General features: G+C 40.6%; 2 protein-coding genes across 4 annotated transcripts; one reads left to right on the top strand and one right to left on the bottom strand.

Moving 5' to 3' along the window:
* Positions 1–20,096: 20,096 nt before the first annotated feature.
* LOC145436381 (neural proliferation differentiation and control protein 1-like) lies at positions 20,097–29,821 on the top strand. 2 transcript variants are annotated; one of them, XM_080313724.1, is made up of 8 exons: positions 20,117–20,681; positions 25,075–25,194; positions 25,702–25,768; positions 26,110–26,232; positions 26,345–26,438; positions 27,124–27,203; positions 28,356–28,497; positions 29,559–29,821. In XM_080313724.1, exons 1-8 carry the CDS (start codon positions 20,498–20,500, stop codon positions 29,697–29,699), a joined length of 951 nt encoding a protein of 316 aa, XP_080169850.1. In that variant the 5' UTR covers positions 20,117–20,497; the 3' UTR covers positions 29,700–29,821. The 2 variants fall into 2 exon arrangements, with proteins under 2 accessions (XP_080169851.1, XP_080169850.1); XM_080313725.1 differs by lacking the exon at positions 26,110–26,232 and having other exon boundaries at positions 20,097–20,681.
* On the bottom strand, positions 29,771–48,433 carry LOC145436380 (alpha-(1,6)-fucosyltransferase-like). Of its 2 annotated transcripts, XR_013914294.1 has the most exons (10): positions 47,550–48,433; positions 45,700–45,734; positions 45,306–45,462; positions 42,971–43,079; positions 37,773–38,013; positions 36,712–36,934; positions 36,176–36,361; positions 34,486–34,654; positions 33,969–34,063; positions 32,543–32,679 (listed from the first exon to the last, which is right to left on the bottom strand). XR_013914294.1 is itself a non-coding variant. In XM_080313723.1 (9 exons), exons 1-9 carry the CDS (start codon positions 47,747–47,749, stop codon positions 32,362–32,364), a joined length of 1,638 nt encoding a protein of 545 aa, XP_080169849.1. In that variant the 5' UTR covers positions 47,750–48,423; the 3' UTR covers positions 29,771–32,361. The 2 variants fall into 2 exon arrangements, 1 of the variants encoding a protein (XP_080169849.1); XM_080313723.1 differs by lacking the exon at positions 33,969–34,063 and having other exon boundaries at positions 29,771–32,679; positions 47,550–48,423.
* Positions 48,434–54,787: the final 6,354 nt, after the last annotated feature.

The raw sequence follows: 54,787 nt of genomic DNA, 5'->3' as shown, positions 1-54,787 counted from the left end.
TCACGTATCGCAAAATTTCGGATAGTGCCATTTTCACCTTTATTAGATTTCATCTTTACTGATAACAGATATATTCTACTCATAAATTTTGGAAAAATGCCCGTCGTTTCTCGCAATCAGAACAACGTGTCGAAGGCGACAGTCGCGGCACTTTGTAAAATCCGTGATCGTTTGAAACAGAGATTAAGATCACGCCAGACAGTTTCTCTTTAAAAACCGTCACACCGTGCAGTTAGCAATACTGCTCTAATGCTTCGAAGTTCTTATAGCATATCATGAACCACGCTTTCTAGGGATTTTGCCGACTGCTAAGTTAGTCCATTGATGCGCAGGATCAACATCGTCAAGTAACAATGGACTCTCCGGTACAACTGATTAAATAGACGGACGACTTGGCATTTTTACTGCGTATTTAGCTGCTTTATTCATCAATCTCTTCAACACCACGCAGTAGTTGCCTTCTAAACCTACACCAACCCCATTTATCTCGGCGTCCCATACCGCCCAGTTTTATAGCCAGCGCCCCCTAATCACCCATTTCATGGCTGGCGCTCCCGTAACGCTCGGGAACGTCCCAGGGGCACTTGTGCCTACTATGGGAACCACTGGTCTACACGGTCTACCCTCGTACCGACACATGCTTCTACTTTTATTCCTTGCCCATATATTGCTACGTTTCTGTAATCCTCAATTGGCGAGCGTGCCTCATTTGTAACTGCTCTTATATGTTAGTAGGGTGCTTTCTGTAGGTAGGTCAAAGTAGAACGCTTCAAGGATAGAGATAAACCGATTCGTACAAGTTCCTGCCTGATTTTTCATTCTGTGATTCCATGTGGTATTTACATCAGAAAATGTTTACCCTAAGTAATTCTGATACTATCGAATGTTTACATTCGATCATTTACATTCGTTACATTCATTTACATTCGATCGTTTACATTCATTCGGTCGTTGCCATCCCATGTTTAGATACGATACTGAACTGATACCGTAGCACTTCGTTGCCACCGAACAATATAATCAATGATATATTATTAATCATATTAAAACACTGCTGACAATCGTCAGGAAGTGTAATCCAAAGTGGTTATTTTGAATCCTCTCCTAGTTGCAAACGATTACGATTACCCCTGGCGACTGTTAGTTGAAAATAATCTGGTTTATTCAATATGAATATACCATCCAATTCTATGCTGAAGAGTCTCTTCACTGTCATCGCTTGTACTTCTTGGGTTATCTTCTGTCACTTTTAGTTCACTTTGCATCGCGCAGTACGTCTCATATTTACATGCTCTAAGCCACGGTGGCTGTTTGATAGAAGGACTATATACTTGATATCGTTTCGACTCCTTCCTATCTTTTGATTTTATCGCAATATACTGGCGTTTTGAATTGCCGGAATTATTAATAACCCAAACTGAACACGCTACGAAATACTGTTCAAGTTTCACGCTCCCGGATATTTTTGCAACTACGAAGTAAATGGATCCCAATTGAAAACATACGCAAATGGTTGTCGTCAATACTATTGATTAGACTGCGCTCTCACACGAAAGTTGACGCCAGCTCGAACTGTTCACAGCGTTATTCCGATATTAGTACAAAATACAGCCTAATCATCCTTTGCGGTATTTGCTCAGGATTTTGGAGGAGGCCGCGCGCCCACATGATTATACTGCCGATGAAAAAAATGCCAATGATTTGGTCAAGTGGATTGGAACTAAGGAACGATAGCACCTCCATTCGACTAACCCTTTCTGCGGCGTTCCGAATTCCGAGATGGTTTGAATCGATCGGACCTAACGAATAGTCGGTGTTATCGAACTTCATATAATTACTACGATTGTAATCTATACTAAACCGATCAACTATACCGTAATGAAATGAGCGTATATGTACACTAGAACAACTTCATGCCTTGATGCCAGATAAGCCACAATGAAACTATACAATAGCAAGAAATTCTGCGTGTTTCTGCCGAAAACGTTACCGACTTTTTACGCCTCAGACACATCTTACAGAGCCAAGTCTCAAATGACTTCGATCGCATAATTATAATTATAAAAAAGTCATTTTACAACATTACGTCGAACATCTACAACGCGACCTCGACCATAACCACAGGCGCAGAAGAGAATAGCCTGTAGATAGTTGTTACCTATCTCATGACCGCTGTCCAGCAATGAAGCCTATTGCTACCGTTCAAATCGCCGATGTAGGTATGTAATGTAGATAATGAAAATCGCTGGTGGATTGCAATATAGGCGACACCGTTGCAGAATACACGGATGTGTACAACTGTTTAGATACGAACCGTGGGTATATAAATACAAACTTTAATTCACATCTGCTATCCCTGGTACCTTCGTCGATAGCTAGCACGAAGTGAAGTTTGCGTCTTCGCGACTTCTCATACGGAAATCCATTAAACCACATGCATGATCAGAAACACTTTTCGGACCCCATCAATAATAGATGAGACGCGGACAATCGAGTTCGAGAGTCATACTGTAGCGGAATTAATTTACCCAACGTTCGGTCCTAAGACGGGATGGCGGCGCCTGTGCTCGCGGTGGATGGACGCAAAGCCTAAAAAACATCGATCGACAACAAACGAATTCCACCAATAGATTTACTTCCCGTATTTCTCGACATGCACCCACTGGGTGTGCTTCGCTAAATGCGTTGGCTGATAATTATGTTGCGGAAACTCGATCAATATTTGGTGAGTAAACTATATATAGTGCTGGCTATGCGGCTGTTTATGGCGAGATGAATTTTTCAAATCATGCTGGCACGACTCACTTTATATCTTATTGGGTTGCGTAGTGCCCATAAAATAAAACATAAACATTTTTATCGAATTCGATTAGGACTGTAGGCGCGGTGATTCTTTCAAAATTACAATAGAATTAGAATTACCGTATTTACGAAACCTTTAATCAAGTTCAGTTCATACCAAATCAAAGTTCATTCCCATAGCATGAGGATGACAAAGGTCTGTACACCAAGCTTGGTTCGTTGCGCGCTATACAGTACGCAGCTCTCCTCTAGCATTTTCAGGAAACCCAGAAACTAGATTAGAATTAAAAGCACGACATAGAAACATTTCACAATTTAGATTAGTATTTGAATTAAACTAAATAAACCTTTCACTATTCAGATCAGAAGTAGAATAACGGTATTTCGCTCTAGCTATAATATAGTTGGACAACTAGAATGTCACTCGCTATGGTTACTGAGAGTAATTCACAATATTCGACAGTCATCTGGAGAAATACTTGCTCAGTGACTTGAGTATGATTATAAAGTGTTTCTACTTGAGATCCAAGACTTTAGCTATGTACCTCTGAATGAAAATGAATCCCATTTCATATCTCCGCACGATCAGAATACATAGCATGATAAGATCTAGTAAACATGATAAATTGCTCCATGAACAGCCTACGGTAAGTCATGTCCGGGACAGTCCACTGAAATCTGCCTGAAAGTCAACAATGTAGACAACCCTTACACTCGTCATCACACGGTATAGCCTTCAGCTGCGTTAGTAGTTGAGCACCGCGTACCTGACGAGGGCAGCCTATGCGTAACGTACATATGATGCTATATATTGGTTCTCCTGCGGTTTGAATGTTGATCGATTCATGGAGGATCAATATTCAGCTTTCGCGTTCATTCCATTTAACAGCGAGTGATCCATAATTAGAAAGCTGTAGCCAACTCCACAATTGTTTTACTTCGACTCTACAGTGTCGGTACCATTCAATAAATCATCTAAAATCATGAACAGCGGATGTTAGAATGAAAGACTGATGCGCTTGCTCGTTTTGACATCCTCCTTCCTGGTAATTACATCGTATTGTCTCTTGTGCATGGAACAGTATTCGATCTTCATCTTTCGGCTGTCTTTGAATGAACGGGGGAGGTAGTCGAAACGACAAGGAACGATCCGTATCGATTTGCCATCGGCACACTTCTATTATACTCGTATTTCCCGTCGTAATAGTGTTAAATTACGATCTTTACGGCTGTCTTTTTAGGTAACGTCACTCTTTTCATTCTCTTCCTTGCGTTAGTCCTTCATCCGATCGTTATTGTGTTTTTTTCTTCTGTAAATACGAACCAAGAGCAGCAACCTAGTGCGCATCGGATCGACAAATTCTCTGGTCCGGCTCCGATCCGGTTTGCCAATTCTTTGGTCCGACTCCGATCCGGCTCCGGCCAAAAATGAAAAAGTCCTGCCGGAAATCCGGCCCAACACGGTACGGTGGTTCCGTGAATTTTAAAATATGGCTTGCTTCTTTTCGCACTTGCTTTCTGGTTACTTGCGTGTTGTTGGTTGGTAGAGTTACAAACGTCATGCTCAACCATAAAGATTATGGCCTTATCAAAAAAGTACCGGTCCGGCTCCGATCCGGCTCCGGCCGTTTCAGAAAAAGTACTGATCCGGCTCCGATCCGGTCCGGCCAAAATTGAAAAAATCAGGCCGTATATCCAATCCGGCTCCGGTCCATGCTCCGCACTAAGCAACGCAGGAGTGGAGGAGGACCAGCATCGAAAATATAGCTACGCATTTTCCTAGTAAACTATATGTATAAAAGACGTAGTGCATATTTGTAGGGCGGAATGAACGCTGCTGCAGTTCGAACGCTCGTGTGAATAAAACGGTCGTGTGAAAAAATATAGCGAGTCACATAGTCTGATAGAAAATGGAAGATTGTGCCACTGAATGTCGGCCAAGGAAGAAAAAGTTCTTTCATCGTATAGGTTGATGTTTTGACTCTTGGAACTGACAAGTTTTTGCGGTTGAGAACGTAGCGCTCTTCCGGGATTGTAGATTGTCACTAGCTCACGAAGATACGCTGGTGCACCTCCCTCCGCGCATTTGAAGACATACAGAAGATGCTTTCAGACCTAAATTTTACGAGTAGCCAATGAAGAGATCTAAAAATCGGCGTGACGTGATCACGCTTCCTTGACCGAGTTACCAAACGAGCAGCGATGTTTTGGATCTTCTGTACCTTGTCGATGTACTTTTGGTTTACCGCATAAAGCAGAGCATTTCCATAGACAAGCCGTGATATCACCAGCGACAGTGTAATGGCTTTGCATGCATCCTCAGATAGGTAATTTCTGATTCCATTGATCTTGATATACACGAAACAGATCTTTGATAAATCGATCTGTTTTTCTATTGAGAGCATGTCGTCAAAGTGAAGACATAGGTTGCGTACACAGGCCTTGGCTGGGAAGGTGATGGTGAATTGATTGTGGTCGATGTGGCGTTTGGTTGAGGTTTATTCCCATATGCATGAGAATGGCAAATGTCTGTGCACCAAGCTTAGCTCGTTTCGCACTGGGCAGTCCTTCTGTATGGCATTTTCATGACGAATTAGAATTAGCCTACATTGGGACCACACAGTCTCACCTGCCGATGACGGCGGATTAAACAACTGCGCCAAAATCCAAGATGAAATACGATCAACGTTGAATTTCGATGATGTCACGTCCACATTTGCGAACGTCACAACTCACTAAACGCGCGTTTTCAAGGTTTGTTTGTTTGTTTGTGGTATTTATGGTGTTTGTCGACTACTATGATCACCTAGGCCTACATCAGGGCAATTTTCTTCATTTTTATCTCGTCATGACTTGTAGCACGGGCCACTTTTAGCCTTTTTTTATAAGACACCGCTTACACGGATGATGGTGGGGAGGACCCAAGATAAACCTCCAACACTTAGATAGGAATTCTGGTGGAATAGTTATTTTCTTGGAGGACTCGTCGCCTCGTCCCAGTATAGATAACTAACCTACGTAGGCTAGTTATCTATAGTCCCAGATAGCTCACTGACATCTAGCGGGATATATGTCACCCTCTGTCTTCCGATAAAGGTCGCCCTGCGGTAAATGCAACTATAGATTGCAAATGCGTATGGTGATTAGTCCTAATGCGCAAATTCTAATCACAGTCTATTCGTCTCAGTGTTCATTATTCATGGCCCCATCAAACCCAATTAGTATATATAGCCTTTAACCTTTAATAACCCGGGAAGTCCTTACACTAATCTACAAGCCTTCGCGGAGCAGAATGAGTCGCAAAAATATTTATCTAACAAATTACACAAATAAATAGGCCTACACAGGGAGACAAACTTAATATGGATTTCTGGCCGCATGGAAGTTGGACAAGGCGGGCGAATTAGCAAGAATAGTTGCGTATATCATCATATAAACGGCATTAAATATCCGGCCGACTCGAGTCACGATTTTCTGAAGACTCGACTTGATTCGAGTCATTTTCTCAAAATACGGAAATGACTCGACTCGAGGCAATCTGTGTATTGACTCCACTTGGACTCGAGTCATTGCGTATGACTCTAACCAAGTCATATGATTCGAGACTCAAACGGCAAAGACCGATGTTTCATTGTAATTTCGAAAAATAGTAAAGTAACCACACTGTTGCGATTTCGTCTATTGGTACTGGTACTTGAAAATGCGACCAGAAACAGCTAAAAGGTAAGAAAATTAGTTTATTATAAATCCGAACCATTCGATATCACCAAACAGAGTTATATAAAGTGGGTTTAATCGGGTTTTAACTGGAAATTGAGCAGTCAGCACAATGACTTGGACTCGGACTCGGGTCATAATACCATGACTCTACCCACTGCTCGATGACTTGGACTCGGACTTGACTTGGTGATGAATTGAAAATGACTCGACTTGACTCGAGTCAAAACTATAAAAGTGAGATTGACTTGGGACACGGAGCCTTGTGACTTGGTTACAACCCTGGACGTGACATTTTTCTTAGCACTTCACGCGATTTATTGTCACTCGATTTCTTGCTTCTATAGCATTGGTGCCAACTCCTGAAAAGTTAAAATTGAATATATAAGCCCAATTTACATATTAGAGTCGAACTATATTCGCAAGTGTAAGAAAACGTGTCGTCCAACATGCGAATTCAAGCATCGTCCGTGACGCAACCTTTGCACAAAACGACAGACGCATGTTCGCCGAAATCTTCAATATTGATATGTCCAAGCGCCGAATAATCCTGTCCTTGACAAGTGGAAACAGCGGTATACCGAGGCGACCCGAAATATATGCCTGTAGCATTGTTTTTGACCGATTTTATTCATCAACTTTGAAAGAATTTTGCGCTTTGCGCGACTAGGAGATGAATGCTCAGAGTTTTCATGTCATAATTGTTATCGATTTTGATGCGTAATAATATAAATATTGTTTTCACGGTTACCTATCGCTTCTATCAGACGACTAAAAGAAGGTCATCCACATAAAAGTGACCCGCGCAATGGTTCGGAAATCTCATGTGGCCCTTTGTCCGAAAAGGTTGGCCACCCCTTGTGTATACACTACATCGTTCCAAGGTGGATATCTGACTGTACCATACACTGTACAGCAGGGTTGTTCAAAAATACCCTTTTTACGGGATCTCGTAAATTCACTGATCAAATTGTTAGGTTGCCTAAAAAACGCTGCACACCAAATCTTGCTCAATTAATTCCAGTAGAAGCCGACGCAGAGCTATTTAAAATTTAATAATTTATTATAAAAAAAAATTAAAATTTGTATCAAATTTTACTGTAAACCTCATGAAATTGTTGAGTTGTCTGTGGAATCGATGCAAATCTGGTTTGACGCAATTCCGACCAGTAGAAGCGAAGGTATTTGAGTTTTTCACTCATAATTCTGGGATTACCCATTCTGTTCAGTTCAACTTCGCTATATTTTCAAATCCAAAATTTTCAAATGCGACAACTTTCCGTCAACCGTTTGAAATTGAATAGCAATTGTACAATTCAACGTTCTTTTAGGCAGCTCAGCAATGGTATGGGGTTGACGGAAAAATTTGAAAATCACATTTTTTAATTTTCTTTTTTTAATAAATTCAAATATTTCAATTGACCATGCGTCGGCTGGTTGGAATCGAGCAAAATTTAGTGTGCAGCGTTTTATTGGGCAACCTAACAATTTAATCAGTGACTCCCCGGAATCCGAAAAAATCCCTTATTTTTGAACACTCCTACTGTACAATGTAGGCTACAACACCGTACGTTATCGATCAGTTATAATCGGGATCTGTCCATCAAAAAGCTCTGCCAATCGGACAGCGTGATTTCTTCTGTTGATTTGCTTCGAGTCATCTTTTTCAACATTCGAAAGACTTGACCCGTTTCGGAATGCCTGATTCGAATATTCCGGCTTCCAAATGGTTCCGATCGACTTCGTATCTGTGAATCGTTATGCCCACCACTCGTATACTATGCAAGCAATTTTGTGGATTTACAAGGCAACAATATTTTTTATCCGAATTGATCAAACCCATCTTTATTTATGACTTTCGCTTTGCCCTCACGCCGGCAAGCTGTAGTTGTTGCGACATTTCCGACCTCATTCGTCACGGACAACAGCAATAAAATATTCATGAAGCAATCGAAGATAAGGCATGAGAACGGGCTTTGAATCACCCCATTCGCAATCCCATTATCATTCGCGTGTGTGTATATATATATATATATATAACTTGTGACTCATGGGTCTGTTCACAGCTTGCAACGCAATATTTCAGCTACGCTTCATCTTACTGGCAATTATTCGAGAGCAATAGAACGAACAGATAGCGCAGAATTGCAGATCTGTGAGCAAACGACAATCGAGAATTATTGTAAAATTTAACTTGCAGATAAACGGTCATAGCGCATGACACTTTGTGTAAATCAATAATAGCTGGTTGATCAAGATTTGTGTATCAATTCTGGCGCTGGATTCATAATTGAGTTGGATATTGATATATTTGGACATCGTGAAAAGCGCGCTATTCCCTAGGAAAAGCATGGCTACAGATTCTGCGAGTCGTGGGTTCATAATCCGATACTCATTTCACCAGTGAGGTGGTAGTACTCTTTATTTGTAGTGATGTAGTCTGCACGGTGTAAGAATTATAAATGAATATAGAAAGGATGCTTTATAAGAACCGTATGAACTGAAACGGTATGATTTTGTATGATTAGGGAATCAGTATACAGATTATACAAATACGCAAAATATAGGATTTATTGATTTCCTATGATGACACACCGTTTTCTAAGAGCGATGACCTTATAATGTCCTATGATTTAGCATCAATATTAATCTATATTTAACCACACAGGAAGAAAAAAACATTAGTACTCTAGTTACCGCAGTTCGAAGAAAAAAACAATTATGATCCATCGAAGCTGTGTTGCTATTGCTTCATACAATTTATTACCAAGGGAAAGACAAGCTGCCTTCGTAGAACTGCTAGGTGGGTTTATGTCGATTTAAACAGACTATGACTGGTATTGGCAACCTTTTACAACCCGTGACTGACGCTGCTGAATTCCTGCTATCACATAATCGTCATTTATGAATTTGGAGCCTTGATTGTATTCTCTTGTTTCGTATTCTTCGAAATCTTATTTCGTGCAATCTCTTTTTTGTACGCCATTATCGGCTATGGTGAATTTCATTGTACGGAATCTATGACAATTATGGCGCAAAACAACGACAACAACCCGTGGCCTACATACAACATGCACAGTATGAGTGTTCAAAATGACTTTTTTCTCAAATCGTACTGGCTATCTTGATAAAATTGTTAGGTTACCTAATTTAAGCCTACACACCAAATTTGGTTCAATTCCAGCCAGTAGCCGCATTGCTACAGGAGAACAACGTTTACATTTATTATATAAAAATAAATAAATAAAAAATTGAATTTTTTTTGTTCACCCCATAAAAGTGTGAAAGTGCCTATAGAAACGATGTTCACCAAATTTGGTTCAATTCCAACCAGTGGAAGTGGAGTTATTCCAGTCGAAAAACTTTGATTTTAATAAAATAGTATTTACGGCTGGCCACCACTATAATAAATAGTTAGAGAATTGGTCACCCTGAATACTATTTTATTCATAATCAATTTTTTCTCCTATTTTTTTTATTTGTATATAATAAATAGAAACCTTCTTCTCTTGCAGCAATGCGGCTACCTGATGGAATTGAACCAACTTTGGTGTGTAGGCTTAAATTAGGTAACCTAACAATTTTATCAGGTAGCCAGTACGATTTGAGGAATCAAAAGTCATTTTTGAACACCCCTAATGCACAGTTTTCCCTCTAGGCTACATAAGATAAAGCATTACAGATGAATTAAAACAATGGCCACATTCCATAAATTGATGACGCTAACGGAGTCCGTAAGGTAAAAGATATCTTCAATTTATCGGAAAAACAAGCATCGATTTTTTAGCGTAATGTAAATATGATCAACATAAACCTCGGTATACCGATAACGGGGCGAGGACATACGAACAGATGTTTCGCGGTATTTGAAGGTCTATTTATGGTTATAAATTACAACATTCAGCTGTAAAGAATGGTTGCAGCAAATAAAACAGATCTATTCCGTAGTTTGGTGCATAATAGGATTAAAGAAATCAAATCAGGGGATACTGCAGCATTGTCAAAGTCATATACTATTCCTGGTACTCGGCTGCCTAGTGAAGTGTCCTGGCCGTGTCGCAATTTCCTGGTTATGTCATTGCAATCGAAATTGGACTCGAAGTCAGAGTCGTAAAATTGTATCGGAAACAGTTTGGAGGCAGTGTTGAGATTTTGCGTCGCTAGACCTTGCAGCTGGGCGATTGGTTTCCAAGCCTAGTCGAGTACATTCAAGCACCACTTATTCTCAGGTCTAACAGTTATGGTGACCTGGAAAGCATCAACATAATCACATGCATCATTTTTGCGTCCACAAGGAAATAATGCGAGTAGGTAAGGCTGGTAGAAGTGTGGCTGGATAGCGTATAGTGTGCGCGAATGCGGTGTCTTACAAAAGCATATAAGGAAAGTGGCCGTTCTACAAGTCGGCAAATCAGAAAGGAATATCGGCCTGGTATAAAATCATAGAGATGTCGAAACGCCATGAATAATAAAAACAACAACAATAACTATAAAAGTGGCACAATGATTCGAGAGATGAATTTCTTTAGTACTAATGCGATTCGGTCCTTGGCATTAAGAGTTAATTTATCGACGATATAATTATAGTTTTGATACTATTTTCTACTGCGGAAGTCTTCAAACCTCGATTGGTCGTATCACAGCATATCACGTAGGCCTATGTAGTATGGTATTGACGGGCAACATGCGGCCAGCTACGGGATTATTTATGAGCGGCCTGCAGAGAGTTTCTACCCTGAAAGTGAAATTCGAATCCGAAAGTATTGGCGAATTCGATGCGTTATAGAAAGATTGCAAGTTTTCCAACCTCAGAAATATGGTCATGAAACTACTTGTTCTGTGAGGGTCTGCATATATTTGCGAGCAAATATTTTCAACCGTAAGCATTAACAAGACAAGACTGCGTTAAGACTGCGTTCCAACATAACTAGTGTTGGCGTGTAGTCTTGTGCAAAAACGATACAACTTTGTTGACAACGGGGAGTATATTTACGTTACTCGAGAAAATCGACTCTCTCTACTCGCCTCGAATAATTAACATTGAGTCACAATTGGGAATCTGGCGTGAATCGATAGTTAAGTCGCATAGATATTTGCATGGCTTCCCAGTAGGCCTACCAATCGCGATCAATTTATTATTGAAATTTCTCCCATGCACTCCCACGACAGTGATATTCTGTATGATATTATAGTGAATAAGGAAATTTCAGATAGTGAAAAAGCCTTATCCGAATAGACTCTTGGAGGTGCAGAACTTCTATATACAATTGAATAATACAATCATATTGAAATAAAACACGAATGTCTTCGGCTGATACTCGTCATTGGTAATTGTCAGCAGCTAGCAACGGATTCAAACTGACTTTGTTTCAACAGTTGTATCACGAAATACTACCTCGAGGCTTAAGCTCAATGTACTATTGGAAAATATACACGAGGCATATCCAGTGTGGTTTGAACAATTTCGGATTCCAGTTCCAGTCTCTCCTATCCCCGAATACGATTCTGGCCCAACGAAAAAATCGATCCAGGAACCCGAAATCATCGACGATTGTTAAACGTGTCGTACGAAACCCAAATTCTGTCGCAGCGTCAATATTTCTTTATAAACTTGGTATTATGCTGCCTGGTGTAAATTGGCCAACTTTGTCTCTCCCCAAATACAAAACGTGGACTCAATGTTCTCCGCGAAGCGCACGGTTACCAGCAGTATTATTGTATATTCATCATGGATCGAACAATACTTATTTTTATTATAAGGTTGCCGATGACGTGGTATGCTGTCCATGTTCTTTGTTATCTGACACGCGTGTTTATCTAAAGCAAGCTGCGGGGGTTCACACGTTTAAGGACAATACTCGGAATCTATATTTAAAAAGGACCCGAAAAAGCATACACGAGGACTTCTGTATCCGGGTTTAAATGTAACACTCGTAATGTCAATGGCTAGTTAAGCACCGATAACTACCGCGCTATGCTACTATGTGTAGATTATTATTCATGAGTATGCGGTGGATGACTTCAGACACAAGTTATGCCACCATATGTTTATGAATCAGAGAAGAAAAATTGCAGTTTCGCAACTGTTCCATCAATTTTGATGCCTCCTGTACGGAAGTTTTATGCGGAAGCGTTGCCACTGTAAGCTACGGTAGCAATGTAGTTTAGTAGAGCTTATCTTTGGCGTTACCGTTAACCCGCTGCAGAAACATTGAAAACTTGAAGAACTAAGTCAGAATTCGTACCACTTGCTAGCTATAAAGAATATGACAAAATTGTTGTATGTTTGCGGTGTGAAATGTGACACGATGATATTGAAGCTAAGCGCCAGCCTTGCATACGGTGTTGCCTGGAAAATAGATTGGCTATTGCATCAGGACTATCCTGATTTAACTGTCGCTATTCTCGTTAAATACAAGTTAGCATCGGTACATCCGGTGATATGCGGACTGAATAGCCTACTCAACCGAGCCGCGATAGAGATGCAAATGGTTTCGAAAGGTAGCATACTAGCATATCAAATAACTTGACAGCGTCTGACAGAATATGTTGCTGAAATGGCCTATTTATCATGTGATGTCTAGCGCGGTAGTAAGCAGCCCTGAGCAATTAGCCGATGCAGAGGTGATCAATCCCTTTCATGGCTATTTGATATTTTACATAGTCAGGCTCCTCAGTTCAAACATCCAGTATATCACAGGGCGAATGTCAGCTTTTCGTTGCGTAGTTGTCGAGGAAAAACGTGAGATATATTGTCATACCTCATGATTGAACCTTTTTCATTGCGTGTCCTGCAGTAGCCTAAAATATAGAGAATCGCCGGTTCAAGTGGCGGAGATTCAGTCGTTCCTGTTATTTGGGTTATAAAGGTTCACGTTCCAAAGCTTTCCAAACGTGTGGGTATCAACCGAACACCGTATTTGCCTCACTCATGCATAATGCACATTCTGAAACAAGATCAATAAAGGACTTGAGATATGCAGCGCTCAGGAGAGGATAATGTACAAAGGCGCTCAAGATCATATTCAATAGCTTATAACCACAAGCCTGAATATCCAGTCGGACGTACTGTGAAACAACAGCGGCCGAAGAGTGAACGTCACGCAGGCCGATCTTGTGGTTTCGTGAGTGTGAGCTTTAAAGAAATTGTGAATCAAAGAATATCAAGGTTTTAAGTAAGTGTGTCATATTTCCACCGGACATGGTCCGCGCGCTATGTATTCGTGACCCTGCAAAAATCATTTAGTTAGAATAATCTCAGAAGTTTTTCGTCTCACGTTGTTGACAGCCAAGGCGGTAGCGGTCGTTGTAATGCACGGATAATCGATGATATGCTATTATAGATGCTACTACTTTACGGTATCACCCACCTTGTTTGGTATAACCCTTATAATATAGTGGGTGTCAGACTGTGAATACCTCGGAAGGTGGCGCTGGATTGGAAAAAGCCTTAACAGCCTCAGGTTTATATGAATACAGTATTTTTGGCCTCGTCTACAAACTGTGATAGCCGTCGAACTTAATCATCATGTAAATGGGCGAGGTTAACACTTCAAAAGTGGCGAGGGCGATGTCATCACCCTGACGAGGATGAAATCCTTGTTTTGTCATATTAGCGATCGATACGCCATTGTGTTGTATCGACGACACAGCACTCAAATAAGCTTTGTGTTAGATGCCCGGAAAGGCCCTTGACAAGGGTCTTTCAATATGCAAAAGTGAGCATAGTATAGGTCAGACTACACAAACCCTGTTTGGTGGTGACTAACGATTCTGCAGAGTGATTTAAGTATAAATACACAAGTCTCAATCGAGTATCAATTTTCGCGATTGTAGCCGAGTGATACGCTCATTCATCAATAACAATTAACGCTTAGATATTTATTGCTCGCTGCGGGAGCATTAAAGCCTCATTAACTCTCATGATATCCTTCAAAGAATATAGAAAAAGGTTGCACATTTTTGTGTCAATGGCATTTTGCGAAATAGTGAAGTGATGGACCTGCGAGGGTGCGATGTGTCTTCGTCGTGTTCTGAAATCTTTTTGATGCCTAACAGGGAGGTAATGGGTACATATCAGGGTTGTAACCAAGTCACATGGTTCCGAGTCACGAGTCAATCATACTTTTGTGGTTTTGACTCGAGTCGAGTCGAGTCATTTTCAATTCATCACAGACTCGAGTCCGAGTCCAAGTCACCGTTTAAAGGGTCAAGTCCGAGTCATGGTGTTATGACTCGAGTCGAGTCCAAGTCACAGTATTTAAGTCATGTTCAACTCATGTTTTCAATCCTGCTTGGGTGATATCGAATTCCCTGTTTGCGAAACATGCTCATTTTGTCCCTATCAGAGTCTTGGCACGTGTTTATTTAGGCAGATAACGGACAGGTCCTGGCCTCATTTACCGATGCTAAAGATAACTTTACTAATCTTAGAACTTAAAATCAAATATCTCTCTTGTCAGTCTGATACATCACCAATACAAGCATTCAGTTTTTATTATGAACGCATCGACGATAGCTCACGAATAGCTGATAGAGAACCAACGAATTCACGTCTACATACTATCTGATAGAGAACCAACAAATTCGCGTCAAGATACTAGTTGATAGAGAATCAATAGATGCATGTTTATGTATAGAGGTATTTACAACAGGCCAGCATGCTGTAAAAGCGTGCATGCAACTATGTGCATTGTGCAGTGACAACAGAACAGATACCTTTTGATAATACTAAAGGTTTTCCCAATTGTATTACAGACTACATCGCAGTTACAGCATTGGAGAAATAATTGTACAATGGGGCTGTTCAAAACCATTTTTTCAAATTTTCCGGCTACTTCTTAAAATTGCTAGATTGCCTAAAAAATCAAATTTGGCTCAATTCCAACCAGTAGAATGCAATGCCATGAAAAAAATTTTTAGACTAATTGCAAATAGAGATTTTCGAATTTTACCGGCTATCTCATGATATTGTTACATTGTGTAAAAATATGATTCATAGCAAATTTGACTCAATTCCAACTAGAAAAAGTGAAGTTATTAGAGTAGAATGTTTTGGATATGAAAAAATAGTCGGCTTACTACTATGTAATTATATTATATGAAAGAATTTCTCACTAAAATACTCCATTTATTTTCAAATCCAAAATATCCTCCTCTCACATCATTGATTCCACTTTTTTCAAATTAAGCCAGATTCAGTGTTCCTTTTATGCAACATAACAATTTTATCAAGTAACCACCCAGTAAAATAAAAAAAGAAGTTATTTTAGAACAGCCATATTGTACAAACATCACACAACATTAGCTATTCATTATTACTCACGTGCACAATGCACATACCTAACAAAACGTCAAATGGACGAGGCGCATTGCGTGTTTTCACAGACAGCAGATCAAATCAATGAGTTAGGCCTACACCTCAAAAATGCTAATGTGGAAAAGAGATCCTCAGATATGTTAAAGCGGCATGGCCGTAGAATGAATCCACATCTACTGAATACACGTTCTACTAGTGCACTAGATGCAGGAATTGACAAGCATTTTTGAACCACACTGAAGAGCATTGAATACTCATTCTTTCTAGTCGCCCAAAAATGCAAAGAATCATCGCCTTCAAATCTACACATGAGCTTATCAGTCTCTTCACCATCTGAGTCATTTCATTGGCTCTAATTGGCATTTGATTCAATTGTTTGCTTGTATAATTGAAAAGTCTTGAGTACTTTAATTGCGGAGGATCTATTACCTCTTCATCACTGGACGATTTTGTACAATGCATTGCTACTATGTATCATTTTCTGTTGTTTTTACGGCGGCATATCTGATATCAGACAAGTGCAACGAAAGCAGTGGTGACAAATAACGATGTCGGCAGAATTCGTCGGATGCGTTGAGCTAGCCATTATGATTCGCAAATTTCTTCATCTTCAAGTCATATAAAATAAGCCGAGTCAATGACTTGGGTCGAGTCATGCGTAATCACTCGAGTACAAGTCGAGTCAATCCAAATATTGACTCGAGTCAAGTCGAGTCATTTTCCCATTTTAAGAAAATGACTCGAGTCAAGTCGAGTCATAAAAAAATCGTGACTCGAGTGTGACTCGAGTCATTACAACCCTGGTACATATTTTACATATTTGAATTGTTCAAGTCTGTTTTACCCGTATGGTCATCGGTCAGTGGCTGACATTCCAATGCCGCTCACACTATCCTTTTATTGATCATATTATAATAATCATTAATCAGTGATCAGCGCGAATGTAAAGTATCCAAATTGAAATTGGATAGGTTCATAAATCATAACACAATGCATGCGAGTTCTCAAACACGCGGCACGCGAAGCCCTTTCGTGCGGTCAGAGACAGGATTTAACTAAACCCTTAGTGTTAATTTATTCCCATTTGAGGGCCTGATATTTTCTTTATTATAAATAAGGCTTGAACACAATATATATTATTTCCTCACCGTCGATGTTATTACTACAATTTTAACGCGGTTTGGTGCGCTGGCGAGATAGCGTAGTAGTACAAGCCACAGCTGCTACAGCTACACTAATGGGTTGCGGGTTCGAGTCCGGCCGAGGTCGACTCTAGAATTCCTACCTAAATGTTGCAGGTTTATCTAGGCTCCTCTTCGCCATATCATCCGAATAAGCGGTGTCTTATAAAAGCCGAGAAGTGGGCGGTGCTACAAGTCGGCAACTGCGGAATAAAAATGACGAGAATTGACCTAGTGTAAATGACCATAGTAGTCGACAAACACCATGAATCTCACAAACAAACGCGGTTTGGTGAGTTTCACCTTTTATTTGATACTCTTAGTATCGGGCTTTTAACGCACAGCAAGCCCTAACAAGCAGACTTGGACAACTATAGATAATTCTAATTGTCTAATTAGGCTAATTAGAGGTAAATGCTGGTAATCTAATTCTAATCTTATTTGTGAATTGTTTCTATGCTCCAATTCTAATTCTTAAATTTTGCTATAATACTAATTGTAATATACTTTGGAATAAGAGGCGTAGCGATAATTCTAATTCTAGTCTAGTTTGAAAAGAAAACTGTGTAGTTATCATTCTAATTCTAATGTACTTTGGAAAACCTGTAAATACTATGGTGTGACGACTGTTTACCGAGCCCAAACTCCCAAAATATTCTACATATATCGAACCGGCCTCCTGCAAATGAGTGCTATTAATAGAAATAGGGTCGCCTCGACGTAAGAGCGTGACGCAGTATTCAGCGTGTGACGCATAACGTTATAATGAAAGCAGTTACTAAACGCTTCTGATATCCCGACTGCGTGTGTGCCACCCGTATCTATTAATATCGGTAGTATACCTGTTTTGTAAGCCAACTAATCTGTTACGGTTTAGTGGATGTCATTAGCGTCGCTTAGCGCTGCTCGCTGAGGATAGATATTCCAAGCTTTCACTATCGGTTTCCAAGATTAGACGATACGGAGCGTATATTGCGACTGTGAGTTTGTTGGACCGATACAAACGTGTAATCCGAGTATATTGCTTTTGCTATCATTAGAAAAGGGGTGAAAATTAGTAGGCGATTCCCAGCGGATCAGCGTTATGTCGGATAAATGATATACTTCGAGTAAGATGTCGTAACAATTCGGTTACGACTGCATAATTCATGTCAGTGAAATTCGGTATCAAATAACTACGCGTAGCGACAGAGCTTGCCTCCGCTATTGAACCATATGTGACCGAATATTTGCTAGGAAATTACTGCTCCTATTGTTAGAAGCTCGACGAAACTTGAAACTAGGAGAGGGAAGCTATGTTGTCGCAATATACAATACACCGTAACTGTATACTTTCAGTTAATGCAACAGTACAGCACAGCAGTTTTACCAGGATTCAATATTCCCGGTAATGACAGATTCTCGGGTCGATTTTCAATTTTGCAGCGAAAGAGTCTTGATATTACACCGGACGTAATAGAATAAAAGCGCCGACCGGAAGTAATATTCCGGGTCAGAGATTTACGGAGGGTATCAAGACTTCAAGAGATTATCGCAGGGAAATGAACCGATAGAACGCACCCGCGGAGGCGTTAAAATGATCGCCGATCGAATCACGGGCGTAAGACAGATTGAAAAGATATGTAATTCGCCTATCTGCCATGACTGATATGTATGACCACAAATTTCCAAATGCGTTCTCGTTTTGTTGCAAAGCAGCTCGCCATAGTTCGCAAAGAATGTAATGGAAAAAGGCTTGATCCAATGACACCTGTGCTGATTGAGTCGGAAACTCATTGATATTTGGAAAAACGATATAATACAGATTAGACGACCATTCAATGAAAGGCCCGATTGAAGCTAGTTACTAGGGTTTTCTGTGTTGATCTTGACGTATAGCGAAAGACGCAGACCTGAGTGTTAGTCCGTGTAGCTGACTTGTTCAAACTACGGGAATTTCAAAATTCGCAACTAGAACAATAGAACTATGGAACTATACTCACTTTTCAAAAGTAGCAACGTGAATTAAAACTACAACTAACCGCTATTAATTTTATTGTCTCATAATGGGATCGGCTTTCCACATGAACATCATAACAAGTTGGAAGTTGGAGGGCTTTTGACCTTCAAGCCCACTGCTGGCTACTCCCATGTTAGTAGTGATGATGACTCTGACGCCGCCAAGGGCTGCTACAACACCACACAACCTAACACCGGAATCATGATTCACGATAAACGACGACAAGCGTTTTCTAGTTGTTAGGCAACTATTTTTTTAATTTGCAACTTTAGGTAGAATTGCTCAGTTTTCAAGATTCATCACTCGAAGTATAACTAGAACAATACTCCCCTTTGAAAATTCTTAACTAGAACTAGAACTAGAACGATCCACTTTTCAAAATACGCAACTAGAACTAGAACAAGAACTGGTACGTTAAAAAGAGCGGTAGATAAATACTGCAAGTCTGACATTTAAGGGAATGTGCGTTCATACCATACGAACAGTACTCGTATCTTATTAATTGTCAGCAAATTGGGTCTCTTGATGGATGTCGGCAATCCGCACCGCTGCTCGTTACGCCCTTTCCGCTACATGTATTCTATTGTGGCTTTGCGGTTAAGCAAAGGCAACTGAGGTGCCATATTATCATGTAACCTTCGACGGGGATAATACCTACAGTCAATCAATGTCAAAGTTGGCCGACGTGTACGCGACTTTTTAATCACCAACGGATTGTCAAGTCTCACTAGTTTTCCAATCGTGAAAATATATTGGGCAAATTGAAATTTCGTGGAAATTTTTACTGCGAACGAATATCGATCTGCTGGTTCACGTGTGAGGAACGGGTGGCAATAAATGGAATCTTTGTCCGTGTTAACGGGAAATGAAATTGAACTGTGGAAAATTACGCATTGACGTCGTGTTTTAATATTGTGACGTTCCGTGGATGACCTTTTCACAGCCGGAATATCTACAAGTGAACTTCACACGTGAATTAAACTAGTAACGGACATGGAAATGCATCACACATCGGTTCGGTTTATTAGCAATTTTCATCAGTTCAATGCACAAACATTGCCCATAAACTCTAATGGGGGTGGCAGCGGCAGGCGTTGAAACACATGCAAAATTAATAGCATATTGCTTGATAAACGCTCATTGCTATTACGCACTGCCAGTCATAGCAAATGTCTTCAAACATTGGCTTCTCAGTGCTAAAGTTCACACAAGAGAAACTGAGTTTTCGTTAATAGGCCTAATACACATAATTGGGAACGCCAATTCGGTGCGCGTAAATGAGCAATCTAGCATTATATCTGTTTTCCAATGCCGTTTGAGACAATACATCGATTGCATTTAAGGATTCTTATTTCTTTTGTTTATTTGATTACGACATATACGTAGAAATTTAATCATGGTTGTAGTGTGTAGCATATGAAAACGATGTGACTAGAACACCGGACGCGGAACTCATTTATTTACGGAAAGAACTGAATAATGGATTTAGCAAGGCCAAGGACAAAGGGGCACTGTATTATAATTGGATTGTTGATACTCCACGCAGCCCTTCTAGCACTATCAGAAGATACAAATGACGCCGTGCAGCCTGTGGACCAGGACATAAACATGCTTTTCGATCCAGCAATGGTCCACACTGATGTCCAGCCCGATATGTTAAAAGGTAAGAATCCATTTGCATCAACTTATACAGCGTCAACCGCCTCACCTTTTCTAATCTCGGATCTAACTAACTACATATCCGTTAGGCGATAAGCCAGCGATTCCAAACTTTCCTCAGCTTGGGCAGATCAACTTCCGCACATTTTGGAGTGATTATATTCGTTGTCCTTTATGATGACATTCGATCCAAACTACCCAAACTTCTCTGTTAGTTATATGTATTGGCGGTGGCTGTTCAAAAACTTTTCCGCTGGAAATTGAAGATACCAGGGATGATATATAAGCAGAGTACAAAGTACCTCTAGTTTTTAGGAGTACTCGTGCAGCCTACGCCTACATGCATTACTGTTCAACTAGTATTGATTTTAGGTATACCAACTGGGCAAAATACCTACATATTACGGATACCAAATTCATTTATCAAATTGCAACTAATTGTAGTATCATTGATCATATTGCATTGGCCTTGAAGATACCTCCGCATCTTCAAAAGTATTCATACCATATTAACTGCTAAAAGTTATCAAGCAGATTCATCTATGCCAGTGGTTCTCAAAGTTTTTGTGTTCGCAGACCCCCTTTGGACCCCGTTCACACACACGCACCAAGTTATAGTTCAAATATAGCTCAATTATCGTGCAACCGACACCTGTCGTGAGCAAATATTAACTGCAAGCTGGTGATAAACAGGAAAAAAATGACTTTTTTTTCAACATAACATCATACTCTTTATGTAGAACTTGGGAAGACGTTTATTATTTCAAAGCGAATTCTGTATCGTGTGCTGAAAATTTGATATGAACTAGTGCCGAAAATCCATATCCACAAAGATAGGTGGTGACGAATGTAATATTAACGCGGAACGCTTCCGATGACGTCTTTGGGTATAATCGCACCATATATGACACCAGAATTGAGAATCGGATTTCTAATAAACGTATAACGCCAATCCTAGTCGTTTTGTAGAGCAGCTCAGCTTGCAGTTATTCTGGAATAGCGGTTATGTATATCACAGGAGAAAATGGATTTGTGCTATCAATTTTTTTCCCAAACTCCACCAAAACATGACTAAACAGCAACATGTTTGTATCAGAAGGCTATTGGCAATTTGGCATTTGAATTGAGTTTGCACCGTAGAATATTTCATCTCAAACAGCCGTTCTGTTTACGTGAGTCCTGGAGTTTTAGCAGTTATGAAGGGAAACTGACTTGTTATATAACTAATTAAAAAAGATACGAATTAGGTTCTCAACCATTAGAGGTTTCGCGGACACCCTGACAATTCTTCGCGGACTCCCGGTTGAGAACCACTGGTCTATGCTTTTCTAGAAAAAGGTATACTGGAGTCTCGAACAAATCTACTCTTTATAACTTCTAAATCGAATACTATTCAGGCCTTTATTTTCTCTTCCTCTCGAAGAAGCTTCGATATGTCTTGGAATCGTTACTTCTGTTAGGTAGAAATTTATGACATCACTCCTACTTTTAATTGAGTATATGCGATAATTACTTTACTGCCTCTAGTCTATTAGTCGTTGGTTAAGAATGGATATGGAAAAGAATTGCTCCTCCATCGTCTTCTACGATACAATAATCAAAAGACAAGTGTTTTCATTGGTTGATAATCTTAACGTACATTCTCTCCAATTCTGGCTGACCCCTGACGAGTCCCAGCCGAAGATATTTGGGTTCATTTCAGTATGAATATACTATTCAATAGTATATGGAAGTTCTGGACCTCCACCAAGCTCTCTAATGTACAATGGGCAGTTTATTTGCAGTACAGGTCATGCCACTCTTAGACAACCCCTGACCCCGATGAAAACGTAGGGATGACTGTTTGTCTCAGAAAGTCCATGATGCTTACATTTGATCATTTTGTCGCAAACGCGACCATTGTTTTTCCAATATAAAACTACGAATAAGGTACGGTATCCAAGAAGCCGTACGCAACATTGCTATGCTCTATGTCAGAGGTGGGCAAAGTTTATAGCTCGCGGGTCGCATTCTACATCTTAATCCATTCGCGGGCCGCACTTTAAAAATTGGGATTATAAACCAAAACACAATGTGGGTATTTTGTTATATAGTGAGGATATGGAAATAATATATATGTATATTTAAAACAAGCCAACCGCTGATTTGATAATATCGTACACGCGTCAGAAACGTTGACGAAATTTCAAAAGTTGGACGACCTCAATAACCAATTTAAAAAAAGGGATGATAGTGGGTTGTTCCGATTCTTAGAACAGGGTGAAGATTTGAATCTGTCAGCAGTGAACTATTTATACATTTTCTGATTCTACTGTTGGTTCAACTCCAGGACGCACAATGCTGACAGCGTCATAACCATGTCAGCTTCAAATACGCCACTAAAATATATAGATTTTATAAATATCTAACACAGAAGCGAATTGGCTTTTCCAAGTACAGCACTAAAAGTAAAAAACTGACTAGAGGGCCAATCGAAAATTACACTCGTGATCCGAACGTCATTCCCGTGATTCTGTGATGTGTAGCAGTTGCAACATATTAAAATGCGTGGGCCTTCAACGCGGGTTATCGCGCCAGCAATGAAGGAAAAATATACTATAGTAAGAATATAACATATAATCATCGTGGTGAAATATAATAAGAAAAAGTTTAATTGAGTCCCTGTAGTAATTAGATTTTAGTGCGCATTTTGTCAATATTTTCAATACGTTTCTTGAGCCTTTCGCAGGCCATACAAAACGGTGTTGCAGACGGTAGTTTACCCAACCCTGTTCGATGTTGATGGTTTACCAAGTATTCACTTCAGATATTCCTGACATTTTCTTCCGGGGAATTATATTCCATGTGTCATAATGAGTGGTTATGATCGCGTCACGTTCGTTATGGCAGCGAGTGCCAGAATACATTCGTATATTTAACAATATTATCGATCTCACGGGGGTGTGGCGACAAAAATCCTATAATTATTCAGGAACATTCTCGTTACGATATGACATGACCTGGAAGCGATGTATCATAGATGACAGCGGATACATTGAGTGCTGGATTATGCATTCTTTGGTACCTCCGTACTCAATTGCGCCACCTACAATTTAGCGATCGACATTCAGTTTGTCGGTATTGTGAAGATAGTATCTTCAATCGATAAAATTCCAGTTAATCCTGTTTAATATGACCTATACCAGCCAACCGATATCCTTTCTACCGGACAATTACGATTCGTTTGTGAATCTCGACTAAATAACAGTCTGCTCAGTGCTCATCTCATGCACTCATGTAGTCACCTAAATTCAAAGGTTAACTCAAGGATATCGCCTGTAGCATATGGGTTCATCCAAAATGGCGAAAAGAGCGTGTATTCACACTCAAAGGGCCGAAAACGGTGGTACATGAAACAGAACCTAACTCAGAATTATATAGAGGTCATAAATCCTACGTGCATACCTTCCTACGTTTTTAAGAGCATGCTGCACATTGCATAATTTGGATTAAAAATATTGTACTCGATTTATTACGCGGTATAAGTCTGACGTAGGTTCTGGTTTCGCGTGACGTGGGTGTATATTCACACCCTTATATCAAAGGTGGAATGCTGATGGAGATACACACTCTTTTTGCCAAACGTGCAGGCCTATACATGGTCCTAAATGTTGGGTCGGGCTGTCTTATGGGGAGGTTTTCCAGTAGTTAGTAGGATAGCAGACTTACCTGATGGTATTCACATTTACAAAGATAGATAATTCATTCTCTTCCAACGAGAAAGAGCTACCGTTCCGATACGTCCCAATAAATCAAGTTTATGGCTGCATCCCTAACCCTATACCAGGGGTTCTTAACTTATTTGCTCGCGTACCCCCTCAAGATTGGTGGGCGGTTGGGCGTACCCCTGACATTTCAAAAGCCGGTGACTAAAATAATATAATAAGGTCATCACATCAAGCTCAACTTTGTTTAAGCTATCTAATAAGTAAATAAATAGACAATGTAGTTACAGCCCACTCGCGGCGTCATTGCTGAAGGATAATAATATGTTTTTGTAGTTTCTTTATTATGAAGTTCACAATTGCCCGTTTCCGGAACCCAGATCAATAACCCCTGCCATATATACGAAACATTATGTCAGAGGTGTTTTTTACAAAATTATTTCAAATTTTTAGTTTCAATCCAAGTCATATATTTCCTAAAAAATGTAAGACCAGTTCCGTCTGTTTCAAAAACGAATCAGTCCACGTTTACCTCTGACGCTATAGGCGGCTGTACTATGGCCACAATACTCATGTCATCCGATCGTAGCTAGCTTATGAGATGAGCTAGAATCGGAATCAGAAAAAGGCGGATTTCGAATTGAATAAAGGTGTCGATGTAGCCTTGAAATCCACGCTGCAATCCCATGGCAGAATCAAGCCCCGATGCGTCGCATGCCAGAACGTCGAAATCTGCGAATAACGAGCCGGCACCGTTACCCTCGGAGCACAAAGGCACGTCAGCGGAAAATCTGACGTCATTGGTATTCGCAGGTATGTTTCTGTTTGATTTACAATGTATTTTGGTCTGCAATTTAACAGAATGACATGTCCTCATTTGAAATAAGTATTGTCGTCATTAAACTACGCACCTATAAGTTTAGCTGCTTTACAAGTTTGATTTACCGTCATCTTGTAAAGAATGTAAACGATGTCAGCCAATTCGCGGAGTAGGCTACATAATGGCGGTAATTGGTGGTTAGTTGATAGTTCACCGCGAAATCATATGTGGTCAGACAGGATAAAATAATAAGCATGCGCAATTGTGTATCTGTCATCAATATGTTACAGACATGCCAATATCACAGAATACTACAAAACGGGTACTTGTGGTTGGTGATCATAATAGAAATTTCATATAAGTCGTGCCAAGATCGTCATTCACGTGGCTCTCTATAGAAAAAAGAAACTGTTACGTGAACTCGTTGGATCACCTTATGATACTGTATGGAGTGATTTAATCATGGCCACCACTAATTCTTGATATAAATTCCTCTTTAGCGGCGGTGATATCGCTATGTGTAGTCGGATGCGTGGCTTTCGTCGGCGGAATGTATTGCTGGTACAAGTAAGTTAATTGCACAAACGGCTTGCACTTTTCTGCCTATGTATGAGCTTTGTCGAGCACTGCTCTAGTCGTGTATCGCTGTATAACCAAGAAAAGTAGTTTTCCCCGTGACTGTATGTGACTAACGTTTTACTATGCTCATTGCTCACGCTCACTGAAAACCAAGTATAACACGTGTAGAGGTAACATACACATTACACAGTGTTGTATTGAAATATATCATGTTGAATCAGTGTGTAGAAAACTGTATGTTGCATGAGATAACGACCAATATAATTAGATGTCTCTGCGTCCGTATCCTAACATTTGTGTACGTATCCTAATCACGCATGCTTGTCAAGGCACTCTGACATGATGTCGTCTGCACGACGTGTGTTTTACCGCTCTTCTGATTCGAGGGTACTCATCCATAACGACTATCAACCAATGGGTGATGGAGCTGAAATCAACCATAAAGGCGTGACGTAAGTGACACATTGCTTTGACAGCATGATGATGTTCTGCATCGACACTCAACTTATTTCTTTGATTATTCAGTTCTTGCTCGTTTTGTATTTACTCGTGATGTATTTTTAGAAACAACAACCTAGCCAAGCTAGCGGAAAAGACGGACTACCCTGCGTATGGAGTTACAGGTCCAAATCCACTGCATCGTGCCAACAAAGGACCGGTAATAGAGCGTTTGCATAGTAATTATTATTTGTCGTGTCCGACATATAACTTACACGATATCCTTACAAGTAGGAGAACTATGTGACCAGGTGATATACCATAGCAGTGAATTGAAGGTCTTCACGGCCTTTAGTGTGCATTGCAGAAGTCCAGTACAGGGCAAAACGACAGAACCGTAATGTTATCATGTGTCCAATAATTTTTATTGAAACCTGTCTTATGCAATGCAATGCAGCCCATCTTGCTTTTATTGTATTAGCATTCATATTGTTTCGACAGCCACACTTTAAGTCAATATAGCCATAGATCACGGACTGACGGTTATTTTACACACATGTGCAGATCATTCTTATTATAATCACTGGCATGGCCACTTATGGCACGGCCCACTAGGCTTTCGTCGTACACCGCAAATACGTTTAGGGTGAAAGTGAAGATCCCAGATAAACCTCCCTTTTGAAACCATTTTGCCACTGTTTCATAGGGACATAATCTAGTTATACAATCGCAACCCTTCGCGGTGCGCCTATTCGTGCAGCTGTCGAGTGTCGACACGTACCGGTTCGGTATTGATGATTTACCTACGTTTCTTAGTGATGGTCTGTTTTACTGCATTGATAATAGTATATGTCTCACAACTGAATTTCAATCGGTTTTGAATTAACATTCGATGTTATTTATAGCCTATCGACTTGACCTTAAATCGAAATGCGGAGCAATACCATTTTCATCAACAGAAGCAGAGGTTGAAAAAGATGAACAGGTAACTCGCGTTCCTTAGGCCTATACTTGAATTAAATAAGGTCACAATCAGTAGTGTCATTATAATAATCTACAACTATGAAAAATAGCCTATAAAGATATTCGAAACAAAAGGTTCAGCCCGTCATAGCTGATTTGACGTCAGCTGATAGTGAATTAAAATCCAAGCGAGAATCGGTTCATGCTGGCTTTTGTAATTTCAGAACGTTCCGTGAAAAACGTATCAGAATCCACGGCTAAGTTATATGTTTAAACGATTAAATATATGTTGCTATAATCTTTTGATAAAAAATTAGAGCCTCGTGGTACACAAATCCAATGCAAAGAAAGCGAAAAAACTCTCTTTAATTGAGAAGGTTAATAATATCCTGAATATGACGTCAACTTTAACATGAGGTGTGTAATGTGTGGGCAGTTTAACATAAATGCGGTAGAAGTAGTCGGCGTTGATACTGAAGCAGAAGTGACGTCCTAAATTTCTTCTCTATTACAAGTGGAAGTAACAATTTCCAAGACATATCAGAACTTATTTTTCAAGCGGAATTAGAAAAATGAAACGCCTGAAAACTGTATATAGCTTGTAAATTAGATTTGGTAGAGGAATCGCATACTTTTAGTAGTTAAACAGAGGTGGCGACTTTCGAAATTGCAAGATGTATCTTGACTAACGCCAAAGGACACTGGAAATATGCGCAATCTTCGCAAATAGATTCATTAATCGTCATCCAGGGATTACTCTACCCGGCTCTCATGACAAATTCAATCAAAATAGTCACCCAAACTTATCACAAAACTACATTCTACTTTTCAAATTCGAAAGTTCAAAGTGTAAATAAGCCTAGTTGTGACTAGAAACTGTTCGAGTAGTTGTGGAAGTAGTCTGAAAACATGTAGTCACTTGAGTAAGTAGTGCAAGTAGTCGAAACCTACTTGAGTACACCGATAAATTAGCAGTACTCCGTTATCGATCTCTGGCTTGAAACCATATTTCCGATATATAGTTAGTGTCCCGCTGTCCTACCGACCTATTGTAAATTAATAAGGCAATCGCCTAACAGCGTCTGGTTTCGAGAGTTCTGGTTCTACTTGCTGTGATTTTCATTTGCTGTCGTCCGTAATTGAATCTGCACCTTCGCAAAACTCGTTTTCGCAGCGTGTCAAGCAACGGCAGCTCGCATTCGAAGCACAGCACGCCCGACTCGCCCCACGATCACACAAATACGGACGCGACGCAAGGCGACGAGGAGAACAGCGACGGAGAATACACTGTTTACGCGTGCCCCGGCTTGGCGTCGGTGAGTTTAGGACGGATGTTGTACCTAACGGCGGTCTGGTCGGTTCAGATTGAATTATCCCATAGTACTAAATCTTTGTAGTCAGATCTCGGTAGTTTTAAAGAGGCGCTGTGCTGTAAATATGGTGTGGTCTAAAGTTGAAGTTCCCAGCAGCGATTCTGCTCAAAAGCCAGCGCCTTAATCGAACTGCAGACCGGCTATCCTTCGAAAATAAAAATGTATCCAAAATTTAATCACGGCAAGTGTATCTAAAACTTTCAATTCAACGAGAAAATTCTTGCTTCCTTATTGATATCACACGTGTTTACGTGTTTGCGTGATTATGATGAATCCTAAGCAAGACCAAGTCCTCGCAATAATCACAAAATCAATTTTGAATGTTCTGTTTTCTCAGAAAGAACTGCGAATGTGTTGTTTCCTAATATACATTATACTGCACCCAGATGTCGCAAAATTGCACTGTCGCAGTTGACAGTATTTTTCTCAAGTCCTGAAGGGGCACTGCACTCTAAATATGATGTGATCTCAAATTAATGATACAATTGGGAAAAAAATTGGGCCGCAGCAATTTCCTTCAAAGTCACTGTAAAGGAATTGCAGCTGAAACAAAATTCGAATTATGCCATTGAACGCTAGTTGTATAAATGAATTTCTATGGTCGTGAGGCTGCACGAGTGCAGGTCTCCGCTGCTTAGCCCGTTACGAAATTACTGGCAGTATTTCTTCACTTGCATAAGACCCAATATTCCAATTGTCCATATTCTAATTGAAGAGAGAGAGAGAGATATGGATATTCTTTCTCGCCTGCACCATCGAGATGCTTTGGCGACGGAGTTGCGATACGGCCCCATGAGGTCATCTAGTCTGCGCCCCCGTTTTTTTTTCTCCTCCATGCTATCCGTGATTGCTGAGCGCCTAGCAGGATAGCTGCGGATACCATTTTTCGAGTCTTTGGTATGACCCGGCCGGGGATCGAACCCACGACCTACCGCTCGAGAAGCCGGACGCATAACCATTACACTATCTCTCTAATTGAAGGTCATGGATTTGTTTCCTTCCAGGCCTCCGACGGACCTATGGAGATAGAAAACCCACTGTTTGGCTCGTCAGACTCAAATGTATCTTCATATTCATCATCTACGATCGGTGGCAACATCGTCACTGCGAAACTGGACTATTCAACCACTGTGGGTGGGCGGTAGCGGTGGACATCGCGATGGACGCACAATTTAAGTTTTCTACCACGATTGATCACGTTGCATTGACGCGCATGTTTTTCGAATGTTCGCAATATTTTCGTGCAATTCTATGGTACTGCATCCAGTTCGGTGCTATAAATGCGATCGCTTGCATTCCAAGACAGAAGTAGCCTACAGACGAATAATTCCTCACCAGTTCCAGCATCATAGATATACAGCTGCCAAAATATATATTTTCTATAAAGCAATCAAGATAATTATTATTGAATCACATCTCTATAATCTATAGAATCGACTCACATACCAACACAGAAAATTAGCTAATATCGATGGCCTATATTCTGATGTAATTTGACGGTTTTGAATAGAGGCAAGCTCAGCAATTCCGAGATAACCATATGCGAGATGTTTATATGCGGGTTTTATCCGCCGTTCACATCAAATATCGGTAACCAATCCTAAAACGGTTGCTGTACCTTGCGATCCCCTGCCAACTACAATAGTTAACAGCTCTCCGTATCGCCGAAGCGAGCTTGAGAATTTCCTAAAATTATCAACTTACCTGGTGTTGTTGATGACGTCAAATTTTCATATATCCTCGCGTTCAACTGCTATGCTTGTATAGGTTAATACATATGATAGTATTTATGTTTAAATTTGACACTTACAGTCCCTATATTACTCGCACACTGTTTTCTGTAGGCTATTGTAGTAAGTTAGTGTGGGAAGCCGCGAAGTACAAGGACCATCGGTAATATTGGATTAGCCCCTGTGTACGCACATTGTCTCGGAGACGATGACATATCTACATTCTATGGCCTGATTGTTAATGCGAACATTTCAATTGCGCTGTCCGTGAAATCGCGATAGAATCATTATAACGATCTGCCAAAATTCAAAGCGACCATGCCAGTAGTCGCTCTGAAGTAGATTAATTAAGTAGTACCGTAAGTTCATCTGACCCTCCTATACCAAAGATTTGTGCTGATACTGATGCTGCTATTTTCAATCGATGTATCTTACACTGAGTGATGGCTCTAATTTGTCGCATGACACAAATAAAACTTGCACGCTTGCAAACCTTGCACCAATTCCGTTGTATAGATTGAAAAAGTTAATTTGCAAAATGGGGCCTTGCTCAAAAGTTCTTTGGGGCATTTTCTACCACCATACGCATCGAGCCGTGTCACTACCTCACTATAACACGAGACAGTCGATACAGTAGGAAAGACATCCAGCGTGTGACCAGTCTGGCCACCGTGTTTAACACGATCTCGAAGCGATATGATACCGTTATAGCGAAGCGATACGTTACAGTTCAGCGGTCTGATATATTCAGTATCGATAATTCCACTACCTCTAGTACGTGTCGTAGTCAGTAGGCCTGCGTGGCTTCACTGCAAAAGTTCTGCGAGTTCAACGTGACCTTGGTTTATATTACTGAGAGTCGACTCATACGAACTTACACATGGAAACGAAAGACCCTCTGAGTACCGTAATCAACATAAACAATTATGGTCCACGAGGATAGACATTCCACCTTCACTAACTTCCGGAACACTTACGCTGATCTGCAAGCCTTCGTCGAACCATAAATTTTCGCACAGCCAGAAAAACAAAAATGCACCACATTACACTTCTAACTATAGACATTAACATATTACTATAGATCACTGGTCCACAAAATGAACTGTGGATCTATAGAGTAAAAGAACGAAACCATTATAATATAATTTTCACACAGAACAAAAAACATTCTAATGAGTATTTATTGCAAACCAGCGTGATTTCTGCTGTTCCCATTCAGACACTAGTTCAGAAATGCGAGGCTTCGCCTTGAAAAGTGTCATCGTATAGTCTGGGCGAAACGAAACAGCGTGATACCAATCGCTTAATGACAGGAGTCGCATTTTCACGGCATTTTAATCCTTTTCAGGAAAAAAGAGGATAAGTTACCAAAAAAGAGGGCGTTTAGGCGTCCTCCGAAGACACTTTCAATTTATTATAAAAAGAGGACAAATTCTCTTAAAGAGGACGTATGGTAACCGTATTAATAACCAATGATATTATCAGTATTGCGTATAGAATTGGAATTTAGAAGAACGGGGTTCTGATTTCTGATACCGACCTCTCCTGCGTTCGTCACTGCATACGACAAACGACCACAACAGTAACAATTCGACTGCTGATCGGGCCTAATTGCATACAACCAATGATAACCGACGTATCATCAAAAATCATACGCATGAGTTGAGTTTGTGTCTTCACCTCCAGGGTGAGCCCCTGAGACCGGCTCATGGAACCCCTAATGTTCAGTGGAACACCAGTTAAGAACTACCGGTCTGGAACTAGGGTTCTACGTTTTCAAGTTATTTTCCTGTGAGTATATCCTTACGTAGGCCTAATGACTCACTAAGAAATAGGCGTACGAAACGTTCGGCTCAACTTCCCGCGGTTTAGGAAAGATGGGATAAAATGACTTTTGGTTAAAGTCTCCGTGGCTTATCCGGTTGAAAGGGACCAATCCGCACTCATTGTATCAAGCTCCGTGTCCAGCTACACGACACAGGATTTAGTAGCCATTAACCATTCTCCGACCAGCCAACAGTAGATATAACATCTGCCTACCGCAAACGACATTGCAACTACAAAAGCGTTCCTATAGCTACAATCCTTCGAATACATTACATTTAAGAGCTTTAACCGTTATCTCTGTTTTGTACGATGGAAAGCTCCCTTCCTGGCCAGTTCTCAGATTGACGCCTCTGTGATATCCATCCGAGACTCTGTAGAAGGCATCGTATACGGCAGACAACTCATCCCCCACTTGCATATCAAGCTCGCTCGGGTCGCGTTTCCTGTGGCTTTGAACTGCCGCGTATCGAGGAGGGCCGGCCAAATGGTAATACAAGTCGAGGCTCTGAAATCTGTCGGGTGGAGAGACTTTTTCCATCATCATCAGCTCGTACACCGCGCGGCCAATCTGAAACAAGGCAGGGCATTGAAAGGCCGTCGATGACTCTCATGGGACGCCAGAGATCTGATCCGCCTAAGAGGTGTCTTACAAAATCCTAAAATGAAAGTTGGCCGATCAGGAAACATATTAAGGAATATCGGCCTGGTGTCAATGACCTTGTCGAAACCTGATAAATGCCAAAAACAACAATAGTAAGACTAACAACAACATTCAAATAAGACCTCGTGTTTCAGGGTTGCAACCAAGTCACAAGGCTCCGAGTCACAAGTCAATCTCACATTTATAGTTTTGACTTGAGTCAAGTCGAGTCATTTCAATTCACCACCGAGTCAAGTCCGAGTCCAAGTCAACGAGCAGAGGGTCGAGTCCGAGTCATGGAATTATGAGTCGAGTCCGAGTCCAAGTCATTGTATAGACTGCTCAGTTTCCAGTTACAGTATTGGTAAACCCACTTTTTATAACTCTGTTTGGTGATATCGAATGTTTCGCATTTATAATATACCAATTTTCCTCACTTTTAGCAGTTTCTGGTCGCATATTCAAGTACCAGTACCCACAGACGAAATCCCAATAGTGTATTGGCTTCGGAATTACAATGAAATGTCTGTCTTGGCCTTCTAAGTCTCAAGTCAATGACTTGGTTCGAGTCATGCGCAATGACTCGAGTCCAAGTCGAGTCAATACACAGATTGACTCGAGTCGAGTCATTTCCGTATTTTGAAAAAATGACTCGAGTCAAGTCGAGTCATCAGAAAATCATGACCCGAGTCGGACTCGAGTCGAGTCATGACTCGAGTCATTACAACCCTGTCGTGTTCTGTTGCCTCTCTTCCAATATCTCTCTCCCTCTCTAGCAAGGAATATACCTTTCAATTTACAGAGAGCTTCTGTGAGGGATGGTCAAGCCTAAGTGGTTTATACTAGGGTTGGCATATTTTGAGATTGGGAAAGGAGGACACTTTTCACAGGCTCTTGAAACGAAAATAAAAATCATATTAACACAGCCAATTTCATTGGGTTCACTAAAAAAGGTCATTTTCCCGATTTGACTCCCGCATAACCCGTTGTCTATCTTTTAGGACGAACTTCAACGTCTTGCGTGGTCTTTTTGGTCATTTTAGGCTAAACGGAGGACAAATTGTATAAAAGGGCGACATTTAAGCAAAGTGTGGACGTTTCTTCAAAAAGGAAAACAAATCCACCCAAATGAGGACGTATGGAGACCCTATTTATGCTAATGGTTACCAGACATTTCGGACATTTGTCTTTACGGACGAGACGTTTCGGACATTTACCTTGCACTGAGAGTTGGTCGACGGAGCCATTTGTGGAGCCCAAGAAGAAGCAACGTCGTACATTTTTACTCAAGTAGAAGTAGAAGTAACGATTTCTGGTAATGTGAGAAAGTAGTTTTCCAGGCTTAGTTTTGCTTAAAAAACTGAAAACTATCAGTAGTCTAAAATCGTAGTTACTTGAGTCAGCAGTACAAGTGGGCAAAACCTACCGAGTACTCCGAACAGGTAGAATTACTACAATACTAATACAATACCACATATGCTCTGTAATACATATAAAGGGTTATGGTGAGGTCTCGGATTCCGTTAGCGATCCCGTATAAAAAATAGTCAAAATGTAACCCTAGCACTAGCCCCAACTATAATATCAGAAACGTCCTGTCCAAAATGATGAATATCCGAATCACCAGGTAGCCGACATGCATAGTTTAGGTCTGTAACATCGGTTCAAACTATAGTTCAGGTCAATCTCATATTCCGAAGAAAAGAAGGTTTCGTAGCTTTTCTGGGCACTCACGTTCGATGACGAAGTACACACGACATAGTCGCTCTTCGACAGAAAATACATGTCAGTCAGGACCGATTGAATAACGAATTTTCGTCCACGATATGGAACGAAAATCGGTGCGTTTATATCCCGGTTTTCATCCACAAAGCCACCGCCGATGAAGGTATATTCTGGATACCTGAAATTATGAAAGTCATGAATGCGCGTTCTTACAAAGCTGTATATCAGCTGGAATAGTTCTAGTCCTGAGGTGGTCAAAGTAGTCACAGTTGGTACGATGAAGTCAGGCATATCTGTCCCTGTAAGAGTATAGAAGAAATGACATGAATGCCTACTCAATTATATGTAAAAACACCGAGTTCTAATTCATAACGTAAATGTTTCGAGTGCAAGTAGAAACTGAAACGTCAGAAAGTTATCAAGTAAACAATGTCAAAACGTAGATTAGGCACTCAATCGGAGGAAACTGTACTTTCGAAATCGCAGGGTTTATATTTGCAACTAAGGAAAAATTACAAATGACCATAGGACCGCAATAGAACTTCGTCAGCCCCAGCCCCACACAACGCTGTTCTTGGGCCCTCCACAGGGTAGGGTGATAAACCAAACTGGGAGGAGGAGCGAAGCTGGTGGTTAGAGAACTACTATTGTCTAGTCATGATTGAATTCGGCCAATGGGGTTGGAATTGCATAGATTACTTTCGATTTTTTAACTACTAACCCACGTGCTCAGATTTACCGTTAGTTCTGACGAAATTGGTGTCTTTAAAAATTTAGGGCCCATAGTCAATACGCATACATCTGCGGGAGGGCCTGCTGTTATCAATTACTTTGTTGTGTGTTGTTATTTCGTGACCTTTCTGATGCATAGTAAAACGATTTCGGAATCGCTGAAACGTACGTTACGTACCAGACTTATAGAACTTCTCAAAGTGGCAATTCTTCACGGCGTGCATAATTGTTGTCTACTGGTAGCAATTGTTGCTTGGATTGCCAGGACGAGAATATTTGGCGCCATCCATTTAGGTACCTATGGACAAGGGAAAATTCGACATATATAGGCCTATATATCGGTCGCGGCCAACATGAGGCCTATCTTTTGGGTCGAGGTTTCCTTGCCGCCGAAATTTCTAGTAGTACATTTCGCAGAGTCGCATGTTAGCCGAAACGTAATTGTCAACGTCGTGGTGTGTCGTGATGCGGTAATGGCCTACGCCGAAGTGCTTATATCTAAAAATTACGCGTTTCTTTCTGAGGGGGGTACCAATAGTAACATCAAAACAGCCAGCGAAATTATATCGCGCGAAGCGTGAAGAACATTTGAAAAAAGTTCTATAAATATTCAAAGCAATACTCGATAATTTATGGTAATTTACGAAATAATTTTGGGTCCCCATCGATCTCGGCCCGCCAATTGGGGGGTTTGGGTGCGGCAGTTACGGTTCTGAAAATGGCACTGCCGATTGGTACTACAGTATGCAGCAGCAACTCATTTTTTGCGACCGAAATTTTAATGCGCTGTCCGTCATCATGCATGACCATGGAACGAACAATTAATTTTCTGCCTAATTCGGGAAAAAGTGAACGGAATCAAAGTTTCCGAATCAAGCGAAATCGACTGTACTTAGTTGTTGATCACGTAGGTGTTTTACGATGAATAAAAGCACCGGGAATGCCGTCGATTGCAACCATCGTTCACCTTGATTTCAAATCTGCCCATACTTCCGAGTTCTCGGTTGCAACATACACCACGCGACGAGTTAAACAGCCCCGACACTCGTGACTTCGAAACCAGGTTTCCACGAAGTCCATATATTCGCTCACATCGTGCTTGGCCGCCTCGCTACCAAAGATAGCGACTTTGTCGCCCCATCTGACATGAATTCTAAAAACATACGAGAATTAGCTGATCAGTGAATTGCCACGAGAGGCTTTATTTCGGACTATGGGTTGTAATTCCGGTTCGTAGGAGATTTTTTGAATAAGTTTTCCAACATTCCATTTCATTCCAAAAGTCCTGAAGCTAAAATCATATCGGTAATTTGTGACCCTAGATTTTAGGTAGAAATTCTCTAAAAAGAAGAATTATTGATTTCGTTTTAGATTTCCATCATAGTTATCATACTTTCTCCGACATTGCACGCTTCAGGATAATTGTTTCGCTCGATGACATCTAGAGTTCGATTTTTCTACCTGCGACATCAGGACTCTTACCATATACTAGCTATCACTTACCCTGCCACTTTGTCAGTAAAGCCAATGAGATCTTCGATAGCTTGTATGCGAGCTTCAAGCCAGGGTTGCAATCGGAAGGCGTAACTCATAAACTGCCCGACCCACCAAGCAAAAGGATCGGTGTGGATTCTTTTGAGGGTGTCCAGTATATTTTCAGGAACTGACCAATCGATGTCAACCATCCAGCCGCGTGACTGAACAATTCTTTCTCTTTGTGTTTCGTCTATAGATAAATCATTTATTAAAATTGATTTCACAAATGAAGGGCGGTGTTTATGAAGGCCTGGTTTTCCGAAATTATTCAACATGAGATAGTGTAATGGTTATGCGTCCGGCTTCTCGAACGGTAGGTCGTGGGTTCGATCCCCGGCCGGGTCATACCAAAGACTCGAAAATTGGTATCCGCAGCTATCCTGCTAGGCGCTCAGCAATCACGGATAGCATGGAGGAGAAAAAAAAACGGGGGCGCAGACTAGATGACCTCATGGGGCCGTATCGCAACTCCGTCGTCAAAGCATCTCGATGGTGCAGGCGAAAAAGAATACCATCTCTCTCTCTCTCTCTCTCATGAGCTAACTGTATACGAGCCTGATGATTGGTGGCAGATTGAATCCATGACCTGAAATAAATGATTCGAAGGCTAGACTTAGAGCACACGTAAGGATATGTCATAAATGTCACAACGGCACAATGTATGTGAAACAGTCGATGTTATCTCAAATTTTCAACGTCGCATCTCGACTTTTCATCCTGGCTATTCATATGCCTCAGGTTACATGCGTCGAGTCAGTGCTAGAAAAAGGCGAGCCTGTGATGCCTAAACTCACATACCAAAGTCAGGTCCATCTGGTTTAAACGGATGGCCGATATTTTCAGTATTTTATTACCAATTCTGTATTTAGTTGTATAATGCAGAGCAGGCGTGCGTTGTCTTGCTACTGCAGTACGGGGTGATTTCGTAGCGATATGCTCTGTTCGACCGTACAAGTATATACAATCGTTTCTTACACCATTATCATTCAAGAATGTCTGCTAAGTGGATATATCTATATTCTATATACCTGATAAAATGGGCAGTGCTTCCGAATCCATTTCGTATGTACACTTTCCCAACGGTTGCAGATAGTATTCCCAACTCTTGTCGTCGTACGTCCAGCCGCTAGATTGTAGTACAAACGTTCGATTTGAATAAATGGAATGAATAAAATGCATGATTATCATGTGCATATTGCTTCCGAATCCATACGGTCGCGTCGCTACGTCGTAGACCAGCAACTTCGCCGTGTCACAATCCGCTGGATTCTAAAAACGCGTGCAGAAATTACAGCGCCGATTCATGATAATCCCTAATAGGATGTGACAACGGCATCTGGTCCACCGAGTCGAGAACACTTGCTCCAAGTGTATTCAGCAGCATTTACCATGACGTCCATGATGCCGCCCTTTTTGCGCTATTGGGTGTCAGTAGCGAAGTGCTTTACACCATGCCATTTCGAAAGTGGCCAAACAACTGCTAAAGTATGTGGCCCGCCGACCCAGTCTACTTTTCGAAACTACATTTAAGTGAGTAGGCCTACCTTTCCGACCTTTCATTTCATATTCCACTTGAATTGGTTTTGACATTGCTATTTGTAGCCTACTTGTAATCAGGGCATGGTATGGTATGGAAGTATGGTATGGTATGGAACGAAATTTCGGTATGAAATATGGAAGAGTGCAAGTATGGTATGGTATGGAAATTTCCTAAGTATGGTATGGAATGTTCTTTCCATACTTCCATACTTTTTCCATACTTTGGCAGTTTTGCCAGAATCATGACAATGATCCTACTTTCGATTTGTCAAATTGATTGCATACCTCAGAAAATCGCTCACTATATATGTTCAATTGTTCATATCTCAAATTGCTATTTATCACTCACCCACCCCGGTCGACATCTATTTGAAGACAACAAAGTAGAGTTACGCGCATATGAACGAAAACAATATTAATAATGAATATTCAAATCAATTCAAATCTAAATATCATAAAAACGAACGATATTCGTCCAATGTCGCGTTACAACTGGCATTTCGCTTATCGTAACTTTCAGTCCGTAAACTACCAAGGGAGTTTTAAAATCGCAAATTTTGAGAATTTAAAAGTTACATGAATATTTATATCAATTTGTTGAACTTGGAAATAATTTCTGCGCTTTGGTAGGATGATCATCACGCAATATCTATTTGACATAACCATCATTGTAATTCAAAAATATGTAGCTTGTCTTGGAGCGACGGTACGATATGCCGGCCTACAACACGCATTAAACTTCATGAAATTTGGTTATCTCTGATAAAAGAATAGACACCCTGATTTTGGCTCCTGAATCTAATGCGCGGCCCACAGATTCGCGGGAAAAATGAATATTTGAACCGCTGTACCAAAATGATTGTAGTGATGTAAATTTATATTATAAGTAGGGCAATTTTTTTTTGACATGTCAAAAAAAGTCAAAATTAGGTCAAAATTGTAGCGTTAGGTCAAAATTTGTCAAAATTGTTTACAAAGGCAAACATTTTTTGACCTCTGCATTTCGTTTGTATCGTAGATTTTGCGCTGTCGGTGAACTTATCATTTGATATTTTACAGCTTGTAGCCTACTTTATAGGCCTACCGTTGTAAACGGACCATCGTCTGCTCATTGTGAATCATAAATGGTCATATGAAACAAATAGTGACATGGTTTTATGGTCAACGTACCGCAATATCCTAGCTGAAGCAAGACTGCTTGGACATTGCATGGTTCTTATATCAAGAAGCGCAAGCTGAAAAATTGTGATATAGACCAGTGGTTCTCAACCGCCGGTCCGCGGACCGGTGCCGGTCCGCGACGATATTCCTGCCGGTCCGCCGAGTATATTACAATTTTATATCTTAAATTCAAGATGCAATGTAAAAGGCTTGTCCATTGATAAAATAACTAAAACATCAAGTTTTAAACTGATTCAGAACTTTGTGAGGTAACATTCCGGCTGGAAACATGTTCAATTTGACTTAAAGTTCCAGACGTGTCATTTGACGACATCCGAGCGACATAAGTATAGAACCAGTACGAGTTGACTCATCGCTAAACAGCGCAGTTTGCGCGAACATTCGTCATCAATTCATTCATTTTGTGCAGGACCATAGCCGGGGCACCCGAAACCGCCCAATCGGAGAGGGGCTGAGCTTGAAAATAGCCCGGAATTATTTTGTAAATGAACATCGGGGTTGTAACCAAGTCACAAGGTTCCGAGTCGCAAGTCAATCTCACTTTTATAGTTTTGACTCGAGTTAAGTCGAGTCATTTTCAATTCACCACCGAGTAGAGTCCGAGTCCAAGTCACTGAGTAGACTGCCGAGTCCGAGTCATCGTGTTTTGACTAGAGTCCGAGGCCAAGTCATTGTGTGGACTGTTCAGTTTCGAGTTAATGTCATGTGAAACCCACTTTTCACAACTCTACTCGGTGATATTGAATGCTTCTCATTCATAATGACGTATCCTCATTTCTCTCATTTTCAACAGTTTCTGGTAGCATTTTCAAGTACCAGTACTGATAGACGAAATAATATCAGTGTGATAACTTTACTATTCTTCGAAATTACAATGAAATGCCTGTCTTGGTAGACCCAGTCTTGAGTCATATTACTAGGTCCGAGTCATACGCAATGACTCGAGTTCAGGTCGAGTCGAGTCGAGTCGAGTCATTTTTCATTTGAAAAAAAAAATGACTCTCGAGAGTCATTACAACCCTGATGAACATAAATCATAGCGTATTTTTTTGAAACTTTTCTCAACATTTTTCAATTTCTTTTCGTGCTTTGCACAATTTAGCGTCACTAAATGTCTTGCTTCTTAGGTACCCTTCTCCGAGAAATACGCATGATTTATAGAAACAGGCATTTGGGCGTCAGCCATTACCGCGCCACGACGTACCAACACATAATAATGAAGATTAGGCTAACATCTACGAAAGGCGTGCCAAAAATTCGGCAGCGAGAAAACCGATTGAGTCATGAATGATGGAAAATTTTCGCTATTGGTGCGACTAAGCTACTCAAACTCTTTGCATACACTGAGTACAACGAATGTCTTCACAAGTACAAGTGAAAATATCCACCCAACTGTACGGAAGTTTGGCTTATCGCCATGATGGGACCAAGACCAACGCTTTTGAGGCTGGGCTGACGAAGTGCTTTTTCGGCAGGTAGCCTACGGCCGGTATAGTTGCTGTAAGGTGTTTTCTGGCGTCACGCATTGTATTTGTAGTTGCCAGAGTAGTCTATGCGTCTGGTGGCAGTGGGCAAGGAGCAAGGAGCAAGGTAGCACGACAAGGTGCTTGGTGCGACTCCGAAACGCTTCTTGTCTCGATATTGTCAAAGAGAAGAATATAATTCGAGTTGGCGTGGTCGGTTAAGCCCACAGACTTCGATGCGAACGACTGTAAACGACTCTGGACGGTAGCACGTTTATCTGGACAAGGGCATTTTACATCGACTCAGCAGACTGACTACCATAAAATCACATGGATGGTATCATGAAGATAATTATTTACGATCAAAACCTTCTAAATGTCACTCTCTAGCACCAAATAATTGCAAAAAACGGTTGCATGCTTTACATTTTGGCTTCATTCCAATTTTGAAAGTTCACCGGTCCGCCAGACATTTTTTGAAATTTTGCCGGTCCGCGAGGTGAAAAAGGTTGAGAACCACTGATATAGACAACATTGTCAGAATGAAGCAACACGCTTTGTCACCAGCAGTGTGCACACAACTTGAGTGTTGTCAGCCAACAAATGCTGCTGTTGAACGTTCTTTCTCCGTTCTTGGCAAGCTACGTAGTAAGGACAGACACTTTCTACCCGAGAATGTAGGAAAGGATCTTTCGTTGTACTACAGCAAATTTTAATTATTTCCACCAGAATACGTAATGTAACTACTGGAATTCTTCATAGGGTCAGATTTCGTTCAAATACTAGTTTTTCATGCAAAAATCTGTCAGTTTTTGAGCCAAAAACGTCTTTTCAGGCCAATCTACTTTGTAAGGACAGACAGTTCCAACCAGAAATGAAGATAAGTAGTACAATTTTAACATTATATGCGAAAACACCTAATTTGCATACGTGAGGTCAAAATTTGGTCAGATTTCAGTTTTTTTAGGTCCAAAAAAGGTCAAAATATAGATTTTTTAGGTCAAAATCTTCCGTTTTTTAGGTCAAAAAAAATTGGCTTAATTATAAGGTATATTCTAATGCAGAGGTTTCGAACTGGAGGGTCATTCAGAAGTTTCTAGTCGGGTATAGACTCAATTGTAAAGGAAAATCGCATTATTAGCCTCGTTTATTAAACGTCGGTATGAAATGCCGATCGTATCTCTGATATTTACGGCTAATAGCTCATTTGCAATTAAGCAATCGTATTGGTGCCTCCAATTAGCGAGAATCAGATGGACAGCGGCACGCGATCTCCCCCATATACATTGTTATTCAGTAGCCTGCGAAATGGTGTGATTGAAATCACCTGATTCGTTATAATAAGAGTTCATATGTATGTGAATATGTATTCAGGGAGATCGCGGACTCGCTAGTTGATAGCATAGCCGGACTCGTTACAGATGAAATGACATATTTCTTTCGAGTTATGTACCGTGCGAAAGTGTAGGGTGGAATTATAGATTTCAGGTTGTGGGGAATAAAGAAAAAAGGGTTGTTGACGATTAAAGAAACTCACGGTATCATTGATGCATCAGGGCTGTTTAAAATGGATAATTTAATCCATAATAATTAGACTGAATACGCCGAAACATTTCCACATACCAAAAACAGAATATCACTTGGGAGGTCGGGCAATTTGCGAAAGTATGGAAAAAGTATCAAATAGGGTATGGAAGAATGTTGCTATGGTATGGAAGACAGTCAAGTATGGTATGGAACGATTTGGCGGGTGTGGAGTATGGAGAATTCCCATTCCATTCCATACCATACCATGCCCTGCTTGTAATCGAGTAGAAATGTACGGCGGTAATTCCTGAGCAGCAGCGCTGTACCGCTGACTGCTAGGCTTCTATCTACGCTAATGCATATCCTTACAAGTACCGATAATGTCGTCGTTTGCATTTGCTAAATGTTATTATAAAATATCGTATGATATTCCACGATGTTAGGGTTGCAAGTGTTCTGTGGCGATAAAAAATTTGAAAATTTGACAAACACTGCAGTGGAGTATCGAGCCTCACCTGTATTTCTATAATTCGGTCACGGATACCTTTCGAGAGTTCCCTCAACTGTGACCGTCGTTCGTTCTCCGTCCTCTGCAACAGTGTTTGGACTCTATTGTTGAGATCGCTATGGAAAGATTTCACGATGAAAGATAAATGTAATGGCAGTATAATATGCAAGACATCTTTAATACAATGATGTTTTCGACTTGGATTTGGCGTAGAGCTATATTTGTAATGATTTAATATTATGCTACTAGATTCAAATTACACTATAGGCGATTCAATGGGTGGTCAGTCAAGAAGTACTTCTATACTCTTTTGAAGTTCGCCTACTGACATAATTTGGGCCTACTTGCACTGCTTGCTCAAGCGGCTATGTTGTTCACAAATTCCACATCTACTCAACAGTTATCCGTAATCAAACTACGTATTTGCCACACTTTGTATTCTTCGAAATTAGACTTGGCCTCACTTTTACGAGTGAAATTACTATAACAACCGGGTTAAATAGCTCCTGTACCACAATAACTGAATATATTTTAGAAAATTGCGCCTTTTGTAGTGTACGGCCATCACTCACTTTGATTTAGTCACTATATACTCCCTGATGTTCCGAAATTAGCTACCTCCGAATAACTGGTAATCGAGTAACAGACCGGACTGTTTAGTTAGATCCCCATTGAATAACATTCGCATCATCTTTGAATCCTCTTTAGATGGCCGGATCCGATGTGCTTTTGTAAGTTCAATGTATTATTTTTATCAGCTCAAATGTGATACCGGGTAACAACAAAAATGAATCGCCTTATAATTCGCATTGTTATTTAAAAATAGTATATTTTCATTGCGGTGTAAGGCAGGGCTCTGCAACCGGGTGTATCGTACACCCTTGTAGCAAAATGTTAAACGGGTGTACCTCTCAAATGGGATGTACTGGGGGTGGAGGGGGGGGGGTAACAGACCAATGACTATAGCTATCACAATAAATATTCAAGTTTATGCTTCAGAACATGTTGGCCGGATGTGCAATATCTCACAATTTTCAGATCAGCTGTACGCAGTTTGTAGATTACATTCCTTTTGTGATGTCATGAGCAAATGCTTCTCCTCATTATTTAAACGTTGGTAATTGACTTATCGGTTGAGCTCAAACATATTAAATTTGCACCTACTGCGAGATGCTTACAGATAGCGCAGTGTACAATGTGTACATAATTGTAAAGGGCGTAGCCAGCGGGTCTCGGGGGTCGTGTTTAAGTATCACTGCATTCGATTTTGGTCCGGTAACCTCGAGCCTTGATTATAGTACTTGGCATTTTTTATACGTTGCAGTCTTGCTCATCCTTGTTTCAACATCAGGCTTCCGGTAGCATGCAGCCGTTAAACAATAATTACGCGGCCCTCTACACATAAATAAATTGCGTGTGTTGGCCGCCGTCAATATCCAACGAATTGGTTCCCAAATCTTTGATAGATTTCAATTCAACTTGATAATTTTATTCATGATTGGCGCGATTCAGGGTGACTTGGATTTTTCGTTTTCAATATGATAGTGTAATCTAAGCCCCACCGTACAAATGCGAACCGCAAAGGAAATGATGCATCCCATAAAGAAATACCAAGTTGGAATCGTGCGCGTCTCACGAATGAAGGTTTTTCTGGTACGTTTGGACGATTCCCATATATATATATATCGACTATGCCTACACTCCCGATGGGAGGTCAAAAAACAACAACATGAACGAAGTGATTAATAAAAACCAGAAGATAGATCATCAATAATTTTGTGCCCGAAATTTTCGAAGATCCCCTGCATCAGCTCTATTACCGGTCAATCTGATCACGTGGGCCAAGAATGCATGAATATTTGACAGTAATATATGAAACAACCAATTTTATCGACGAAATAAATTTTTAAGGTGGAAATTTTTTTCGCGCTCCGCGCGACTAGAAGATAAGTCCACATACTTTTACTGGCATTTATGCTTGTGATTTGGGTGCATAGATAGTAAGCGTGCGCGGAGGGTGTACTGCTGCTACAGTTAAAAACTTTTATACGCAAGGTATATCTCAAGAAATCAGTGATGGCGGTGCGAAGCTCCAAGTAGCCAATTTACCATGAGTGTATGACGTCCAGATGGACCATGGCGACTCTCCACCGGAATGCGGCCGTATGCTATTTATATGTTATCGAAATACGGCCTTGAATAGCAGAAAGGTTGAACACTCCTGGATTAGGCTTACTATAAGGAATAAGTGTATTACGTGGTCAGGGGTGTACGAGTTTCGAGTAAACGTTGAAAGGGTCTACCACGACGAAAAAGGTTGAAGAGCACTGGTGTAAGGTTACATGTATTCGTCGTCGAAGTGTTTCTTCCGATTAGTGGTCCGCCCATACAGCCATCGACTCCTTAGTTTTTTCGTAATGGCGTTCGCCGATAAAAAGAAGTCTTGACTGGCGTCTAAGGATCGCAATTCCATCTCCAACGATAGGGAGTCGTTTTCGTCTGAAATGAAAATGGGTCTTCGCTTTATATCTGATGATATCTAATATATATATACATATTCCATCAAATTTAGCATAATATAGGACCAATCAAAGTTTGTCAGCATATTGTACCGCTGAAAATAATTTGTTTGGTCAGGTACAGCAGACTCAACATATGCTAGATATCACCAATATGTCGAATGATTGGTTGTGAGATCACGTACCTACAGATTTTACTAATACTAGATTGACTTACATGGGGGAAAAGAACTGCGACGTCGGAATCCCGCACTGGAAAAAGAAAAACGTTAAATCCATTAAAATTAGTCATTCCAGAATATGAACATAATAACGACGGTACAAGCGTCGTCACGATGAATATTATTGTGAATTCAAAAGAGGCATTTGGGATATGGAGATCCATTATGCCGTTATATTGCTGTCAATGATGAAGCCCATGTAGTACGTTCACGAGTTATATAGTTTGTCTTACATCATTGTTTGTAATTTGGGGTATGTCATGGAAATATAACGGCAAGTTGTCATTGCCCATTGAAATAGATAAGCCGGTAAAGGATTACAACAAACCAATTGTCATCCATCCATCGACAATCCGTTCAAAACACTCATTTATTACGGCGAAACGATAGCCTCATATATTGTATATTTATTCGCTCAAAACTTTTCGACTGACCCTCGTCAGTATCGAACGTCAGTAATAGTACGTCAGTAATAGGGTGAATCAAATTCGAAATGTAGGAACTATATGACCTAATAATAACAAGAACAAACAACTAGCAGACCGGCAAGATACGGTAGTAGCGACACAAAACCAACGTTAACGAGTACATATTAGGTTGTTATAAATAACCGAGAACAACAACACAGAACATTAAGGAAATATTTCAAGATTATAGAGAGTGTAGAATCTGTAGATATAGGTCCTACATTTCGAATTTGATTCACCCTATTATTGACGTTCGCTGAGAGTCATTCGAAAAGCTTTTAGCAAATAAATTACCAATATAAAGTTACTCTTTCTTGTTATTCCGAAGCTCTGTACCCCAAATGGCTTGTTCATTTATTATCTTTACTAAGAGTATTCGCCTACGTACATTTTACAAACTACTGCCGGTAGTTTGTGACAGTAAAGGCAGTAACCTACGGTTTTTATTTGCTGTCATGACAGCCCACTGATAGTAATAATCACGAAGCCTACTTGATATGTCAACTGGACGGACAGTGTCAAACCCAAGTGATTAGGCTCGGCGCCCGTGCAGTAGGGGCAACCTTGGCCGAATAATAGCCTAAGAATCTGGGCCTTCTGCTCTGTAATCAGCGACAGCAACGAAATGGGCCACTTGCAGGACTGCGGACACGTGATTAGTTGCGGATAAGAGCGGCAGACTGTTCAGCAACACACAGGGATATCTAGAACTACTATAGTTTTAGATATCCCTGAGCAACATACCAAGCCACTTGTCTCTTCTGAGTATGTGTTTATGATAAGCTCTCATTTTAAATCTTCGTTTCAAGGCAAACGAGAAGCGAAATTAATTTGAGACTTTGACTATATGTTTGATGTGTCTGCTACGTAAGCGGCTATGAGCAGTGAGCACATTGCTGTTTTAAGAAATCATAGTATGGTCAGTGGTCGATAATTTTTGACGCATCTCCAAGTCGCCTGACGACACATGCTATTTCAGTTCAATCATCTGTCCTTTTTATGTTAACTTCTGTTACTTCTAATTCAGTGTACAAGTGTACTACTGTACAGATGCCTCTAAGTACATATTCTATGCCGAGGGGGTGTCTGATTGAGAAAAGGCTCCAAGTACAAGTCACAATCCTGCGGTGATCACCATTACATGGAACTGAACTTTGTATGATTCCGACGGTCGTGACTTTATTAGCAATATCGCCCAAGACTTTTTGTAAGACACCGCTTATGTGAATATATGCTTCCATAAACAGTCATTAAAGGATTCTGCTGGTCATGCTCTGCTAGTACAATGTACTTGTACGTACATGTATGTATGTATTCAGAGCGAAGATGTTATGAATACCGTACCGATAGACAGATAAGTTTTATTAAATTGAACTCACCTGTGATATCTGGTTGAGACCAGTATTCCAGAGAAAATGAAAAACAGTATTATAATAAAACCTTTCTTTCCTCGACACTTGAAGAAAGTAATAAATCCATTCGTGGTAGGTGCAATCATAATTCCTCCAGAACTCAACCCGCCCCTATTCACTGAAACAATACCTCGACCATGGTAATCATAAATACAAAAGAAATTCATGCTGTAGAAAAGAACACAACATTTCAATCATTTACTAAAGCTATACGGTTCACCTGTCATCTCGTCGCTTTCCTATATAAGCAAACGGTCATACCAAGCATCGTTTGGTCAAAAAAGTACCGCCAATCAAGCAGGTGGGGAGAACAAATAAAAATGTTCACCAAGTACTATAATTGAGGATTTATCTAGGCCCTGCCTCGCCATCTAATCCGCGTAAGCGCTGTCATAAAAATTTAAGAAATCGGCCGTGCTTCAGGTCCGCAAATATACTGAGTCAGAATAATTAATATTGACTGTAGTCAATTAACACGATGGCTACTACAAACACACTAGATGTCGGTAGTGACCGAATTGCTATTAACGATTAACGGAGAAAGATGCCATAAATGAGTGCAATTACGAAGTATGTGCTTGTACGGTAATCGTAGGCTAAGTTACCCTTTTCTTCTGAAGATTTCCCCGATTAAAAGGACGGTAACTTATCATAAAACGGTGATTCTTAACCTTTGCTAACCAGGCGAACGCTAATTCCTTAACATATAGTTATTCGAACAGATAAAAGACAGCTTCTGGGCATCGATCCTGTCACGCAAGACTTGTATGAAGTCGTCTAGAACGGCAAGAATCTTGGTCGAGTTGTACGCAATTATTTCAAGTCAAGACCGCTTCCATTTTCAGGAAAATGACTGGGGTCAGATCGTGTCGACGAAAAATTATGACTCGCGTCCGACGGTAGTCGAGTCATGACTCGATTCATTACAACTCTGATTTTAGTTGTTTAATAAAAGAGATAATAGTATACTCATATTGAAATGAACCCGAATATTTTGGGCTGGCACTTGTCAGGGGTAATCGTCAGCAACTAGTAGAGAATGGTAAAGAACATTGTATATCAACAATCATATGTCAAGATATGACGTCGCCAGCATGAAATTTCGAATTGCCAAGCATCTGTTGGATAACCGCGCTTATGTGAAAAATTATCGAGGCGGCAGATTTCGCGTCGCTGGAAGGTGCCGTTCGCACTTTCATTTGTGTGCCTTGGAGTCGAATTTCATCAAATTAAAACCAGCCAAGGCTGTGTCAACAAAAGGAGTTTGTGTACCATCTAAAAATAGTACATTGAACGCTCTGTTATTCGAAATTTCATGCTGGTGACGTCATATCTTGAGATACGATTGTTGATATACAATGTTATTTCCCTTTCTCTACTAGTTGCTGACGATTACCCCGGACGAGTGTCAGCCGAAATTATTCGGGTTCATTTTATTATGAATATACTAGTCAATTGTATACTGAATTTATGTACCACCAAGAAGCTCCTTAAAAGAGATATGCGAACGTTTTAACGAAACTAAGAGATCGCGCGCGCCGACAAATTCACCGCGCAATATTTTGGTTACCCTGACGCGACCGTTGAAATGGAACGCGGCAGATGTGACTATATAGTGTAATGCCGCGATCTCGACCAGGATCAACGAGGGAAAGCGATGAGATTACGGAACGCAACAACAAGATTTGACCGGCCACATTGAAACCGTTGGTTTTTGTTCACGGATTCGGGATTTTAATAACATACGGCATTACGTAACTCGTTTTATAGAACGCTGCTTGCTTTTTGTACGACTCGCCGACTCGATGCCATTCTCATAAACTCTGTAACTGTCCCAGCAGAGGGTCAATAATCTTTTCATGCACCCGACCTCAATCTGGATGGCAATAGCAGTCTGCGAGGTTTGAGGGCTCGTCAAATGTAGCGGACGCGTGCGCGCGCCTCGGTCACATGGTCGTAAGATCGACAATTGGCTTCATTGCACAATTTCGATTCAATTCATTTTATCGCTAATAATCTCATCATTTCAATATACCACACGACTGCGATACAATGAAAGATAGGAAGGTGTCGAAACCGCTTGGAGTAGTCGTAATCGTAAGTGTCAGACACCCACCTGGCCTGAGCGATATAAAAAAGGAGGCATGCACACTGAATGAAAAGCAAAAAAAAGTAATAAAAAAGGTGATGTGTGTCGAAAGGCGAGAGAGAGAAGGAGAGAGAGAGAGAGAGAGACAGAGAGAGGAAGAGAGAATCTTTATTCGTATACATTACATATCAACATTACACTACAAAAATGTAACAGTGAAATGCGACATGCAAGGTAGAAGGGAGGCTCGATATGACAAGGTCTTCGAGATCAATATATCATGTCGTGGCCCGGTATAATAGAGGGTTACCTAGTATTAATTCAGTAGAAATTGTTTATTCATTCTTTTAATTAGCCTACCGCGGTATGATTTGAAACTAGTGAATCTACAAGTTTCTGATGACTGCGTGCTCTTCTTTAGCTGGTAAGAATGCTCATCGGATTTGCGTGTGTGATCAGGTTTGCGAGAGAACTCAGAGTGTTCATTAGTCAGTCGGTTGTGTACACAACAGCAACTGTAACAATGTAGCATCGGCTCCATTCGAACACTATGCCAGCGTGTCTTGCTGCAACAAGAAGCTGCATAGACCACTGGTTCTCAACCGCCGGTCCGCGGACCGGTATTCCAAATTGCGGGAAGATGGTTGCTTGCCAACACTTAAATTATATTGAGCGAGCAGTTTGAAAAGCATATTTCTGCATTGTGTCGTAGGCTAATAGAGAGTTGGGCGTATCTCACAATTGTGCAATGTGCATGTGTTTTACAAAACTGTTTAGGATAGCCTACGACTCGTTCGGGACAAGTTGCACGTGAACGCCGCGGAAGACTTTCAAACAAGCGTCATCAAATTCCGACATTGCAGACTAGCTGTATCATAGAGTCTGGAAAACAGTATATCATTCCTTTCAGAGAATACCGAAAAATAACCATCAAGTTAGTGCGTATGCGGTGTCGTGCGAAATGCCCAGATTGATCAAGTAAAGTCGAGCTTCCAAAATTGGCAACGAAAAACACTGACGATGTCGCATGAGCGATAGATGATGAATTGATGAGTGTCGGGAAGTCGTCCGAAAAATGTACCGAACGCAATGATCACTGAACATTGCAACGTCCATTATCTTGGCGCAAATAACCTGATTAGGCGATAAGCGCCGATTTTTTTCAATAAAATAAAAAAATACCGTCATTGCTCGATTTGTTGTGTATTTTAGTATAGTGAGCTACATAGCCACGCACCAAACTTTTTTGACTCATGCGAATATTTTAGGCTATAGGGGTAGACAGTATCAAAGGACTTTTACATTTTCGAAATACTCACGTGCAATTCAGCTATTTCCTCCAGTGTCTATGACTTTGGGCTAATTTTAGTTCGACGTAACCGTTTTTAGTTTTTGGGCCAGAACTAGGCCTAGAATAACTATTTTTATTTAGGTCACAATCGCTACTACAACTTACTACAAAATTTTCAATTTACTTCAACTTCTGCTTAGGCACCAGCGATGACTATACTCCGACTGTACGTTGCCTACATTCTCTCTTAAGCCATTTAGCTGGGATGCCAAGTGAAGCATTTATCGCGCACTAATGAATTGAAAGAGTAAGGTTGACAACAGAATACTGGGAATACACAAATATGATATTTATTTAGACCAGAGGTCTCAAACACAAATGTGCTCGCGGGCCAATTTCCTACTTTTGATCGCGTCGCGGGCCGCAGCACCAATAATAGGGGAATTCAGTGTATTTTCAAGTAGGCTTTATTTGACGGGACCTTGCAGACTGACATTCCACACACATCGTGAAAATGTGATATACTATTGTGAATTCACGCCTGCCAAGAAAAAAATCACATCATAAAATATTTGATTAAAATTGTTGCTGTAATTAGTTGTAGACACCATGCGACAGTACAAATGCATCAGGACATCGTAAACGCTGTCGAGTTATAATTTTGCAGCTAGCGGACATTTGACGTTCCACAATTATAGGTAGAATTTAAGAATTTTACAAAGATTGAACTGATATCAGAGCATTGGATCAGTACAGCCTAATCCGGGTTTGGGGCGTAGCCCTACTGATAACTAGGCTATATTGATCATATCATTACCAAAGTCAAATGGAATCAGCGTTAGATTTACCTTCGTATATTGGAACAGATCAATAGCAACTTGAACGTAATGAATACTGTGCCATAGCAATAGAAATGTGCAATTGTCGAAGAATCCATTGGTATTACTTGTTACAGCTGTGAAGCGTAGGCTACGACTATATTTAATACTCGCCACATTTAATTGGCGATAATAACATATATAAAAGTACCAAAGATGACACAGGATGTAACCAACTATATACATCAAAAGGGCGACATAATGCCAATGGCGGTTGCCATACCGACCTGCTTAGATATCTAAATAAGGTACGCAACGCAAGCATCGACCTTTTGATATTTTACTATTTCTCATACCAGTTTGATAGTTCGTTGCGTCCATGGTTGTACCAAGTCATATCATTCCGAGTCACAAAAGTCTTCTGATTGTAACGATTGACGCGACGAGTACGAGTACGAGTAATTCTACAGAAGGTCGCGCCCAAGTCCAAATCACAATTTTCAGTAACGAATCATCAACGGGTCATGTTTTACCATCATAAACAAGTAATGCCACGTGATAGTTGATCTTCCACTGCGTGCTAACTTTTGAAAGTGATGTAATAGTGAAGTTTGATGAGTAGTTTCAGGCTTCTGAAGTAGTTTTAGAGCGAATTTTAAGTTCTCAAATAAAAAGGAATATTGGTAGCTGAATATTGTCGAATACTTCGAAATCCAAAATGCCGTCGCGTGCCGCAAAAAATGCTCTCGCGGGCCGCGTGTTTGAGACCTCTGATTTAGACGAAACTATTTACAAGATTCACGAGACCCATGGCCGGCATGTGTGAAAAAAAATGCGCATTGAAATTGATCATCACTGGTCAGTGCGAATATAAAGGCTCTTAATCAAATGTTCAATAAATATGTAATAAATTGTGCGGCAGGTCACAATTCGTGTGAATTATATTATCTCGTTTAACTTTTCATTCAGTCTGCATGCCTCCTTTTTGACATTGCCTAGGCCAGGTGGGTGTCTGATTTTCAAGACTATGTCGTTTCGACACATCCCATCTTTTATTGTATCGCAATCTTATGGTGTATTGAAATGCAATAAATTTAATTGAATTCAGCATGCTGTCTGCGACTCTCGGTTTGGGAACACAATATCTATGGAACCATTTCGATAAATGCAGTCCTAGCATCGTCAGAAGACTGTCGCTTCCTTTATTACGCTTCGGAGACAACTCTCCTTTTGCTGAAAGCTTTTGTCACGTTTTTATACTCATTTTGCCCTCGTCCGTATACGATTGCAACCCTGGTACAGCACTAGAAAACGTTACATATAGTTGTAATTCGCATCGTGCGGCGTATTTCTCATAATCTAGATTCTAGACCGACAAGATATCCTAATGGTGAAGCGTCCGGCTTCTTGATCGGTAGGTCGTGGGTTCGATCCCCGGCCGGGTCAGACCAAAGATCTGATTAGTAACACTGGTATCCATGACTTCCCTGCTTGGCGCTCATGCATTACTAGGATAGCATGGAGGGGTGGTGCATGACTTAGAAAGCCGTAAAGGCTCTGCACTGCCTTGTCCAGCGGCATATGCACATCATGCGCTCATGGTATGCATAGCATATGCACAGATCGTGTGTATGTGTATCATGAGTCGGTGTATTTGTCGCAAAAAACATCAAGGACAAAAATAAACTACGTCCTTTCCTCCTTTCCTTTCCTTAGAATATCGGGTATTGAGCAGCTCAATGACAATGATAAAACTACGCTCTTGACTTGACTCTTGCGATCAAACCAGATACTGTATCTCGCATCAAATGCCTATACGCCCTAACTAAATCACGCACGAAACGACTGAAACCAATACACGACTGGTTCTGACCGTTCTCCGCTAGGACGTTTTGAACTAACCAAAATGCTAGTCCGTGCAGCATGGATCATTCGCTTTATTTAATACCGTACAACCGGTTGTCATCACATATATACTCTATCTCATAGTTTCCCGAAAACGTTTAATTTTGCGAACAAAAGACGAAAAAACAATACCTCGTGACCCCTGTAATAGAGGAGAGGCTTAGAAGGCCGTCGACCGTTGCAAATCTTTCTCATTTATCGAATATTTCACATTAAAAGTATAATGGGGCGATGACGTTCAAATTTGCGAACAAACAGATACGCTCAAACAATCAAAAATTACCTCCGTCATTTGAGAGAATGTGAGAAATGTCATTATACAATTGTCCGTTGCTTCGAAATTGTGGTGTAACTTTATCAACAGCGATCATATATCATAGCATATCATAGGAATGAGTGATTTTAAGTAAGTGCGGGTAGGGCCTGGTGGGCCTAAGATGATTCCTGTACGATAACCAGAATTGAGTATAGATGCTACTGTACCGATTCAAGTGGTGAGAGTAAATGTTGTCGAGTACCGAATACTATAAGAATCTAGCGACTATAAGGACGATTTTATCAGCGTGAGTTATCGTTTTCATAATACTTCATGATGTGACAATCCGTTAGACGTATCGCATTATTCAGAACTGGGAATCAAGGCTGGGGCGGGTATCTTCTCCAGTCGGCGGGCCTGATATATGGGAACTAATCACTTATTTATCCACCTATAGCCTACAATGAATAAATCCTATTGAATGACATCTTATTGAGTTTTGTTCAAAGCATTAGGACAGCACAAAAACCGCATTTACTGAATTTGTTAACGTCGTGTACTTCAATTGGTGTTGAAGTCAATGAGACATCTGTGGTCGATCAAAGTTCTTTGAATTCTGGCTCCGAGCCGGACGTATAAAACCCTTACTAGAGACTCCATGTACACATCAGTTAGATGGGAATACACCTTTGTCTGGTTTATGCTCATGCTCGAAAATGTTTGCGCGCGAATGCCCGAACTACGGAAATAGTTTCACAGCAATCTTTCTCAGGTCGGCAACTTGGATTCATTCAGTGTCGCGTAAAATTTGTCAATACTTTCAAGTCGGAATTTCTCTATCAGGGT

The sequence above is a fragment of the Botryllus schlosseri genome, chromosome 3 (assembly GCF_051294905.1).
Source record: "Botryllus schlosseri isolate E-star chromosome 3, Bs_hap1, whole genome shotgun sequence".
NCBI lineage: Eukaryota > Metazoa > Chordata > Ascidiacea > Stolidobranchia > Styelidae > Botryllus > Botryllus schlosseri.
Note: the sequence above shows the minus strand (reverse complement) of the source record. Positions and strands in the feature narration are given on the sequence as shown.

Bases quoted from the DNA above. Each gene is read 5' to 3' on its own strand.
- LOC145436380 (XM_080313723.1), bottom strand. From the start codon at position 47,749: ATGAATTTCTTTTGTATTTATGATTACCATGGTCGAGGTATTGTTTCA. The intron at 36,935-37,772 runs GTATATAGAATA...ATTTATCTATAG, and splicing joins AGCACTGCCCATTTTATCAG to ACGAAACACAAAGAGAAAGA. The intron at 32,680-34,485 runs GTGAGTGCCCAG...GCCTTGTTTCAG, and splicing joins TGTGTACTTCGTCATCGAAC to ATTGGCCGCGCGGTGTACGA.
- LOC145436381 (XM_080313724.1), top strand. From the start codon at position 20,498: ATGGATTTAGCAAGGCCAAGGACAAAGGGGCACTGTATTATAATTGGA. The intron at 25,769-26,109 runs GTAAGTTAATTG...ATGCTTGTCAAG, and splicing joins GGAATGTATTGCTGGTACAA to GCACTCTGACATGATGTCGT. The intron at 27,204-28,355 runs GTAACTCGCGTT...TCGTTTTCGCAG, and splicing joins AGGTTGAAAAAGATGAACAG to CGTGTCAAGCAACGGCAGCT.